The sequence below is a fragment of the Aedes albopictus genome, chromosome 3, assembly GCF_035046485.1.
Source record: "Aedes albopictus strain Foshan chromosome 3, AalbF5, whole genome shotgun sequence".
Taxonomy (NCBI): domain Eukaryota; kingdom Metazoa; phylum Arthropoda; class Insecta; order Diptera; family Culicidae; genus Aedes; species Aedes albopictus.
The window spans coordinates 115722000-115782947 of record NC_085138.1 but is presented as its reverse complement, the minus strand read 5'-3'; the positions used below and the strand labels follow the sequence as shown (position 1 = coordinate 115782947).

The 60948-nt window shown below is 39.0% G+C and overlaps 2 protein-coding genes across 2 annotated transcripts; one reads left to right on the top strand and one right to left on the bottom strand.

Annotated features, from left to right (window-relative positions):
• The first annotated feature begins 7831 nt into the window (after positions 1-7831).
• Positions 7832-24432, top strand: LOC109405741 (uncharacterized). Its single transcript, XM_062857450.1, has 12 exons — positions 7832-8482; positions 9147-9399; positions 9458-9584; positions 13368-13553; positions 13635-14055; positions 14120-14269; positions 18928-19344; positions 19407-19659; positions 19718-19844; positions 23243-23431; positions 23489-23909; positions 23966-24432. The coding sequence occupies exons 1-12, from the start codon at positions 8131-8133 to the stop codon at positions 24121-24123; spliced, it is 3054 nt and encodes a 1017-aa protein (XP_062713434.1). The 5' UTR covers positions 7832-8130; the 3' UTR covers positions 24124-24432.
• A 7062-nt stretch (positions 24433-31494) lies between these two features.
• On the bottom strand, positions 31495-55172 carry LOC109405725 (cytochrome P450 4c21). The gene is made up of 5 exons (XM_029876848.2): positions 54685-55172; positions 32892-33144; positions 32711-32837; positions 32489-32647; positions 31495-32426 (listed from the first exon to the last, which is right to left on the bottom strand). Exons 1-5 carry the CDS (start codon positions 55052-55054, stop codon positions 31845-31847), a joined length of 1491 nt encoding a protein of 496 aa, XP_029732708.2. The 5' UTR covers positions 55055-55172; the 3' UTR covers positions 31495-31844.
• Between the last annotated feature and the right edge of the window lie 5776 nt (positions 55173-60948).

Here is a 60948-nt window from a genome sequence, read left to right as displayed (position 1 = left end):
CACGCTTCTGGGAAAACTCCCTCGTCCAGGCATTTCTGCATAGCAGACCTGAACATCTCGGGAGCTTCTGCAATAGCTACTTTTAAGGCCAGGTTCGGAACTCCGTCCGGACCTGGGGCCTTACCTACGCTAAGGGACTTAGCTATCCCCGCAAGTTCCACATCGGTGACCCTTTCCTCATCGCCAGCCCCAGTCCCCGGCTGTCCTACGAAAGGAGGCCAAGGACTAGGATCATGACGCGGAAAAAGTCCTCCAATGATCCCCTCCAACATCTCTGGAGATTGCTCTGTAGGAGCCATCACACCTCTCGTCTTGGCCATAACGATCCTGTAGGCATCACCCCACGGGTTCGTATTGGCACTCTGACAGAGACCCTCAAAGCAGGCCTTTTTGCTTGCTCTTATCTCGGTCTTGAGCGCGGCTTTTGCAGCGGCGAACACCACCCGCCGTTCGTTTCGCTCTTCCTCTGATCGTGCTCGCTGCATCCGCCGCCTAGCCCGTAGGCAGGCGCGGCGCAGGTCCGCAATCGCGTCGGTCCACCAGTAAGCCGGTGGCCTCCCATTTCTAGGGTGGACTCTCCTAGGCATGGTCGCATCACACGCACGTGAGAGCACCGCCACCAGCTCGTCGCCGTCTAAACCGAGTAAGTTTCGCTCACGGCGGAGCGCTTCCCTAAGTACCTCTTCGTCGAAGTATGATGTCTTCCACCTACGAGGGCTTGGCCTTGGCCTAGCCGCCTCTTCTTCTATCCGCTGTCTGCTGTTGTTGTAGTCGATACTGTAGCGAACCACCAGGTGGTCACTATGAGTGTAGCCATCATCTACTCTCCAGTTCGAACTACTTGTTAGGCCAGGACTACAAAAGGTCACGTCAATAATTGACTCCGCTCCGTTTCGACTATAGGTACTCTTGGTACCGACGTTAGCCAAGTCGACATCTAAGATGGCCAGTGTTTCTAGCAGGATCTGACCCCGCTGGTTCGTGAAACGGCTTCCCCATTCCACAGCCCAGGCATTAAAGTCACCCGCTATTACCACCGGCCTTCGCCCTGTTAGCACGGTCGTTAAGCGGTCCAGCATTTGCGTGAACCGCTCGATCGGCCACCGCGGAGGCGCATAACAGCTACAGAAGAAGACCCCGTTTACTTTGGCGACCACGAAGCCCTCATAGGTAGTAGACACCAACTCCTGCACGGGGTATTTACCCGTCGTCCATATCGCCGCCATTTTCCTGGTCCCATCCGAGGCCCAGTTGCCGTTGCCGGCGGGTACTCGGTATGGGTCCGAAATGATGGCGATATCCGTCTCCCACTCAGAAACCGCCTGACAAAACAGTTGCTGAGCCGCATGACAGTGGTTCAGGTTCAGCTGCGTTACCTTCACTGTGATTTGTTGCTCACTGCGGCTTTCTTAAAAGCCGGGCACCCTGGACCACCCATCGCATGTCTGTTTTTCGAGGTTTTCCCGGTACAGATCATGCAGATGGGCGGACTCGTGCAGCTTTGGGCCTTATGGCCTTCAGCGCCGCATCGCCTACACAGTTTGCGCCTGTCGGGGCCTTTGCAGTCCCACGACTTGTGTCCTGGTTCCAGACACCTGAAGCAAACCTCAGGTGGCTCGTGGAATGTCAGGTGACAAACACACCAGCCCACCTTAATACTCCCTACTTTAACGGACTTTTTAACATCCGCCACAGGTAGCTGAACCAGAGCTATCTGTGTCCCTGCTGGCCCCTTCCGCAGCCTGACGGCTGTGGCGGCCACCTGAACATCGCACTGTTGCCGCAGTGCCGTGACGAGCTCTTCTGCTTCGGTGATCTCATCTAGGTCTTTGACCTTCAGAGTCGCCTCATGCGTAAGAGCCCTCACCTCCACTCCATCTCCAAGGACCTCTTCTGCCAGCCTCTTGTAGGCGGCGCCCTTGTGATCCTTCTGGCGCTTAAGCTCCAGGATCATTTCGCCCGTACGAGTACGTCTGATACTGCGTACGTCGGCTCCAAGACCCTCGAGCTTGGCGTCGCACCTCATCGCCTTCAAGACGTCCGAGTATTTCGACTGTTCGGTCTTGATGACGATAGCGTCACCTTTTTCGCGCCTGGCACCTGCCTTCCTACGCCTTGGCTTGGCGACCTGCACTTCTACCTGCGGATTCCCCTTCTTCTTCCTCTTCCGCTCTACCTTTGTCCAAGGAGGGTCCTCTCCTTGGATCGCCCTGCTCTGCGGCTGCTGAGGGCCCACCATTGGTCGCAACCCCTTGTTCCCATCATTCCGGGACGGGCCGGCCTTTTCAGGCCCACCCTTCCCAGCTTTCCGGGAACCCTGGCTGGGGTCCGACTTTCCAGCGTTACCACCGGCTTTCGGGGTTATTATACGCCTGGCCTTGCGGGCGCCGCCAGACAGCTCCTCACCTGACGGCTGCCTCGCCCGCTTCTGCGAATGCTTGTCGCTTTTATCGCGAGCATTCGCTTCCACTCTCTTCGGACTACCCGCGAAGGAGAAGGCCTCCGTTTGTGTAAACTTAGACGCTTTCTCCTTTGCGGGTTCCGCCGCTGCTGCAGCCAGCAACGCAACCGCGTGCTCCTGCTTGGCATTATCGACAGACGCCCTAAGCCGAAGCAAGGCCGTTTTCAGGTCCTTGCTTATATTCGACTTAGTTGTCGCAAAGTCGATAATTTTGCCGAGCTGCTGCTCAGCTACCTCAAATGCGGGCCGTCCTTTTTCTGCAACTTGGCTGATGGCCCTCAGCAACCATGCTCCGTCCATGACCTCCGCCGGCTGGCTTGCCGTGGAGTGGACAGGAGCTCCCACGCTTGAGCTGCGTAAGCAGCTTCCAGCACCTGACTCCTCGCTTCTCCTTGTCGGAGACCTCATCAACCCGCTTCTTGCGAAGGGGTTGATCGCACCGCTACTTCCACCTAGGTTATTTGATTTTGAATTCTTGCTCATTGTTCCCACGAGTTGCACGAGAAATAATGTCCACCACGCCAGAGCTCTGCATTAACGCGGTAAGGGACAGCATACTGTGGGGGGTGCCCAGGTACCCCACAGGCTCCGTTAAAGATCGAGCATCTTTTTCACCCCCTCGATCACTCATTCCTCGGCACGGGTCGCTTGACACCTTGAATTGGGGTTAGTAGTCCTATTCTTAGCCGGCAACTACGCGGCTGACTCGCAAGCGGGGGGGTGCGTCAGGCCCCAGGACATCCGTCCCTGCTGCCCCATATGATGTCTGTGTGTAAGTGTTTGTGTGTGTGTATGTGTGTATGTATGTCTGTGTACAATAAAGTTCACTCACTTTCAAGGCACTTCCCATTGGCCAATTTTCCGGATTCGGATCGAATCGAACCGGAATTTTACCGCATTGTTTGCTATTAAAAATGGTCTGGATCGGTCAAGGCGTTCCGGAGCTATGGCCATTTCAGTGTTCTGGACCAGGACCCGGTAGAACTGGCCGTTTATAAAACCGAACCAAGCCCCATCATGCGACACATCAAACTGAGACCATTTTTGTAACCTTCAGTATGGTTGACGAATTTTGTGCGCAAATCAACACTGGAGACCAGAGATTCGACGATGTCGACTCAAAATTCAAGATAGCAGCCTTATTGTTCAAGTTGGCGGCACCAAATTCAAAATGGCGGTTATTAAATGCAGTTTAAGGAAGGAAAAGGAAGAAAGAAGGAGGAAGATGTACGTAGTCCAAAAATAGCGACCAGAAAATCCAAGAAGGTGGCTTTAAATTCCAGATGGCGGCTGTTAAATGAACTTTTAGACCCTGCGAAAAATCAGTCAAGTCAGTTTACTACTGATTTTGCACTACCGTCACTATCAATGTAGGCCAATCAATATCAAGACGATAGTGACCGGCAACAACTTGATACTGACTTGCACTCCAGAGCACAATAATTGCAACTAAACTGATATTTTGGCGATTTTAACCGAAACTTAAAATTATTTATGACTAACATGCAAAACTTGTTATTTTGTATCACATATTCTAATTCCATCACGGTAAGTGTTTATTTTGATTTTTAAACTAAATTTAAATATGGCCTATCAACGATATCTACTCGCCATCACAGTCAGTCCAGTTGTGATGGAAAAAGGAAAGTGACGGTGACTCAACAGAGCACACGCTGAGTTGGATCGCAGTCAGCTTATCAAAGTCGACGGTTTGCCTACCATTGATAGTGACAGATAGCAACTTTGCCTGAAACCATGCAATACGGGTTTATTTGGTATGGGGAAGATGTCAGGACTCCAAAAATGGCGAACAACAATATCCAATTTCAATATGGCGGCTGTTTAATGGAGTTTTAGGCACTAAAACCATGCAATATGAGAGTATATTCCGTATGGAGAAGAAGATCCAAAATGGCGGCCTGAAATCCAAAATGGCGGATCAATATTCAAGATATCGACGTTTTTTAGGTGTTCAAGGCTGAAACATTGAAAGTCAGACAAACGATATGATTTCTGGTACCATGAAATGGATTTCTGTTAAACGTATGAAAGTACGATATTCAATAACATGTTACTTGAGTTTTGTTGAAATGGATTTTCGAAGGCACGAGAAAGGCGCCATCACCACTAGGTGGATTATTTAGGGGTTTTGAATAGGTTTTGGGACCAATCTTAAATGACGCAGTCTCATAATAGAAGCATAAACATCTTAAACATTTATTTTGCTAAAATTTCAGTTGAAAAAATCCTCAGCTGCCTTTACCGTAACAGGCCCTGTCCATAAACTACGTAGACTCGGAGAGCGAGCGGAGGTGGTCTGTTCAAAGTCTACGGTCCATACAAATTTCGGAAACTTTGTATGGACGAAGGTCTACGAGAGTCGAGGGGCGTCTTCGATAGCCAAAATTGAGTCCATGTAGTTTATGGACATCGCCTTACGGCTTACCGAAACAAAGGGAACGATTAATTTATCGCCCAGATTCTTTGTAAATAAATAATTTATGATATATGATAAGACATTTTAAATTTTTGACCAAGGTTTTCATCCAATTTCACTCCCGGACCCCTCTCCCATCGACAGTATACTGTGAGTATAAAATGCCAATATAAGAACCTACTCCATAAAAATTGTAATTAGTTTTGTCTACTGACAGATGGCCGAAGCATTGACTGAATGATAAATAGCGGACAGACATTTGGCCAAATGCATATTCAGGAGATTTTTTTTTTCGTTTTTTAACATGAACAGATTTTTATAAGAAGTTCGGACGTAATTGCAATGATCAGTTTCTCTTCTAAGATTTTCTCTTCAGAAAAGCATTTTTGATTTTTTTTTATTGCTCATCCCAACCCGAGCAGGAACGAATAACAGAAACATAACTGGAGCATACCAAAGTCTGGTATCTTACCAAGACAAGGTATTGATCGGTTACCCAGGTATTGAAATAATTATTTATGTGACGAGTTGCAAAAAGTTGATTTTTTCAGCACGAGTCGTACATTTATATAACGAGGCTTGCTGACTGGACGAATTTTTGCCCGGGCAGGTATTTTGGCCCACCTTGGGAATTTTATTACATTCATCAAATACTCTCCACAAAATCTTGGCAAATTGTTATTGAAATTTACAATAAAAATTTGCCAAGATTTTGTAGAGATTATACGATAAATGAAATAACATTCCCAAGGTGGGCCAAAATACTTGCCCTAGGACAACATACGTCAGCTACCCTTGTTTGTGTTATATACGGACTCCGAAATTGTTCATGGAAGAAATGTACAGTTTGGTCTCTTTTAACGTGCTGCCACATACATACAGGGGTTACTCAAAATAACTGGGACAGGTAAATTTTTCACTTTTCAAAAAATATTCAACTCGCTGTAACTTTTCAAAAAGTGCATCAAATATTCTCAATTTGTTACTATAAGTTCATCAACTAGTTGTGTATCAGTAGTCCAATTTTGGAGAAGATCGGACCATTGTCCACAGAGTTATAAAGATTCTAGAAAAAGATAAAATTATCCGATAGCCAACTTTGAGCTGTTATATCTCCGGATTCAATGAACCGAATGCAATGAAATTTTGACTATTCATGACTTGTATAATGAACTATGAAAAACTTTTGACTTAACCTCAAATTCTTAACACGGAAGAAAATTATAACGGTTAGATTATTTTTCTAATAAAACACCAAATTATCCAAAACTTCAACATCGTTTCAAAATTCAAGATGCAAATTATAGTTCAATTAATTTCCCTCTAAATGCCTTATATATAAATGTGTTTTGAAGGAAAGTTACAACATAGCCGCTAATGAATTGAGAGAGTAATGGGATGCATTTTTGAAATTGATGAAATTACTAAAAAATCGTGAAATGAATGAAATCGTTATAACTTTTTCTCTTGTTAAAAATTTAAAGTTAAGTTGAACGTTTTTAGGAGTTCATCATATAAGTCATGAATGGTCAAAACTTCATTGCAATCAGTTCATTGAATCCAGAGATATAAAAGCTCAAAGTTGGCTATCGAATTATTATACCCTTTTCAAGAATCTTTATATCTTCGTGAAGAATAGCCCGATCTTTTCCAAATTTGAACCACTGATACACAACTAGTTGATGAACTTACAGGGGATAGACAAAATGATCGGGACAGGCAAAATTTTCACTTTTCAAAAAGTGTTCAACTAGCTGTAATTTTTCGAAAAGTGCATCAAATATTCTCAAATTTTTACTGTAAGTTCATCAACTAGATGTGCATCAGTGGTCCAAAATTAAAAAAGATCGGGCCATTCTCCATGATGTTATAAGGATTCTTGAAAAAGATGAAATTATCCGATAGCCAACTTTGAGCTGTTATATCTCCGGATTCAATAAACCGATTGAAATGAAATTTTGACCATTTATGACTTATATAATGAGCTATGAAAAACCATTGACTAAACTTAATATTTTTAACACGGAAGAAAACTATAACGATTAGATTATTTTTCTAATAAAACATCAAATTTTCCAAAATATCAACATAGTTTCAAAATTTAAGATGCAAATTATAGTTCATTTAACTTCCCTCTATTTGACTTATATATAAATGTGTTTTGAAGGATAGTAACAACATAGCCACGAATAAATTGAAAAAGTTATAGAATGCATATTAAAAATGGACCAATTTACTAAAAAATCATAAAAAAATTAAAATCGCTATAATTTTATCTCTTGTTATGAATTTCAAGTTACGTCAAATGTTTTCCAGAGTTCATTATATAAGTCATAAATGGTCAAAATTTCATTTCAATCGGTTCATTGAATCCGGAGATATAACAGCTCAAAGTTGGCAATCGGAAAATTTTACCTTTTTCAAGAATCCTTATAACTTCGTGGAGAATAGCCCGATCTTTTTCGAATTTGTACCACTGATGCACAACTAGTTGATGCACTCACAGTAAAAATTTGAGAATATTTGATGCACTTTTTGAAAAGTTACAGCTAATTGAACATTTTTTGAAAAGTGAAAATTTTGCCTGTCCCGATCATTTTGTCTATCCCCTGTACAGTAAAAATTTGAGAATATTTGATGCCCTTTTCAAAAAGTTACAGCGAGTTGAACATTTTTTGAAAAGTGAAAATTTTACCTGTCCCAGTTATTTTGAGTATCCCCTGTACATACAGCAATGTCATCATGCTTATTTAGGTACCAAGAAGAAATCTTGCTAGAGGCTGAGCAATGCATCAGCCAAAAGTGGGTGGTAGGGTGTTACAGGAGACTTAACTCTATATATCATCAGTTGAATTTTTGTCAACGAAGCTTATCAAAAGGTGGCAGAAATCTAACATCGGATGTTGATTGACAGCAAGGCCGAATCAGTTCAGTGTCCGAAATGCCAAATACGAAAAACAGCCGTACCCATACCAGTCGCACAATCGGTGCATTAATTGGAAGGCCTTATTACATTAGTATGCTTGCGACGCGACGGACTGGTCTGATGCTTGGCGTGCGCAGATTTTCACATCCGCTCTCATCAGCGACCAATGTCGCTCACTCTGTATCTTTTACGCTGGAAAACCTAAAACGCCACCAACCATGAAACCAACCACTTTTTTGGAACTCTACATTAGATATCGATCAGATGCGACCCCACAGTTAGTACGTCTTGTGCGTGCAAACCAAAATGTTCCTATTCCTGCTGTTGCTCAGTGCCGTTCTGGCGTATTTCGCGATTCGGGATCATCTCCGCAGGACTCAAGCGTTTGCCAAAGATCTACCGGTGGTGGTTCCGGAAAAGTCGTTTCTTGGTGTGAATTACACGCTGCTCGGTCTGAACGATGTCGAGCGGTTCGAACTGGTGAACCGAATTTTTCAGCAACATGATCGACTGTTTAAAATGACAATCGGTCCAATGCTGATCCTCGGTGTGAGCCATCCAGATCTGGTCCAGAAGGTTCTGTCGCATCCTGACTGTTTGGAGAAGCCTTATTTTTACGATTTCGTCAAGTACGATCAGGGCATTTTCTCGGCAAAGTGTGAGTTGTTCGTGAGATTGCGGTGCGAGTGAACTACAGTATGCGGCAGGAAAAAATGCGAAAGTGTTTTTCAACTTCAAACCTCATTTTCGTCCATTTGACATTAACCAATCTATGTTTCAACGTTCCATGATCTATAATAGGCTAGTTTTCTGAAAAGTTAATTAAAAAATTTCCCATTTTGGTCACTAACCTTTACAGGGCGGCGCCTGAAGATGAAGACAACCAGAATTTTCAAACCGCAGAAAATCGCACAGGTCGCTAAATTTCGCATCTGATAAAACAAAATTTTTGATTTTCTCTACAATATCATCAAATATATGTACTTATTTCATCTGGTATGTAAAACTACATGGCTCTGGATCAGTGTGGTCTGGTTGTTCATCGAATTTGAGCTAATTTTGTTACTGTTATAGTCATTTTGTTCAATGACCATTGGGCGCGCAGTTTATTGATATCCGCTTATTAGGCCTACATTATCACATGTTAAACATGAAATGTGTTCATTTTAATTTTTCAGTGCTAGAATATAGACATTGACTGATACACTGTCATGAAAAAATAGTCATATATATCCCATATTTAGCGTGTAATAGTGCCTTGAACTTTTCGCATTTTTTCCTGCCGCACCCTGTACAATTCAAATGTGTGATATTCGTTTCAGTCAAACTGTGGAAGAGTCAACGGAAAGCGCTGAACCCGACCTTCAATCTCCGGATCTTGCATAGTTTTGTGCCTATTTTCGAGAAATGTAGCGAGAAGCTGGTCAGCGAGCTGGAAAAGTGCAAGGACGGCGAAACGGTGAACATGTTCAAATACACATCACGATGTGCACTGGAGATGGTTTGTGGAACAACGCTCGGAAGTGACGTCCTGCAGAGGGACGGGAAGGAAGTGTTCCTGTCTGCACTGGAAGAGTGAGTGAAATAAACTGTGGCTGTGGTGTCCGAGTCTCATAAGTTCATTTGATTACAGAATGTTCCTGTGCGTGTCAAGACGGATGCTTAGTATGCACTTGTACTCGGATCTCATTTACATGATGACTCCGCATTACTGGAAAGAACGAAAGGCCAGGCAAGAGTGCATGGCTTTTACCAAGAAGGTCAGTGCTGGAATTGGGTGTTCTCTTGATCTCCTTGAAATACTACAATATTCTCATAGTTTTTAATTTTTTCGAAGTCTCTTATTTTTAAATACATTTTCCAACAAGTTTATTCTTTCGTCATTTTTTTTTCTGCTCGTTTTCGAACATTGCTTTCTCTTTCTCTTTTTATTTTTTTTATTTACCTTTTTCAATCTTATTTTTAATTTTATTTTCATTGATCTTATTTTGCTTATTTTAATACATTTCAATCTAATTAATTATATTTGTTTTATTTTGTTACATTTATTTGATTTGGCTTTATTTTTTATTTAATTTCAATTTTCCAAATTTCATATTATTCACTTTCATTTTATTTTATTTGATTCTACATATTCTCCAATATTTTATTCTATTTAAATTTGTTATTTTATTTTATTTGGGTTAATTTAATTTTGTTTTTTTTTTTATTTTTATTTTTTATTTTTTTTTCTGCAATCTTGATTAAACATTTCAATTCTGTTGTTACTATTTTTCTCTCATCATCATTTCGCTTTTTCGTTTATTTTTTACCATTTCTTTCGCAATTTAATTTTTTGATGTTTAATTCTTCATTTTTCTCTCCACTTACGTTTCTTGTCGTGTTCTTTTTTGTCATCAAATAGATATGTTCTTTTTTCTGTTGTTTATTCAATTTCTTTTAATTTTCTATCTTGCAGCCTTTTCATCTCTCTGTTTTTGGTTTTATCCACTTTGCCGGCATCCGTCATTCTGGCATATCATTATTTAATCCTATCATCTCTTCCGAGTACTTCTATTATCTTCGCGTCTTTCGTCGTTGCGTCCTTTAGTCCTTCTCGTTTATTTGACATGCTATATTTCGTTTTTTCTCTTACTGTTAAACAATTGCTATTCTTCTTTCTATATGTTCGTATGTTCAATTTTATTTTTCCAATCTTCGTTTCTTTTTCTCTCGCACTCTTAACCTGTTTTACTTTTAATCCGCTTGTTTTCCCCGACATTTGTTTGTTTACATCTTTCTGTTTTATTTGGTCACATTTTCTCAGTTATCTTGACCATCTTTTTAGTTTCACATATATTCATTTTTGCAACCGTTTCGTCTGTTCGTCTTTACTTGTTTCATATTTCTTCATTTCCTTTAGTCTTTCATTTTCATTTCACCATGTTTTGTCTTCTTCGTATTTCCCACTTGTCCCACTTCTCGTCGTTTAACATTTTTACCGTCTCTCTGTGTGTTTATTTGACATCACCTATCTTCGTTGTGTCGTCTTGTTGTCTTCTTATTGTCTTCTTATGCTTTTTTCGCCTTTTTGTTATTCGGTCTAATGATCTTATTCTTCCTATCCTGAAGGCTTCTTGATGTCTTTCATCCCCGTTCTGCTTTTTTTTCAGTTCTATTGTTATCTTTCGTGGTATTCCTGATATATTCATGACATTTTCTGGATATCTTCTTGTTGCTTTTTCGTCGTCTTTCTTCGTTCTTTCTCTCTGTCAGTTTGCTTTTCATCTTTCTGTTTCCTTTTTACATCTTTCTGTTACAGTATTGCTATCTCTTGCAGTCTATCCATGCTGTCAACCTCATTTTAATCTTCATGTCGTCTTCTTGTTGGGTTGTCGTTGTCTTTGTGTATGTGTCTTTTCTTTTGTCAACCAGTCTTCTCGCCATCGTCTGTTCGGTTTTTTTTGTTTTCATGTCGACTCTTTGTCGTCTTTTTGTGTGTCAGTTTTCATGTTAAATTTGTTTTCTTTTCATTTATCTGCCGTCTTCTGATTGCCTTTTTATCTTTTTCAAAGCTGCTTCTAGTTTTCTTATTTGTTTCGTATCGTCATCCAATTTTCATCTGTCAGTATTTTAGTCAGCGTAATATCTTCTCATTTTCTTATTTTCTTTTCGTCTAATGATCGTTTGCTTGAATTTGTGTTTGCGCTCTAATGTCGTCTTTTTGTTTAAAAGTTCTTACATTATTTTCCCTTCCCGTTTTCCTCTTTCTACTATCTTACTGTTACGTACGTTACGTACGTTTAACCATCTAATTATCGTCTGAACTTTTCCTATCTGGCAGTATTCTTCTCGTCCTCTTATTTTAGTTTTCTTGTCCAATGGTCTCCTCTGTTTTCTCTGTCTTCTCTGTCTTCTCTGTCTTCTCTGTTTTCTCTGTTTTCTCTGTCTTCTCTGTCTTCTCTGTCTTCTCTGTCTTCTCTGTCTTCTCTGTCTTCTCTGTCTTCTCTGTCTTCTCTGTTTTCTCTGTTTTCTCTGTCTTCTCTGTCTTCTCTGTCTTCTCTGTCTTCTCTGTCTTCTCTGTCTTCTCTGTCTTCTCTGTCTTCTCTGTCTTCTCTGTCTTCTCTGTCTTCTCTGTCTTCTCTGTCTTCTCTGTCTTCTCTGTCTTCTCTGTCTTCTCTGTCTTCTCTGTCTTCTCTGTCTTCTCTGTCTTCTCTGTCTTCTCTGTCTTCTCTGTCTTCTCTGTCTTCTCTGTCTTCTCTGTCTTCTCTGTCTTCTCTGTCTTCTCTGTCTTCTCTGTCTTCTCTGTCTTCTCTGTCTTCTCTGTCTTCTCTGTCTTCTCTGTCTTCTCTGTCTTCTCTGTCTTCTCTGTCTTCTCTGTCTTCTCTGTCTTCTCTGTCTTCTCTGTCTTCTCTGTCTTCTCTGTCTTCTCTGTCTTCTCTGTCTTCTCTGTCTTCTCTGTCTTCTCTGTCTTCTCTGTCTTCTCTGTCTTCTCTGTCTTCTCTGTCTTCTCTGTCTTCTCTGTCTTCTCTGTCTTCTCTGTCTTCTCTGTCTTCTCTGTCTTCTCTGTCTTCTCTGTCTTCTCTGTCTTCTCTGTCTTCTCTGTCTTCTCTGTCTTCTCTGTCTTCTCTGTCTTCTCTGTCTTCTCTGTCTTCTCTGTCTTCTCTGTCTTCTCTGTCTTCTCTGTCTTCTCTGTCTTCTCTGTCTTCTCTGTCTTCTCTGTCTTCTCTGTCTTCTCTGTCTTCTCTGTCTTCTCTGTCTTCTCTGTCTTCTCTGTCTTCTCTGTCTTCTCTGTCTTCTCTGTCTTCTCTGTCTTCTCTGTCTTCTCTGTCTTCTCTGTCTTCTCTGTCTTCTCTGTCTTCTCTGTCTTCTCTGTCTTCTCTGTCTTCTCTGTCTTCTCTGTCTTCTCTGTCTTCTCTGTCTTCTCTGTCTTCTCTGTCTTCTCTGTCTTCTCTGTCTTCTCTGTCTTCTCTGTCTTCTCTGTCTTCTCTGTCTTCTCTGTCTTCTCTGTCTTCTCTGTCTTCTCTGTCTTCTCTGTCTTCTCTGTCTTCTCTGTCTTCTCTGTCTTCTCTGTCTTCTCTGTCTTCTCTGTCTTCTCTGTCTTCTCTGTCTTCTCTGTCTTCTCTGTCTTCTCTGTCTTCTCTGTCTTCTCTGTCTTCTCTGTCTTCTCTGTCTTCTCTGTCTTCTCTGTCTTCTCTGTCTTCTCTGTCTTCTCTGTCTTCTCTGTCTTCTCTGTCTTCTCTGTCTTCTCTGTCTTCTCTGTCTTCTCTGTCTTCTCTGTCTTCTCTGTCTTCTCTGTCTTCTCTGTCTTCTCTGTCTTCTCTGTCTTCTCTGTCTTCTCTGTCTTCTCTGTCTTATCAGTCTTCTCAGTCTTCTCAGTCTTCTCAGTCTTCTCTGTCTTCTCTGTCTTCTCTGTCTTCTCTGTCTTCTCTGTCTTCTCTGTCTTCTGTGTCTTCTCTGTCTTCTCTGTCTTCTCTGTTCTCTTGTTGATTTGTCTTGTCATTTGGTCACATCGTTTTCGACTTTTTTACGTCTTCTTATGCTTTTAATATCAATCTCCGTAGATTCTTCAAGAGAAAAAGGAAGCTTATCAAGGAATTACCGCCGCGCCATCGACGGACTCTGACCCCGAAGCGGACGATTTCAAGAAGCCTCAAATTTTCATCGATCAGCTTCTCTCAACATCCGAGATAAATCGATCGTTCACCGATGAGGAAATTTTCCACAACGTTTTCGTCATCATGGTTGCGGTATGTATAAAAACACCTAGCCTTGCCACAAATACCTCATTATCAAATCCAACGTTTTCTCAATCGAATCCACCACCGAAGGGCAACGACACATCCGGACTGGCAACTGCCTATGCGTGCCTTTTCCTCGGTATGTACCCACACCTGCAGGAGAAAGTCTACGCCGAAGTGATTGAGCACTTCCCCACCGGCGGGGAGGAAATGACCGGCGAGTCGCTGAAGCAGCTCGAGTACACGGAGATGTTCCTGAAGGAAGTGCTGCGTCACTGTCCGGTGGCGGCCAACATTGCCCGCGAGTGCATCAAGGATATCGACATCGACGGGATTCGCGTTCCGGCGGGAAATTTGTTCATTTTCACTTTTTGGAACATGCACCGGCGGAAGGACATCTGGGGACCGGATGCGGACAAGTTTGATCCGGACAATTTTCTGCCGGAGCGGGTTCGGGCGAGAAACCCCAATGCATATATGCCTTTCAGCTCGGGGGCGAGAAATTGCATTGGTAAGGTTATCTGATTTGGGTGAATTTTATCAAATTTCTAACAGTTTTAGTTTGTTTGTTTTAGGTGGTCGATACGCAATGATCAGCATAAAGGTGATGCTTGTATACATCCTAAGACGATTCAGGTTACACACTGATTTGAAACATGAAGACATGCGATACAAATTTGGAATCACATTGAGGCTATCAACGAGTCATTTGGTGAAATTGGAACGTCGAACCTGATTGGTCATATGATACTAGTAAAATATGGATATGTGCGTACATATTTCAATGAACATTTGTTTTTTTATTATTAGGTATTTTCATGTCATTTTATTAGTTTAGTTCAACATTTTAACATATACTCTACCCAACAAACATTTTTGCTGTATAAAAGTGGAACATATCACTCTTAAGCAAACTTGAGCTTAAGAAACTGTTGTTCAGATATTTATGTTTCTTGGGTAAGGTCTTTTTTTACACGGGGGATACGTTCCGTGTAAAAAAACCGTGTTGATTCGCGAAACCGTGTAAAAAATTACCGTGCTAATTCGGGAATGCGTGTAAAAAAACTGAGGGAAATCTGAAAATATTTGAAATGTCCTCACCTTCAGATATCCGAGGTTTGTTTTAGAGAGTTAATAAGGAAAAGGGGGGGGGGGGGTAGTAGTAAGGGTTGAATCTAGGGGTTAGTGGGGAGGGCAGAGTGCATACTGTTTCCAAGAAAGATCGCAGAGGATATGTTGGGGTGTTCAGGACTGTCTAGACGAACGAAACGAACGATCAAGGACACCCTACATGTCCACGGAGCAAAATGGTGTAGAGAAAGATGTTCCAGGACACCCAGAAACTTTCGCGAGTAAAGGCTTTAATATCTACGAGCGTAATCGATTGATTGCTGTTACATCACTGATACTGTTCAACATCCTACAGGTCTACAGAGCATTGTTCTGTAAATAAATAATTTTCAACCTCTAATGTCGATCTCCAAGAACTTCCGCGAGTAAAGGCCAGAAGATCTACAAACATAGCCAATCAATGGTTTCTTGCCACATTACCGATGCGTTGTAACATCCCAGAGATCCATTGAGCATTATACTGAAGAGTATTCATTTCTAAAGATATGCTAGGTCTTCCAGGAACCTTCGCGAGTTAAGGCCTTAAGATCTACAAGCGTACTCAATGAATTTTTGTTACATTTATAATACGTTGTAACATGCTACATGTCCATGAACAATTTTTATGTAAGGAACTAATTTTCATAGATGTTCTAGGTCCTCCAAGAACTTCCATGAGTAAAAGCCTTAAGATCTACAAGCGTAATCAATGGGTTGTTGTTACATTTCCAATACGTTGTAGAATGCTACAGGTCCATGAACTATTTATCTGTTCTGGTCAAAGTCTACGCTCCATACAAATTTCGAAAATTTTTTATGAACAAAAGTCTACGAGAAGGGGGGAAGGGGTCTGAGATGGCCGAAAAAAAGTCTACGTAGTTAATGGACAGCGCCTTATGAATTGAGGCAGGTTTTTTGGAGGAATTTTTGCTTGAACCATTTAAAAATCACGAAAGAATCTCTGGAGATGTTTAATCGGTGCTTTCCAACAGATACCTTGGAGGAGGGAGGTCTAGAAGGAGTTCCTGATTCCTGAAGGAATCCCTTGAAGAATTTCTGAAAAAAAAAACTGCTAAAGCAATTTCCAAAAAAAAGCATTGAAAAATTTCTAAAAAAAAAACAGAAGAAATTTCTGGAGAAGTTTCTGAAGGAATTCTTGAAGGTTTTTCGGAACAAATCTCTTGAAAAATTTTTGAATGAATCTATTTCAGGCGCACTTGGTGAATCGATGAAAAAATATGTAAAACAGAAATTATATAATGGAAGAATATCTGATGAAACCGCCGCCGGGGCATGTATAAAATATAAAAAAAAACCTGTGAAGGTGAGGCGCGATTGATAATTCCCATTTTTTCGCATGCTATCTAACGCAATTTCTTAAAAAATCTTTTAAAAATATCTGAAAAATCACGAAGAAATCCCTGGAGAAATTCGTGGAAAAATCCAGAAAGATTTCTTTAAGGAATAATTGAAAAAATCTGTAAAGACGGAGTTTTTTTTAGAAAAAATCTTGGGAAAAATGAGAAAGTAATGAAGAAATTACCGGAGAAATTTCTGTCGGAATCCATGGACGATTTTCTAAAAGAGTCTCTAGAAGCATCTCCTCAGAAATTTTTAAATCAATTTTGGAATAAATTTATTTAAAATTTTCTGACCAAATTCTTTGAGACGTTTTTTTAAGGAAATTGTGATGTACTCCATGGTGATTTTCTGAAGGATTTTGGTGAAGTTTCTGAAGGAGTTCTGAATTTCCCGTTTTCTTTTAGGAAGGAACTTTTGATCAGTGAAGCATTTTCTGAAAGAATCAGTGGACTTCATAAGCAAACGGTGAAAAAAACTATTGGAAGAATTTCTAATATAACTCTTGGAGAAACTTATAGGGAGTTAACCAACCCATAGAAGATTTTCTGAAAGAATAAATTTCTGAGGCAATTCCTGGGAAAAGTCCCCAATTCTTTCATGAAAGGTTTTGTAATGGAATTCTCGGAGATAGTTTTAGAGAAATCTTCAGGCTAATTCTCTGTGAAACTTCCTTAAAGCCTTTCTTGAAGAATTTCTGAAAAAAATGTCAAAGATGTTTTTGAAGAAATACGTGAATGAATTTCTTAAGAAAACCCTGAATGATGTTCTAAGGGAACTTTCTGGAGAAATTTGTAGAATTTTTTTTGAAAAAAATATGGAAATGGAGGGATGGATTTGTGATGCAATTTTTGTCGGATTTTTTAAAGAACTTCGTGATGTACTTCTGAATCAAAGGCTGAAAAAAAAATCCGAATGAACACTATAAGTATTTTTTAAGAATCAGTTAAGAACTTCTATAGTATTTTTCGAAGGAATCCATGGAAAAGTTTCTGGAATCTGGCCAAAGTCTGCATTTAAAAAAAATCTGTATGGCCAAAAGTCTAACAGGGAGGGGGATGGAGACTCCAAAAACACAACCAATTTATGGGCAGCATCTAGGTGGTTTGTAATACATTTGGGGGTGAGAGAAATAGAAGTCACAAAGGAAATATATGTTATTCACTTCTTCTTCTTCTTTATGACTCGAAGTTCGCATTGGAACTTGGCCTGCCTCTCTTTAACTTAGTGTTCTTAGAGCACTTCCACAGTTATTCATTGAAGGGCTTTCTTTGCTTGCCATTGCATGAATTTGCCAACCATAGTTACAGCATCCCAAACTTGGCTATTTGTATGAAATACGACGTTTGTCCGATCTATTATGCACCACAGTGTATGTCATCAACTTTTTTTAACAATTCGCCAATAGATGTTTTTTTTTATTATCGTAAAAATTGGGCCGAAGAGTCTCAGATTTTCATGAAACTTTCTCCTCAGGCAGGGCTCATATATATATACACAAAAAAAAATCAAAATTTAGGGTCGCCTATTTTTTCGGAAAACTCAGGTGAAAATTTCTTGTGTTTCCCTGACACTACTTACTTCGAAAAATCATAACTCAAGAACAAAGCATCGTAGAAACAAAGTTTTTTTTTGAGAAATGAAAGCAAATTTTCTCAAACATCTAAAAAAAAATATGAACTGTACAAAGTTTCCACAAAATTTTCCACAGTTGAGAAAATTCGTAAAGAAAAGCCGGATAAGCTATGCCCGAACTCGCAGAAAATAAAAAAAAAATTGAGAACGTTATTTCAAAAGCTTGTTATTATTGATAGATTTATTTTTAGCTTTATTCGCTGAAATTTTTGGAATTCACTTATTTTTCGTGTTTCAGTTATGGTCAATTTTGTTAAAACTTGCCATATCATATAGGTTTACATGGTAATCAAACCTATCATATATAATCATATATGGGGTATTGAACCATTTGGGCAGGTGTACCTATTTTTGGCACTTGTCGCTATAACTAAGTCAATTTTAAACGATTGATTTGAATGTTTGTATAGAGTTAGATCCTGTACGTGCCTAACTCTATACAAAATTTCAAGTCAATCGGTTTGAGATCGACTTAGTTATAGCGGCAAGTGCCCAAAATAGGTACACCTGCCCAAATAGTACAAGACCCTAATATCACCTTCTCAAAAATGTTTTTTTGAAAATTTCCCACGAATTAGGACATAGTTTTTACGGCTTTTCTTTATGTTTGAACTGAATATTCTGAACGGTGGACAATTTTGTGGAAAACTTTTTCCACTTCATCTTTTTTTTTTTGGATTCCTGAGGACAAAATTTTCTTTGATTTTCAATAAAATACTTCGTTTCTACGATGCTTCGTTGTTGAGTTATGATTCTTCAAAAAAGGCTTATATGGCACATTTGGACATTTTTAAACAAAATTGGCCACAACTTAAAAACGAAAAAAAGTGCATTCCAAAAATAACAGCATTAAAGCTTATGAAATAACTTTCTCAAAAATGTTTTTTTTTTTAATTTTCCACGAGTTCGGGCATATTTTTACCGGCTTTTCTCTGCGAATTTTCCCACTGTGGAAAACACACAAACACACACACACATATACGCACAGACATCATCTCAATTCGTCGAACTGAGTTGATAAGTATATGTGACTTGGCCCTCCGAGCCTTCTATTGAAAATTCGCTTTTTGAGTAAACATATAGCCTTTCAGTTCACAAGAAGTGAACAAGAAAGGGAAATACCTGCATAAAAAGAGGGTTTGGGTAATTCACCCAACGCAACCCAAGAAGTAGGCCGTTTTACCCATCGACGCATATCAAACAAATGCAAGATCATCCATGCGTACCACGAGGCACAGCCTCTCGGTCTGCACGGCAATATCGACATAATCAGTCGTAGGTCAGCAACCATCTAAGTCGCTTATCACCAACGTCAGCGACCAGCTCAAAACAGAAAACGTAAAAATGTTGCTCTATCTAATCCTCATCACCGTTTTCCTAGCCTTTATCTGGCTTTGCGAAACCCTACGCCGGAAAAACGCCTTCGCCAAAAACCTTCCGATGGCACAACCGCTAAAATCGTTTCTGGGCGTTGATTACTCCATTATGGACATGAGCGACGAGGAACGGTTTGAGATCATGAACGATTGCTTTGCGCGGTTCGACCGTTTTTTTGTATTTTACACCGGACCACTGCTGGTGCTGGGCGTTAGCCACCCGAATCTGGTGCAGAAGCTGTTGTCCCATCCGGACTGTTTAGAAAAGCCGTATTTTTACGACTTCGTGAAGTTTGACCAAGGAATTTTCTCGGCAAAATGTGAGTGGAATGGTGATTTAGTGCGCTGTGAAGTTTTCTAAGTAGTTATTTGTGAGTTCCAGATAAGCTGTGGAAAGGTCAACGGAAGGCACTGAATCCAACGTTCAATCTTCGAATATTGCACAGTTTCATGCCGATTTTTGACGAATGTAGTAAGAAACTAGTGCAGAAGCTGAAAACGTTGCCGAATGGTGCTACGGTAAACATGTTCCGGTATACGTCGCACTGTGCACTGGAGATGGTTTGCGGCACAACTCTGGGCAGCGATGTTCTGGAACGAGAGGGAAAGGATGAGTTTTTGCACTCGTTGGAAGAGTATGAATTGGGGATGTTGAATGTTGTTAGATAACTGAAGAAAGATTCATGATTGCAGGGTATTTGCAATAATATCGAGACGGATGCTAAGTGTACATTTGTATTCGGATCTAATCTACATGATGACTCCTGCATATTGGAGAGAAATACAGGCACGGAAAAGTTTGAGAGACTTTGCTATGAAGGTAAGAAAACATATCTAAGTTTCTTATTTCTGCGAGACTGCGCTGGACTGAGACAATCTCTGTCATCTTATAACGGTGGAAAGTTGGTTCCCCACTTGCTAATTACGCTAAATAGAGGAAGTGAGGAACTGCTCTGCCAATTCAACCAATGATAGTTTGATTATCTGTCTTTCGACCGAATTTAATTTGATCAAAATTTAGCTAAATGACTTTCAGTATGAGCCTTCGGCCGTTCGTCACAAGGCATGATTGAGTAGTGTGTGCAAGAATAGGTGAGATCACTTTGAGCTCACCAGGTGCTTGTGGTTTGACGCGATAGCATAGACAATGTCAATGCCAGACATGTTAACCGTGTTGCGTGCAGTGATCTTGTTATTACTCAAGGTACTTATGTGATATTCCAAATGATATCGCCAATTATGTCTCGCAATGAAATTATGTTTTAGATTCAAATTTTGTTTCAAAAAGCCTGTTTTGTGCATGGATTTGTCAAGAACGGAGCAACGTAGAAACAAAATTTTGTTCAGTGAGTTGCCGTGTGCACTGTGCAACATCGTTGTTCCATGTTGCAGAAAGGTAAACTGAGATAAAACGCGATTTAAGTATTAACACTGCTTTCTTCTCTATGAACAAGTGAATTCATTAGGATAACGTGAGATTCGGCATTTATCATTGAAGTATAGATAACAAGCAACATTTTAAGTCGGAGAGGTCCTTAAAACCATCATGAAATCGAAATAGGTTTTATGCTGATTTTCAAAATTTCAACATAACATCAAAATGTTATTTGAGTTATTATGAAATCTCTAAATGAATTATTGAAGGAATTTACGACGACATTTAAAGTCGAATCCCTGAACAGATCTGTAAAGAAATTCTTGAAAGAACCCCTGGAGAAATATCTGAAAGAATCTAAGGAGAATCTATGAAAACAAAAAATAGAAGAATATTCTGAAGAAATTTCTTGTGGAATGCTCAAAGAAACTCATTGGAAAGTCCATGAAGCAATTCCAAACGACAAAAGCTTATCGCGACCACAGCAAATTTGAACTGAAACGGATTTTGAAACGAAACCCGAAGGTCTCGAAAACTTTTAGAAAAATTTATGGAGAAGGAATTCCTGGAGTACTTATCAGAAAAATCTATAAAAGAATTTTTGAAGAATTACCGGCAAAAATTCATAGGGACATTCTTGGAGTACTGACAGAGTCACTGGAGAAGTTTCAGAAGAAATCAATGGAGAAATCTCTGAACGAATTCACGATGACATCTATAATCAGCTTCCTGAAGAAATATCTAAAGAAATTCATGAGATAATCCCGGGAGGAATATCTAAGGTAATCCAAGGGAAATTTATGAAATTCATGAATTAGAAATTTCCGAAGAAAAGATTGAAGAGCTTCATTAGGACCCCCCCCCCCCCTGATGCAATTCCTTATGACAAAAGCTTTCTGTTCTGGTAAGCTTTCAGAACAAAATCTGGAGAAGGAATTCCAGGTAAAATACTCCTGGAATCCATGAAAGAAGTTCCAGAAAAATCCATTGGAAAATTTTTTAAAATATCCAGAAGAATTCCGAGGAGTACTGAAAGAATCTATGGAGAAATTTCAGAAGGAATCTCTAAACAAATTCCTGAAGGAATTTACGACGATATTTGGGATCAAATTCCTGAAGAAATCTCAAGGGAAATTCTTCAAAGAATCCCTGGAGCAATATCTGAAGGCATCCAAGGCAAATTCTAGACAACAATCAAAGATGGATTTTTGGAAGAAATTTATGGATAAATGCCTGAAACTAATTGGGAAACCCCTGATGCAATTCCTAACGGCAAAAGATTACAGTGAATACTAAAATGGATTCCTGGAATGAATAAAATAAAAATCCTTAGAGATAAGATAAGAAATTTCTGAGGAAATCTGCTAATGAATTTCTGGAAGAATTCTTAGAGGAATTCTCGCTTGGATCTGTGGAGGGATGTCCGCGAAAATTCCTGATGGCATTCCTTTGAAAATTACCGATGGAATGCCAGGCATAGTCCCACGAGCAATGGGATCCCTTGTCGAATTTCTGAAGAAACCACTAAAGGAATTTCCAAAAAGAATGCATGCAATAATAAAAAATACTTGAAAAGAGAAATCTCTGAAGGAATCCCGGAAGGATATTCTAAAAAATCCATAGATGATTCCATGAAAGACTTCCTGGAGAAATTTCGAATGGAATAAGTTAGGCAGTTTTGGAAGGAACTCATGGAAGGTTTTTTACGGAATTCCTGGAGAAATTTCTAGAGGAATTTAAGAAGCAATACTTGGAGATTTGTCAAAGAAATACCAGGAAGAATTTATGAAGGAAGATTTGGAGAAGAAAATTGGAATATCAGATGTTCTGATGGAATTTCTGGAGAAAGAATCGAACTCCGTGTGCGAAGAATCAGTAATTAAGGTAAAATTTACGATTTAAAAAAAATCGAAAATCAAATTCCAAGAGAGTTTTTGGAGAAATTTTTGAAATAACTCATGAATAAATTTTAAAGCAACTCCAAGTAAAGATTTCTAGAGGGATATTTAGAAAAAAAATTGATAAGAATATTCAGAGCATTTTAAAAAGGTAACGCTGCAGAAATTTCTGAAAAAGTTCACGGTGAAGTTTTTGAAAAAGCATAATTTGCGCAAAGAGCGCCTGTAGAAATTGTACGAGGAAAGGTGTCCATGAAGTAATTTGAAAAAAAAAATCAATGGAAAATTTTGGCAAAAAATTAAGAAGAGATCTCAAGAGGAATTTTTAAAGGAGTCTGTGAAGAAATTTATACGGATATGAATCGAAGAAGGATTTTTCAAAAGAATCCTTGAAGGATTCCTCTTTGGAGAATGTTATAATGGAATCTCTGGGGTATTTATGAAAGTATTTACGAATGAAAATTGTTCTATACCATACCATGGAAAAAGATGATGGTCCATACAATTTCAGTTGTAAAGGCGTGAGTATCCAGTATCCCACGGCATAAATATCACAAGGCAGGCTAGTAACCTATGTAAACATCTATTTTGGATGTAAACATGTGACGTCGTTCTTATCGTTTTTACATTGATCAAATTGGTGTGGAGTACTAGATCACATATGAACGATTTGAATTACGTCGTCAAAAAGCTGTCAGATTTCGGGAATATATTACCTTCTTCTGTACACCGTGCAGTATCCCAAGTCATATAGGAGTTACGGCAGCGCGGATTTCTGTAGAAATGCTCATAGAACACTATGCTGAGAAGCAGGCTTTATCCTAGAGGGAACGGTACGCCAAGATGAAGAATCATGGAGAAAAGTCTGAATATCTAGAGAAAATTCTGAAGGCTGCCTTGGACGTACTTTTGAGAAAATGTACACGTGTATGTGACTGATTTCAGATCCTACAAGAAAAGAAGGAAGCTGCTCGTAGTCGAAAAATGGATGGCACCGATTTGGACTCTGATCCCGAAACGGAAGAGTTCAAGAAACCGCAGATCTTCATCGATCAACTGCTGACCATTTCGGAGAACAGCCGCTCATTCACGGACGAGGAAATATTCTGCAATGTCCTAGTCATCATGGTTGCGGTAAGGCTTCAAATGTTTACTGTTAAAGCTTCCATGAAAACGTTCATTTTTTTTTAGGGAAATGACACCTCAGGCCTAGCGGTCGCATACGCATGCCTCTTCCTGGCCATGTTTCCGCACATTCAGGAGCGAGTCTACGCGGAAATCGTCGAACACTTCCCCAACGAGGAGATGGAAATCAACGCCGACTCCTTACGGCTCCTCGAATACACCGAGCGGGTTCTGAAGGAAACACTGCGTCATTGTCCGGTGGCGGCGAACATTGCTCGCGAAAACATCCGGGACATCGAGCTGGATGGCGTAACGATTCCGGCTGGGACCAAGTTTACGGTTAGCTTTTGGGCGTTGCATCGACGGGCGGACATGTGGGGTCCGGAGGTGCATGCCTTCGATCCGGACCATTTCCTGCCGGAACGGTGCCGAGATCGGAACCCGAATGCGTATATGCCGTTTAGTGCGGGGGCGAGGAGTTGCATTGGTAATTGGAAGGATTTTAGGGTGGACGAGGTATAATCATTTTCATTTTGATTCCAGGGGGACGTTATGCAATGCTAAGTACGAAAGTGATGCTGATCCACATAGTGAAGAACTTTAAAATTACTACAAAACTGCGATTCGAGGACATGCGATATAAGTTTGGTATAACGTTGAAAATGTCCACAGATCAATTGGTTCAGTTGGAAAGGAGATGAAAGGGTTGTCTTTGTAAGTATTGTACATAATAAATAAAATAAATCAAAATATTTTTTTTTTTTCAATTTTAAAATATCATTGCAAGGGCATAAACGTCTAAGAAATAAGAGCATATAAAGTCACCTAATAAACCACCATGCTATAGCGTTAATAAATACATGTGTTCTGAAGAGGCCTATGTTTATATGGCCTAAGTTATATTCAAACTTGAATGATTATAAAAATGATAAATCAATCCTTTTGTGTCAATGTGGTGAGTCTCAATCTGTATTTATTTATATAGATTAACGAGCTACACACTGACTACCAATGGCATCGATCTGTTGTTATAAATCATAAGAATTATCTAATAACTAGCTCATACTCACCGAAAGACTAGAAAGTAAATCAACGCTTGTCACGCTTGACATGATAATGTGCCACTTTGTGTGGGTCAACTCTAGGTGGCTAAGCCTTGTTCGTAACTTAAGGCCTAGGTTCCGTTGCGTGATGGTGGCATTGAAATGGTTGCATGTATATTCATAAATGAGATTGTGTATCAGCTCTCTGATTTTGGAAACCATCGATGCATTGAAACTTGTTAGTAACGTTGACTCAATGTTGAAAACTGGGTCTGGGAAAACATTTTGCTTATTTTTTTTATTAATCTTTATCCTGTCAACAAACACATCTTTCTCACATCAGAAAAAGTACACACACGTTTGGGAAATTTACACAAATTTAAGCTATTCATTAACAACACAAAATTGAGAGCATCGTCTTTTGTACTAAGCTAGGTACTAAGTCTCAGTGCAGCTGTCAAAAGTAGTTGGTCTTGTAGTGCTTTAGAAAGCATTAGAGCTGAAAATTGGGTTTAGTTGGATATACACGGAAACAAATTTCGTTCGTTTGAAACAAAAATATTCATGTTTATTCGGTAAACTGATAAAATATTTAAAACTAACATATTAATTTTTAAAACTAACTCAATTACTTATTGATTTCGACAATATCCATTGAAGAGCCCCCCGTTCCGCCGTCGAGAACATAAACAAAACTCTCAAGTTCCAGCTGCAGCACCAAACAAGATTTCCTCTTGCAAAAAAGTCAAGTTTCACCAAAAGTTTCCACGAAATCCCATTGATTTCGGGAGCGTATATTATCTACATAATGTTCTGCCGTGTGCAGCATAGTTGTCCCATGTTACATTTTGTCGATTTTGACTTTTTTCGCCAAACGGTCTATTTTTACGTATTCTTTTAAAAACTGCCCTCGGTTAGTACACTTTGTTCGGAAAATCTATAAAAACAACATCAAGTCAATTTGTCCCATGTTCATTTTTGTCATCATAAGCTGTCCCATGTTCAATTTTCCAGCATAAGCTGTCCCATGTTCAATTTTGCAGTAGTCCCATGTTCTATTTTGCAGCATAAGCTGTCCCATGTTTTCCAATTTTCAGCATAAGCTGTCCCATGTTCAATTTTCCAGCATAAGCTGTCCCATGTTCAATTTTGCAGTAGTCCCATGTTCTATTTTGCAGCATAAGCTGTCCCATGTTTTTTTTCTCAGCTTTTAAAGCTAAATTGGAGTAAGCTATGAGTAACCAGTGGAGGGTGTAATCAGTAACCAGTCCAAAGATGGCGACCAGAATATCCAAGATGGCGGTCTACAATCCAAGATGGCGGCTCAAAATTCAAGATGGCAACTGTTTAATGGAGTTTTAGGCTCTAAACCATGCAATCTATATATATAAAAGTCAATGTATGTATGTTTGTATGTTAAATTGTATGTTAATGTGTATGTAAATTTGTATGTTTGTTTATTTGTTTGTTAAAGAGGTGGTTATAAGGGTATTGGAATTCAAGATGGCGGCTTAGGTTCTAAGATGGCGGTCAAAACGTCAGAGTGCTTGCTATTTAACGGTGAATCTGTTACGGATACTATGCAATATGGGTATCTATCGATCGGGTTTGATGAGTAGAAGTCAAAAATCAATATCCGACCCCATTTTGAAATCCAAGATGGCGGACCATAATCTAAGATAGCGGTCACGGAATGGTGTTTTGAGCAATGTTTCCATGAAATATGGGTATCTATCGATCGGACTTGATAAGTAGAACTCAAAAATGGATATTTGACACCATTTTGAAATCCAAGATGGCGGACCATAATCCAAGATGGCGGCCACGGATTGGTGTTTTGAGCTATGATACCATGCAATATGGGTATCTATCGACCGGACTTGATGAGTAGATGTTAAAAATCGATATTTGACGCCATTTTGAAATCCAAGATGGCAGACCATAATCCAATATGGCGGCCATGTAATGGTGGTATGAGCTATGATACCATGCAATATGGGTATCTATCGATCGGACTTGATGAGTAGATAATAATCGATATTTAACGCCATTTTGAAATCCAAGATGGCGGACCATAATCCAAGATGGCGGCCATGTAATGGTGGTATGAGCTATGATACCATGCAATATGGGTATCTATCGATCGGACTTGATGAGTAGAATTCAAAAATCGATTTTTGACGCCATTTTGAAATCCAAGATGGCGGACCATCATCCAAAATGGCGGCCACGGTATGGTGTTTTGAGCTATGATACCATGAAAAATGGATATCTATCGATCGGATTTGATGAGTAGAAGTCAAAAATCGATATTTGCGCCATTTTGAAATCCAATATGCCGGACCATAATCCATGATGGCGGCCATGGAATGGTGTTTTGAGCTATGATACCATGCAATATGAGGATCTATCGATTGGACTTGATGAGTATATGTTAAAAATCGATATTTGACGCCATTTTGAAACCCAAGATGGCGCACCATAATCCAATATGGCGGCCACGGTATGGTGTTTTGAGCTATGATACCATGCAATATGGGTATCTATCGATCGGACTTGATGAGTAGAACTCAAAAATCCATATTGCGTAGGTTTCCATTTATTTCCAGAAACTGGAAGCCGCCATCTTGGATTTAAAAATGGCGTCGGACATCGATTTTCAACATCTGCTTGTCGTGCCCGTTCCGGAAATATCCATATTGCGTGGGTTTCCATTTTTTTCCAGAAACCGGAAGCCGCCATCTTGGATTTCAAAATGGCGTCGGACATAGATTTTCAACATCTGCTCGGTGAGGCCGTTCTGGAAATATCCATATTGCGTGGGATTCCATGGATTTGCAGGAACCGGAAGCCGCCATCTTGGATTTCAAAATGGCGTCGGACATCGATTTTCAACATCTGCTTGTCGAACCCGTTCCGGAAATATCCATATAGCGTGGGATTCCATGGATTTGCAGAAACCGGAAGCCGCCATCTTGGATTTCAAAATGGCGTCGGACATCGATTTTCAAAATGGCGTCGGACATCGATTTTCAACATCTGCTTGTCGAACCCGTTCCGGAAATATCCATATTGCGTGGGTTTCCATGGATTTCCAGAATCCGGAAGCCGCCATCTTGGATTTCAAAATGGCGTCGGACATCGATTCTCAACATCTGTTCGGCGAGCCCGTTCTGGAAATATCCATATTGCGTGGGATTCCATGGATTTGCAGAAACTGGAAGCCGCCATCTTGGATTTCAAAATGGCGTCGGACATCGATTTTCAACATCTGCTTGTCGAACCCGTTCCGGAAATATCCATATTGCGTGGGATTCCATGGATTTCCAGAAACCGGAAGCCGTCATCTTGGATTTCAATATGGCGTCGGACATCGATTTTCAAAATGGCGTCGGACATCGATTTTCAACATCTGCTTGTCGAGCCCGTTCCGGAAATATCCATATTGCGTGGGATTCCATGAATTTGCAGAAACCGGAAGCCGCCATCTTGGATTTCAAAATTGCGTCGGACATCGATTTACAACATCAACTCGTCGAGCCCGGTTCGATAATACTCACATGGATTTTTAAAAATTATTTTGGCAATTTCATGAAATGGTACGTTTCACCCCTCCCTCCCCAAAGTCCTCCAGAAATCCTAACAATACTACTTGAATTCCAAAAATTCGCCGGGAATGCCGAGAATGTCTGTGTGAATCCTGGACATTCTCCGGGAATCCTGATAACATCCAACATGGGACAGCTTATGCTGAAAACTGAAACATGGGACAGCTTATGCTGAAAATCTCGCATGACATGGGACAGCTTATGCCGATAAAATCCCGAAATTTGCTAGATTTATCGGCATTACAGTCCCACCAGAGTTTTTATTTAAAAAGTTATAGTAAATTTAATACCTATGACATTTTTGGTTCATACTTCAATGATAAATACCAATTCTAACGCTCTCCTGATGAATTCACTTTGATTTTTTATTACACTTGTTCGTAGAGAGGGAAACAAGGCTGGAACTTAAAACGCGTTTTTTTCTCGGTTTGCTGTTTTGTAACATGGGACAACTATGCTGCGCACGGCAGTGTTGGCATTGAAAGTGCCACGTGGGAAGTGGGTTTTCCTAGAGAAGGAAATGACTTTGTAAGTTTAATTGGAAAACAAATATTTCCGTAGGGCCGACCTGCCACAAAAAAACAAAAATTTTTACATTTGTTTCTAACATAACCTGTCAGAAGATGCATGTTTGTTTCAAAAATGGATTGAATTTGCTTCAAATGTGACGTTCGATTTGCTCCAAACAGTTTTATTTTTGTTGCCAGAACAAATTGACAATTTATTTGAGTTTACCTGAAATATTTTTGATTTTACTATGCTTTTTTCTGCGTGATGTTGGCCGCACCAACTGGAGGCATCGTCTACCGAAACATTGAACCAACGTGTGCTTTTGACTGTTTTTTTTTTGGCTGGACCACAAATGAGGGGAAATGGTGTGATCGTGTGATCGAGGTTCATCTAAGTTAATCACTGATATTTGGAGGCAGCTTTCGACTGAGGTATCTGGACACCTGGGAGGATTTTCGGCGTGGCAGTTGCAATTGCAATCAAACGATCAGATATTCTCCTTCATCCGACGTTTCGATGTGTATTACATCTTCTTCAGGGAATTAGGAGTGTTAATCGCTTTCGTTTTGAAAGGCTTTGTGGAAGCATAATCTGTCCGAAAAACTATTTAAAAAACGTTGGAATCGACTTCTTGAACACTAGTTATGTTTTTGCCGAATTCGGTTCGCACTTCTAACAACACTACTAACGGCCAATTTGTTGACAAATTTCCTACAGGAAAATTTTGTGAAATTCCTCCTAAAATTCTTTGAAGAATTTACCGGAGGTACTTTCAGGTATTCCTCCAGGGATTCATTCACAAGTGCTCCCTAAGATTTCTGAAAACATTTAACTGAAGATCTCTTCAGAGGTTCTTCCAGAAACTCCAGCCAGGATTCCTTAATGATGATGAACCTGAGCGTGTTATTGGAATAATGTGAAAAATTTCTTCTGTACATAATTCCAGTACACATTCCTGCAAGCGTTTTTTATATATATTTTAGAAATTGCCCCTGTCTTTCCATCAGAAATATCTCTTAAAATCTCTGACGTTGGAGATTCATGCAGATTTTTATTTTAAAGATATTTATGCACTTATACAGGGATTTTCAAGAATCTCTTCCATAAATTGCATGAACATAACTGAAGAATTCTTAAAGTATCCCTGAAGGAGGAAATTCCTAGGGAATTGTCTCAACTCCTAGAAGACATTTTTCGAATTTTTCTGGTGAAAACGGATAAAGAGGGTTCGACTGTTACGATCCATAGAGCTACTAATGTCGGCACTGCAGTCTTGAGGAATTAAAACGAAAGCTTAGATTAAAACTTTCTTTTTCATTATCCAAGACTGCAGTGTCGAAATTAAAAGTTATTTCTGGAGAAAAGTTGGACGAACATTCCCGATGCACCTTGTGCCGACTTTTCGAACCCTGTAAGCTGAATACTCTCTTCGAATGAATGCAATCAGTTATTGTACCAGTTAATTCCGTCCTCTTTTGCTTATCCTTTGAAGGATGCGTATTTCGACTACCACTATTAGTCTTCCTCAGTGTCAGTTATCCACTTCCCCAAGTTATACTATTCCCGAAGCAATTTTAGAAGTTATCTTTGGAGAACTTTATGAATGTCTAGGGTAAAACCTAGCAGAGCACCTGATAATATACTTTAAGATACTCTCTTAATACTCAGAAAAAAATCGCGAAAGACTTCTTTAACAACCCTGCAAGCAATTCCAAGGAAAAAATACTTACTCTGGGAGATTTTCTGATAATAATCTGATAATAATATATCTGATAATAATCTGATAATACTCTAGGAGATATTTCTGATTCCTGGAAAATCCGTCGAAGGATTTCAGAAAGAACCTCTTAAAAATGTCTCAAACTCAGAAATCTCAGACAAAAGTACTGGTGGATTCTTGAAAAAATCCACTAATACAAGGGTTACGGGTTGAGGGTTCCCGGGAAGATTTTCTGCATGAATCTTTAGAAGAACTCCTGGAGATATTTCTGAAGGGATTCTCAGACATATTACTTATTTAATTTCTGACGGGATTCGAATGCAAGTATCTCTAAACTACTACCAGAAGCATTTTTCATACTGAAGAAACGAGAAAAAAAAAACAATCGTGGAGGATTTTTTTTTGAGAACCACTGCAGAAGTCTTGAGAATTTTCTGAAGGAATTAAAAAAAACTGCTCGAAGAAATCCTTGAATAAATAAATTAATACCGGAAGAACCTATGTAAAACAATCAAACAATAACAAAAGGTTAAAACAAAATCTGTATTTCAAAAGGTAAAACCTAGAGGAATTTCTAAAAACATCACTAAATCTTTGAGAAAAAAAAATCCTCGTAGAATTGCACTTTTTTAAGAAATGTTTCGAAAAATTCATCGAGAAACCCCAAGGATAGTCAAGTGACTCCGTCGCTTTATGGATTAGAATCGCCCGGCTAGCAGATTGGGAATCGCGAGTTCGATTCCCACCGGAGTACGTGGATTTTTTTCCATAATTCAAACTTCTATTTGTTTATAGAGCACATGTTTCTTTTGTGCACGTGAATGTCAAAGCTTTTCAACTAGGGTGTTTCAATGAACTTTCTACAAAAGGTAAGACGGGCTTACGTTGACTGGGACGAACAAATTCCCGACAACCTGTTTAAGAAGTGGCATGACTGGCTGCAATTGCTACCAGAGAGTGAGAGAGAGGAAGTTAAAAATTCCTAGATGTTGGCTTGGATGCATTTTCAAACGAAACACACGTAGGGGGCTGTCCATAAACCACGTGGTCATTAGGGGGGGGGGGGGGGGGGCAATGACAATTTTGTATGGACAAATAAAATTTTTTGTATGGACTAATGACCACGCGGGGGGGGGGGGGTTGAAAAGTCCCAAAAAAATGACCACGTGGTTTATGGACAGCCCCTAGGTATCCGTTGATGCAAGTGAAAGGGCAATGGTAGAGGCAGTATTCTTGCGACTCGTAGAAGAAGATCAAGTGTAATGTTCACAAATTGCTGGAAAGACTCGCATAGCACCATTGAAGTACACCTCCATTCTACGATTAGAACTGCAGGCCACAGTCTTCGAGTGCAGATTAGCGAAGAACGTACTTACATATAAAATGAAGGTACTTACATATAAAAGGTGAGGTACCTACATATAAAATGAAAAATCAAGTTGCTTTTTGATTCTTTGATTTAATGAGAACTTAATGGTTGACATATAGTTACAGAAACATGATACTAAAATACTGAACAAAAATGAACATTGGTATTCTAATCATCGTTTCTCAATTTGCACCCAATGTTCAAATGGCATACACAGCATCATGCCGAAATTAAACTTCAAATCCGAAATATTCAAATCCGTCCGAAATCGGTACTCTCGCAGTAGGTAGATCATCATCATCTTCATGCTCATCATGGCGTAACGCGAACCAATACAGTTGCGTGGTCCTCCACTGAATGGCAGAAACGCGTATGGATGTCTCCCCTCTGATCTCTCCGGTGTAAACCGCTCTGGATCAAACTGATCTACATCCGGTCCCCAAATGTCCTTTCGCCGATGCAAGTTAAAGAACGAAATGATCAGGAAATGGCCAGCTGGAATTTTGACTCCCTCCAACTCGATCGTGGTCATGTTCTTCCGGGCAATCGTTGGTCCGATGGGACATAGGCGTAGACATTCATGCAGGAACATCTCCGTGTAGGACAAAGACTTTAGTTGTTCTGCTGTAATGGGCTCGTTCTGTGTCGGAGGAATGCGCTCTACGATTTCAGAGTAGACTTTTTCCTGGACGTCGGGATACATTCCGAGGAATACGCAAGCATACGCCAATAACTGACCGGATGTGTCGTTGCCCTACGAATGAGACATATTATTTGATTGCTCAGATAATCTAAGTGACTCCATTGACTACTTACCGCTGCTATCATCGTACAAACATTGTGCATTATCTCCTTCTCACTCAACGAATCGGATAATTTCAGCAGTTGATCCATGTAGATTCGAGGTTTGTTGTATTCAATTTCATCTTCCTTGAGAGGTTTACCCTTCATTTCCTGTTGTTTGATCTTCATTATCTAAGATGGGAAGAGAAACGGTATACTTCTATCACCGATTTTTGTGTTAATGTACTATCTTACTTTTCTGGTTGCTCCAAGATATATTTTAAATGATTCCGATTCCAAGGCATAATTCTTGGATAAGCGATATACTGGCTCTAGATAGTGAAATATGTTCAGCACTCGGTTTGTCGAAATAAACAAGAACCTGGAAAAATCGAGCTTTGCATAAAACATCACCATATACATCTCTGAATCTTACCGCTTGATATGCTCGACCAAACTGGCACTCTCTTCGTCCGAGAAGCTTTCCGTGTCCAAGCTGGATTTCAAAATCATATCCAACGCGCACCGGGTCGTATAATAGAGCGCATCGAAGCGCTCCCCGTTGACGAGTGGCTTCAAATCATCAACCAGCTGTTGGCAGCACGCCTCAAAAATGGGCAAGAAGCTTGTCAGTATGCGTATGTTAAACGTGGGGTTCAGTTGCTTTCGTTGACGCCGCCAAATGTGTGCTGAAATGAGAAGTTGAACGGGTTGGAAAATTCAAATGATGTTATAGGTTCGTGATTTCTTAAGAGATGTTCTGGCAACACTGGAATTATCAATTGCCCAGTACGGAAACAGCTATTATTGAGTTGCCTCAATGGCATATCTGCTACGAGATTCCAAAAATGGATGCAAGGCTCCCCCTTTGGGCCTTTGGGGCATCAACAAACACTCAATTTTCTGATCGCTGCAATGCCGAGAAGAGATGTTGGTTTTTAAGCATTTGGTAAATTCAATTGAAAATATATCGTGATTCTATTCGGCTTCCAAAATGACATCGGAAGAACCGTAATTGAAAACACCCCGATACAGGCTTGGAAAGCGTCAGCGTCAACACGAGTCGTCACTCGAATTTTACAGAAGTGCCTCTATCAATGTCATCGAATCGGGAGGAAATGACCAAGAGAGGCTAACAATATTCGCTCATTTTTCGGTCATGACGGAGCGTGACATGGTTGTAAACAAGGCAATTACTACAACATTCATGGATTTTGTCATTGTTTAAATCCTTCAAAGCATGAATGAATATTAGAGTGGGTCAACGTTGTATGGGAAAATTAAAATTTGATCACATCCACCCGGAACAAAGTTTTTTCGATGCCTTTTATCGCCCCAAATAGCTGTACAAAATTTGGGCGCGATCGGTTGCGTCCCCACATTCCGCATTGCGTTCAAAATTTGTATGGAGTTTTTGTAGCATCCTAGTAAACCTTGTAGATTCAGATCTAGATAGCCTTGAACTACAATTATATAAATGACAGCTAATAAATATTCATTCTCATTCAAACCACCAAACGATCAAGTCTAGTTTCTACATTTGGCGACGACGGAAAACTCGGAAAATTGAAACAAATAGCTTGGAGAGTTGTAAGTATAAAGCAAAAAAAAGTGCAACGAACCACAAGGCTGTTCCCGATGGGAAGGAAACCTGGTATTCCCGGGATGGTTTCTAGTTAGAATTTTACTGCGATGGAAATTTAGAAATTGGGCTCTTAGGGATGAAGTATGCAAATATTGCAGAACCCGGAGTAATGATTCAGTTTTATATCCATGCAGTGGAATATTTCAGAACACTAGAACCCGGAATACAGGCGCGAGACCACTTCATTGAATGTCTCGAAGTAAAACTAAACCATGTCCAAAGAAGAGTGGTTGTGATTATTGTAATTGAAGAGGTCAAACCCCTTGATACTCTTATTTCAATAAGCCCTTTCTGGACCGATGGTATGAATACTCCTGGCAAGATACCAAGAATTATGGAAACTGGCAATGTTGCAGGGTGATTTCCATAATGAGGTTGAGTAGAAAATAGGAGAGCTCCTGGCAAGACACCGAGAGTTATGGAATCTGGCCATATGGCAGGGTGAATTCCATAATGGAAGGTTGAGCAGAGAGCAGAAAGTCAGCAAGATACCTAGGGAATCTAAGTAAAATACCCGAAAGGTTGAGCAGAGAAACAGCAAACTCTAAGCAAGATACCATGGGAATGTGGCTCAAATGCAGCTTGGTTTTCCAAAAGGTTGAGCAGAGTGCAGTTAACAAAGCCTGTGTTGGTGGTTCCGTATATTAAGTGAGTTCCTACAAAATGATTCCTGAAAATAAGGAAAATACTGTCCATAGTTTAACGAGAGCTTCAATCATTTTGAGAAGAGATAAATGTTATAATTTTCTTTCAAGCCTATTCGGTACGGGGGAAAAATGGAAGACTAGAAGGAACTGTTGCTGTTCAATAAGTCGAATAACACGAATGCCCTGAATCGAATTGGAGAAATCACACGAAAATATTTATCAAGTGGCGGTACAGTTTTTGGAGAAAAACTGAGCTGGTGACAGATGATTGTGATTTAAGAGAAAGCTCAACAAGTTTTACTGAAACTAAAGACAGGTGAGTTACTATGATTTCAAAAATCAATCACATGCATGTGGACCTGGATACTGGCCAATAACTAAAATCTTGAAATACAACACTGATGACCAGGCTGAAAATTGAACATATAATCGAAATGTTGAATACTTCCATATTATTTGTAAGTATGTATTTAGTTAGCTTATGGTTTGTGATGGTAATTACTCCTAAGGCAAGTGCTGCGATTTGTACTTTCGTCTCGTTTCGATTTTGTAAACTTAAGTTACCAATCTTTAATCAACCATCAAGGAAAATTGTACTATGTTGAAACGAAAGACAAGCACTAGTTAACAAACAAGATGTTTTGTGTTTTATCAACTATGCATTCTTTAAATAGTTGACAATATTTTAAAATAACTCATAACCTGAAAGTGCAGATAAACTTTATAAGAAAATTTATTTTTTCAATGTTCATTTAAATATTGGCACTCAATATTAAAGCTACCCATGTGAATGATCAAAATAAAAGGTTCTCGCTAAAACACACATGAAGTAAACACAGATCTATTTTTCAAATTTTACGGCAAAGTGAAGGACAAATTTCATTTTGGAATTCAATGCAAACAGCCAATCACATGGTCATGGGATGCGATGAGTGTTGCGGCGACCGCACTTAAAATTTTTACTGTAGTGTAAATTTCAATGTTTATGTGGTAAATGCGCTATTTCACAATTCTGAAAACTGAAACAAAATGTGTTTTACAGATGATAATGATTTTATAACAGTATTTGAAAATATTTGGTACTTGCGTGTACACCTAGAAAGTTTGTATTTTATCTATAATTATTAGTTTGATATTATCATTTTCGCAGTTAAATTTTACTACAAATAAAACGGTGAAAAAAATCGTATACATTATGATTTGATGAAGGATTTAATTTATTTGGGAATGTATCAATTAGATGTCTAAATCAATAACTGAAAAAGTAACGAAAATTTTTCCATAATTTGCGAGGAAACTTAAAAAAAGCTCTTGTAGATTAATTGCATAATTCATAAATTGAACAACATATTTTCATCGAATATCCACAACATTTAGCTGTTATAAAATAACATCATTGTGAAATGATACTGTTATATATGTATTAAATTTAATCAATAGGAATGGATTTTTTACCCGCTCCATTTAACGACAATAGGGATATTCACTAAACAGATTAGATAACTGCGTAAGCCGTTATTATCTGATTATTGAAATGTTCCATAAAATTACGAAAGAAATAATCAAAGATTGCCTTGGTGATTGCGACGTTGAATCAGTTAAATCAGTTTACGTTTGTTTTGCCTTTGTTTATTCTTATATATATTAAACATGTATCTTGAAATTACCTTTCAAATATTTTAAGTCACATTAATTGATCATTTCTTTTATACATTGATATATGTTGTATGTGTAAACTTTCTTTGTCCTGAACCTAATGAGTATTGTTTTCTACGAATTATTTTTGATTTCCCGCCAAACCACATTGCGGCAGGATCTACCTAGTCCACGATTTCAGAAACGGTTTTGCAAGAAATTCAATTCATATTACAGAAACTAACAATAGGCAAATGAACAAAATAAGACAATTCGAACGAAATTTTACATCTTTGTTAATGTTTAAGAAAAAAAATGTATTACTTTGTTAAATAAAAAAAAACAACAAAAGAAACAAGGATGTTTAACCATAGTATAATATTTTTGTCAATATGGCCCAGACAAGCTCGCTGAACATGCACCTAGCTGTCGTGGTGTGCCTAGCTTAACAACTTGTGAGGGTTAAACTGACATCCTTTTATCAAAAAAAAAATAAAGAAATAGATAGAAAACAAAGGTTAATATAAAAATAACAACATCGTGGAAAAAAAACGAATAGAATACAGAAAAACGCATATGTATAAAGAACTTTAATAATAGTAATCCAGATCTAAATAAAACTGAATAATTGGCAAGTTAAAAAAAATCTGGACTTTTAAGGTGACTTGGTGCATCACAGAATTTTCATAGGAATCATTGACTTTTTAATTTTCAATGATTGTTTGCCTCGCGTTTTTGAAGTGATAAAAAACGGTCAATTCTGCAGTCACGCAGTAGAAAAAGTATCATCACACTCACCACGAGTGAGCATATGGGATGATACATTTTCATCCAAATTTGCGCTTTGGTAACTGAGTTTTATCACTTTGAAATTTCGAGCGAGATTTCAATGATGCTGATGACGCACTACGCGTCGTTAAGTAATTTAAATATAATATCTCATACTTCTGATCGTTTCAGGTACACCAAATGGATTATTCAAATCAAGCAAGTTACAAGAAAATACTCACGATGAACGGCAACATTAGATTCCAGTGTTAATCTTATGAAATCAAACTAATCTAATCAAATGAAACATATGTATCCTCGATGATTACTAACTTTTCGAATTTTAGTTAAATACAGTTTTTATTATTGAAAAAGGGGAGAGAACGTAGCATCCTAGTCAACCTTGTAGATTCAGATCTAGATAGCCTTGAACTACAATTATATAAATGACAGCTAATAAATATTCATTCTCATTCAAACCACCAAACGATCAAGTCTAGTTTCTACAGTTTTATATGGGAATACCTACATTTTTGCATTTTCCTAATGTTATGCTTAAATTTGTCTTGAACTATGTAACAAATGATGTTAAAGTATAGCCTAGGGGATGCTGATCAACTTTGCCGAAGAGAGTAAGGTGCTAGAGCGACTCTGAAAAAAGTTATTAAATTCCAAAGTTAGATATCTCCGCGCAACTACTGAAAACCTTTTTTGCTGCCAACACTGCTGGTGTTTCAAATGATCACTTTATCCTTGCATTCCATTTTGACATTTCTGAACTTGAATTGTTCGGAAAAGTTGTTTAAAAACAACAACTCATGGTCTCAGTCGTTTTTCTACGTATTGTTTCCCTTATTTGTTCTTATTATTCTCATTCTAATTATTTTAGGAACAATGGTCGTCTAGGTCGTCTTCTAGGGAATGATCGTGGTTCCGGATTTGCTTCAGGGGAGTAACGGACGAGCCTTCCAGCCACTACTGGTGACCATTTCACGAAGTTATCTGAATGTGGTTTGGGACGAATGAAACTCCATGGCATTACAAAGTATAATGTGAGAATTTTTGACTACATTAGTGCAGTTCTGACTATTCCTCGAAACCCGAAAAACAAGTATAACTGGAAAACATGTGTGGCCTTTTTTAATCGAATGACCACCAATGTATATGGCGGATCCGATTTTCACTAAATTAGATTGCCGGATTATTCGACTTTCGGGAATTCTTAGCTGCTCTTTAAAATCTAGTAGGCACGTTTATCGGAACAGTTACTTCAAGACAGGTTGGCGTGCATGAAGGAACGTTCTAGTGGTGACGTGAGTTTTGAAAATGCCGAAGCGAAGAAGATCTTGCCCGTTACGTTCGGATTTTGATATACCGTTCGTTGGAAAAATGGTACCGAGTTTGCCCACCAACGTGATTCCATCGATGAAGGATGTTCTTAAGGTAGTTTTTCACTTACAACTGGAGACGAGGCTTCCAAGGATGAAGTGCATTTCAAAAGTAACCAAAAGCTTGATGAACATGACACTACCAGGATATAAGTTTAAAGCCAAATCACACATCGCCCGTGAAATAAAGAAAACGTTGAATGAATGGCAAAGTAATGTAAAATATTAATATATAATTACAGTATTTCTAATTTTATACCTGTAAAGAATTGCAGCGCAATAAGAATCGAAATACCGTGAGTTCTATAGAAAAACGAAATGCATTCATGAAGACACTTGAAAATGATATAGATTGCGTACGACTACTCAGCGAAGACGAAATGGTATGCATTCAATTGAAATTATGCATAATATTATCTAATTTATGCAAACCACATCTTTTAATTGTTTCTTGTTTATTGCGTCTTGTTATACAAATGAAATATAATATGAAACATATTAAATTGAAATTCAACATTCAATTGATTCATCTGAAGAACAACCGGAGAAGACAACCAATTACTGCGATGGTATCTGACCCTGATGTTCAAGATATTGATGAAAATCATGAACCGGAAGCAAAACAAGTTCGTAAACAAAACCTTATCTCACCGAACGTGGCTGCCGCTTTGGAAAGGACTGGAACCTCGAACAGGAACGCGTCGATCATCCTGAAAGCGCTTATCCGGGATAAACATTTGAAAAATGAACATGAGGCCAGCTATGCGATTAACTACAGAACGATACGTCTAACTCGTCAGAGGCTAGTTAAAGAAATGGCAGAGGAGGTAATAATTCAATGGTTTAATTTTACATTTCATAAAGATCTATAGGTAGTTTTGGCCTGAGAGTTTTGGCTCTGAAAAACTAAACAAGTTGTTCTTTTGGATACTTTTAGATGTTTTTTCCTTCGTTATTTTAGGGATTGATCTCCTTACTTTTAATCAGAAACAATGATTTGAACTTCAAACGTTATAACGGCTATCACTGTTATCAAAATATTTTAATTTGTACTTTCACCTACTTTCACTACCAGATTAAACAAGATTTCAAGCCAAATGTCCCCCTAACGGTGCATTGGGACGGAAAAATGCTACCAAACAACATCACAGGGAAAAGAGAAGATAGGCTACCTATTGTAGTTACCGGAGAAGGCACCTCGAAGCTTCTAGCTGTTCCTGCTTTACCAAACGGCACGGCCACTACCGAGGCAGAAGCTATCAGGCAAGCGATCGTCGACTGGGACTTGGCCGACAAAATTGTAGCGATGAGCTTTGACACCACAAACACCAATTCAGGCTGCAGAAATGGTGTGATCACCCGTTTACCAGAGATGCTAGGAAAAAAGTTGTTGCCACTTGCGTGCCGCCACCATGTTGCTGAGCTTGTTTTGAAGCACTGCTTCGAAATGAAAGGCGATAAATCCCAATCTGACAAGCTGGACAAATTTAAACGTTTCCAAGAGGAGTTCAATGCGAAGTTGAACTCGGGTGAAACTTTGAAACACCGAAACGTACTTTCCGTCCCTCGCTTAAACAAGATTACAGCATCGTGGCGCCAAAGTGTTATCGAGTTTTGCTCAAATCAGCTTATAGAAAAACAGCCGAGAGGGGATTACATCGAACTACTGGAACTTGTCGTGCTGTTCTTGGGTGGCAATTTGCCTAAAAATGTGAAATTCAGAAAAGCAGGCAGTATCAGCCGAGCTCGTTGGATGGCTAGAGCGATATACGTTCTGAAAATTTGGATGAACCATGGTAATTTCAAAATTTGCGACGAAGAGTTAATGGACCATTACGAAACACTATGTATTTTTATCTCGAAGTGCTACGTCCGTTATTGGTTCAGCCTTAACAACCCAGTATGTATATTAGTTTTTGTGCTGAATATGCATGAAATAATATATTAATTTCAGGTCACCGCCCCTCGGATCGATTTGGAATTTTGGATGGCGATCAGTTCCTTTGAATTTGACGACTATGCCAAAACTGCCGCGAAAGCTTTCGAGAATCACCTGTGGTACTTATCACCAAGGAATATCGCACTGGCTTTTTTCGACGAAGCAGTAAGTGAAGAAGAAAAAGAAAATATGAAAAAAGCGTTTTTCTCCAAAACCACGGCACGTCACATGAAACTGACCAGAAAACGAAATAAAATTCAGCCCACACCAACAAGAGCAAGCACCATTAAACTATCCGATACACTGTCGACGTTCGTGACTGCGGAAACGAAGGATTTCTTCGAAATTATGGAAATTTCCACCAATTTTCTCAAAACCCCAGCCAGCCAGTGGAGCTCAAATGAAACGTTTCGTAAAGCAAAGAAACGAGTTGCCTCTTTAACCCGTTTCGGTCCTAGTTGGGAATTTAATTTCAAAAAATCACAGTGACTTCATTTTTCAACCGATTTTTACGAAACTTTGTACGAAGATCGCGCTACATCTCTAGTTGTATGGAAAAATATTAAAATGGTATTTTGGTCCTTGGGGTCTGAGTTATTGAAGGGGTTATATGGGTCAAATCAGGTCAAAAAAGGACCAACTTCCTTCTAACCACTGATTACTTGTAAAAAACACAGGCAATATGATTGAAAACATGTTCAGTTATCTTTTTATTATTACAGACGCATAGTTTGAGTAAATTGGGATTGTCTGGTTTTGGTTCCGGATGTTCCGGGTCGCGTTCGGGGTGCGTTCGGAGGACACTTCACAAACGTTCCCTACACATGACATTTTTTCTCGCATAATTCTAAAAACAGGCTTGTCATGATTCATTCTTCATAACTTTGTATACTAAGTATATTGAAGGAATATGCAAAGGGTTTTTTGACATATTGGCCGCCATCCCGGATGTTCCGGGAACCTGGGACCATCCGGGGAAGTGGCCATTTTCCAAACAGTTATGAAACATGGCTTGCGACATATCAATCTTCATGATTTTGCAAACGAAGTATGTTAGAAGAGAATTTAGAGGTTTTTGGACATATTGACCACAATTCCGTATGTTCCGGGAACCTGGAACCACCCGAGGAAGTGGTCATTTCTCAAATAGTTATGAAACAAGGCTTGCGACATATCAATCTTCATGATTTTGCAAAACAAGTATGGCAGAGGAGAATTTAGAGGTTTTTGGACAAATTGGCCACCATTCCGGATGTTACGGGAACCTGGAACCACCTGGGGAAGTGGCCATTTTCCAAACAATTATGAAACATGGCATGCGACATATCAATCTTTATGATTTTGCAAAACAAGTATGTTAGAGGAGAATTTAGAGGTTTTTGGACACATTGGCCACAATTCCGTATGTTCCGGGAACCTGGAACCTCCCGGGGAGGTGGCCATTTTCCAAATTGTTATGAAACAAGGCTTGCGACATATCAATCTTCATGATTTTGCAAAACAAGTATGGCAGAGGAGAATTTAGAGGTTTTTGGACATATTGGCCACCATTCCGGATGTTCCGGGAATCTGGAACCTCCCGGGAAAGTGGCCATTTTCCAAATTGTTATGAAACATGGCTTGCGACATATCAATCTTCATGATTTTGCAAATGAAGTATGTTAGAGGAGAATTTAGAGATTTTTGGACATATTGGTCACAATTCCGTATGTTCCGGGAACCTGGAATCACCTGTGCATATTGGGGCATGGTCACTTCGCCGGGTGGTCCCCGGTTACCAGAATATTCAAGATGGTAGCCAATATGTCCAAAACCCGCTGAATTCTACTCTAACATACTTCATTTGCAAAATCATGAAGATTGACATGTCGCAAGCCATGTTTCATAACAATTTGGAAAATGGCCACTTCCCCGGGTGGTTCCAGGTTCCCGGAACATCCAGGATGGCGACCAATATGTTCAACAATCTCTGAAATCTACTCTAACTTACTTGTTTTGCAAAATCATGAAGATTGATATGTCGCAAGCCTTGTTTCATAAATGTTTGTGAAATAGCCACTTCCCCGGTGGTTCCAGGTTCCCGGAACATCCGGGATCGTAGCCAATACATCCAAAAACCTCTAAATTCTCCTCTTACATACTTCTTTTGCAAAATCATGAAGATTGATATGTCGCAAGCCATGTTTCGTAATTGTTTGGAAAATGACCACTTCCCCAGGTGGTTCCAAGTTCCCGGAACATCCGTAATTGTGGCCAATATGTCCAAAAACCTATGAAGTCTCCTCTAACATACTTGTTTTGCAAAATCATGAAGATTGATATGTCGCAAGCCATGTTTCATAACAATTTGAAAAATGGCCACTTCCCCGGGAGGTTCCAGGTTCCCGGAACATCCGGAGTTGTGGCCAATATGCCCAAAAACGTCTAAATTCTCCTCTAACATACTTGTTTTGCAAAATTATGAAGATTGAAATGTCGCAAGCCATGTTTCATAACTGTTTGGAAAATGGCCACTTCCCCGGACGGTCCCAGATTCTCGGAACATCCGGGATGGCGGCCAATATGTCAAAACAAACTTTGAATATTCCTTCAATATACTTAGTATACAAAATTATGAAGAATGAATCATGACATGCCTGTTTTTAGAATTATGCGAGAAAAAATGTCATGTGTAGGGAACGTTTGAGAAGTGTCCTCCGAACGCACCCCAAACGCGACCCGGAACATCCGGAACCAAAACTAGACAATCCCAATTTACTCAAACTATGCGTCTGTAATAATAAAAAGATACCTGAACATGTTTTCAATCATATTGCATGTGTTTTTTACAAGTAATCAGTGGTTAAAAGGAAGTTGGTCCATTTTTGACCTGATTTGACCCATATAACCCCTTCAATAACTCAGACCCCAAGGACCAAAATACCATTTTAATATTTTTCCATACAACTATAGATGTAGCGCGATCTTCGTACAAAATTTTGTAAAAATCGGTTGGAAAATGAAGTCACAGTGATTTTTTGAAATTAAATTCCCAACTAGGACCGAAACGGGTTAATGGTTGTCAACGATGTCGCCGAACGAGCAGTAAAGATGATCACAGATTTTAACACCAAATCGACTAGAAATCCTGAGCAGCAACATTATTTGCTGCAAGTTGTGGAGAAACACAGGATCGAACAGCCTATGGCATCGTAATGTCTAATTGTATTTAACAATCGTAAGCCATGTCTAAAACTATGTAAATACAACTATTTAAATTTAAAAAAATGGTGGAACTTATTACGTCCTAGGAATTATAACGATGACAATGGAAAGCGTATGAATTGATCTATTCTATTAGAGTTATGACACTGAAAATATACAAAGATTTCAGAGTGAAAAGTTCAGAGTTTAATAGTGTGATTCTAATTTTCTTATAGGAATCAAAACAATAATGACTTGACAGACTCCTCAACTATTAGGGTTCATTCATAATTTTTTTAACACAAAAAATTTTTGGCAAAAATACTTCGCCTTCCCTTTGTATTTAGAACAAATTTGAAAGGACTTTTTGACAGTTTCAAGGAAAAGAAGCATCAACTCATAAGAACCCTTTTACAAATTACGCTTTAAGCGCTGTTTGCAGATCAGAAGGAATTTCTCAGCCTATCTTGATACATGGGAAATTCCTTGCCTGAATCGCTCAAGAAACCAGTTTTTCTTCGATCGCAGTACGCAGTAGCGAAGAAATGACAGTTCAAATGGCAGTCACCGAAGAAAGTTTCTGTCAGGAATCACTCAAGAAGTTTCTTGAGCGATTCCTTTCGAACTCGAAACTGCGCTTTATGTTTGGTTGTCCCAGCCTTATAAAATTTGTAAAAGGGTTCTTATGAGTTGATGCTTCTTTTCCTTGAAACTGTCAAAAAGTCCTTTCAAATTTGTTCTAAATGTAGATCAATGGTTTTCCTTTATCCTTTCCCATCCCATGATCATCAGAAGTCAGCCAGCTATTTTTATTTACAATATCTTGCAATTATCTCATTCTTGTTTTCAACCTTTCGAACTTAAATTGTCCGCATTTCCGTTTACGGTAGCAAAATCAAGTGGATTACGGATTCGATCGAACCAAACTTTCGAAAATTGATGCGTCCGTAAACAAGAATGAAGGTGAAAATACCGGAATTCCTTGAACAATAAAGCAATAAATGAAATCAGAGGTTGGTAATGGCACTTCCACAACTAAAAATTTGTCAATATTCAAGTTCCTGATAATAAAATAATTCAGCTCATACAGCTGAAGCACAAGCAAAGTCATAAAACTCGATATATCGCAATCCGGTCTTCAAAGAACTCTACTCTTCCCTATATTAGCTGAGGGAAAATAATTGTGTTTTTTATTTTGCCATATTGCTAGTCAGTGTCCATTTAACGTGTCATTTAATTTACACGTTTGTGTGTCTGTGAACCAATTTTTTACAACCATGAAAACGATCGCAAAAAGTTAAATCGTTTAAAACTCTTGGAACCACTACATCATAGGTATAATAATTGTGTATTACAGCTGCAGCGGCAGGATTATCTCAATATTCGGGGAGACTCTATACAATTACACATAATTGAAAATAATATAAAATAAACAATCAATAATAAAATTCCTGCAAGAAAAATGCTTGCATATTTTATACTTTCGAAAATGAAATATTACATCTATCTGCGATCGTAGCCAAATTTCGCATATGAAAACTCTCACAAATTACCGACTTCGAGGATAAGGGAAATCAGGTTTTAGATTTACTTCTGTGGTCGAAAGTATCAAAGCACTTTTTATTGCTCTTGGTTTGCAAAGTAAGAAAAATGTTATCACAAGCCGGGAAACGAAATACTTGAAAACTGCTGCCTTCCTTGAGAAATTCTGGAACAACCTCAGAAGTAATCCGAGTGGTAATAATTTCCTAAATTTCCTAAACCGAGTCAGAAAGATGAATATTGATTGCTCCCCATACTCCTCTAAAACATTTCCGGTCCGGAACTATTCCTCAAAAGCTGACCTAGAATTATAAGAATATTATAAAAAATAATAAAGGTAAACGTAGAAAATCGACTGGAAAACATTTTTGAACCAAATCCAAATTGTTGTTTGTTGATGAAATGGGGGATTGGTTTCCATGAAATGTCAGAATGGAATGCAAGGATAGAGTGATCATTTGAAGCACCAGCAGTGTTGGCAGCAAAAATGATTTTTAGTAGTTGCGCGGAGATATCTAACTTTGGAAGTTAATAACTTTTTTCAGAGTCGCTCTAGCACCTTACTCTCTTCGGCAAAGTTGATCAGCATCCCCTAAGCTATACTTTAACATCATTTGTTACATAGTTCAAGACAAATTTAAGCATAACAATAGGAAAATGCAAAAATGTAGGTATTCCCATATAAAACTCCATACAAATTTTGAACGCAATGCGGAATGTGGGGACGCAACCGATCGCGCCCAAATTTTGCACAGCTGTTTGGGACGTTGAAAGGCATCGAAAAAACTTTGTTCCGGAAAAACGACCATGTTGACCCGGTCTAATGAATATCCTCTCTATCTATTAAATACAACGGCTAGCCTAAATTTACTTGGACCAGGTGAAAATTTAAATTTCAAAACAATACGAAAGTTTCCGTCATGACGCTTGATCATTGCAAAATGACATGACGAAGAGCGTGAATGCTCGTTTTGTCTTGTGACGATGAAAGGGCCTACTTTTTCATCGTCATGGGAAGCTCACGACCAATAACAGCGCTGCCCCGATATTCTATTCCAGTGCTTGCACAGCCAGTATTGAAAAGCCTCCTGGAAATATCAAAATTTCTTCTGATATGTTCTTATCAGTATTAATATTTGCATAATTAAAAGCACCCCGATATCTAAGAAAACACTTAACCAAGTTTGCTTTTGAGTGAATCTTTTTTTATTTATTTTTTGTTAACATGTTTTTTTTAACTTACGAGCAAATTCTACACTTAGGCTTCAGGAGGTCTTAGGGGTGCTTCAGGATTTCAGGGGGTCTCAAAGGGGATTCGAAAGAGCCTCAAGAACATTTCAAAGGATCTCAAAGGATTCAAGGGGACTTCAGAGGCCTCAAGGGGTGATTCAGGTGGGTACCAGAAAATCTTAGGGGCGTTTCAGGGGGTACCAGGAGATCACGTTTCCAGAGGATCCCAGAGTGTTCAAGGGGTTACGAAAAGGTCCTAGAGGCGTTTAAAGGAGTCTCAGGTTCTTCTCAGGTAGTCTCAAAAGTGCTTCTGGGGTTCTCAAGGGCATTTCAGGAGACCTCAGGGGAGCTACAGGGAGCGTCAGGAACGCTTCAAAGGGTCTCAGGGCGTTCCAGGACATTTCCAGAGAGTTTCAGAGGCGTTTCATGGGGCTTTAGGGAGGGGGGGGGGGTTACCAAGAGATCTTAGGGGCATTTCAAGTGGTACCATGAGGTCTCAGTGGCGTTCAAGGGAGTCTCAGGGGCGTTTCAGGAGTTCTCAACGACGTTTCAGGGGTGTTTCAAGAGGGACCGATGGGGTTTTAGGAGGATACCAGGAAATCTCAGGGGTGTTTAAAGAGGGTTCCAGGAGATTTAAAGGGATTGTAGAGTTTGCAAGGAGTGCTTAAGGGGGTCTCAGGGTCGTCTCGGGAGTGTTTCATGAGGTCTTAGGGCCGTTCATGTAGTTTCAGGGGTACCAGGAGATCTCAGGGGCGTTTCGAAAGCAGGCATGAGGGAAGATCTCAGAGGCGTTTCAAGAGGATCCTCTGGAATCCCTTAAGGCCCCTGGACATCTCCTGGTACCCCTTGAATTCTGCTGGGACCCCTTGACCAGAGATGCCAGATATACAGATTTTTCACCTTCTACTCTGATAAAAATTTCCAATAAAATCCCCATAAACTACCATTGAATAATGCCTAATTTGACTGTTCAACAACAAATTATATTATGTACCGTAAAATGGGGTGTTAAGGGACGGAAAAAAATTTCGTCCCCATTAATTCATGGGTTATACTTCTTAAAACTTTCAGGAAAAGCAGTCCGATCATTGCCTTGCTGCCTGCTACGCATATCTATATATATAAAAATAAGTTTGAAGTTCCTTTGAGGCAACAAAACTCAAGAACGGATGCACCGATCATTATGACTCTTGAACGGTTCGGTTCGTATTCGTGGTGGCTGTGTTTATATGTATAAAAAGCTAGGAAAGTAAACTAGAAAAAAACGAATATTGATAATATACTGATTTTGCATGAGCTGGGAAGGAAATCAACACGATCGAAACGAAACCAATCTAGAGTGCGGTGCAATTTTGAGCTCAACAGTTGTCAAATCACCACAAGACTGGCAAGACAAAGTTTGCCGTGACAGCTAGTAGATTATAAAATATGACGATTTTTTGGAGCAATTGAAGATATTTAACAAAATGTGCGAATTTTTGGAAAATACGAAAATGGGGTGTTAAGAAACTTAAGGGAATAAATGTAAAAGTTCTTATAATTCAAAGCAAGATAGAAATTAATTAATTGTAAACAGTGACTGTAATATATCTTGAACATCACCGAAAAAGATTATCATATTCCTGAAGGTGCAGGAACAGTTTCACTGTCATCTACCTTTGTATATGAGTTTTTTTTTGTTGAAGTCTCGAAATCTGAAAAAAAAACCGTAAATTGTACCTGAGTGGCTTCAATTTATAACAAACATTTTATTCACAGTTACTATTTAATTGAACAGTTCAGACTACAACAAGTTGTAAGCTAAGGATGTGTATTAACAGTTTTTTTACTTAAAAACTCTTTTCTATTGAAATATTTTATATGCAAGCGCCATTAGATGGCCCAGTATGTAAACTATGAATTCAATGCTTATATTTCTAATCTGGAGCATCGCTGATAGGTCATATTTCAGATGTTGAGATATTTAAGCAGTCATGCGTCATCTTCATAAATACTTGCTCTTGCAAGAGAGTGACAGTCTGGTTTACATAATATATGGAACAAGTGAGCATATTCCACAATATCAAAAAGCTGTCACGTTTTCACGTTAATAATTGATAATATTTAAATAAGAAAACAGATGGAAAATCTATTTTGAAGAATACGTTTTCGTTAAATCGTAACATAACACCAAAAGAACACAAACTTCTGTAAAGAGAGGACTGCTGCGGCATTGAGTATAAGCATTTGATCAATGTTCTAGTTATACATATGTCAATCAAACACTTGTTTTAAAGATCTATATTGAATTAGTTGGATTTATCATCCATGGCAACTGTTGGGATGCTTATGACCCAAAATGAAATCCGTAATACGTCATTCAGAAAAGTTGCTGTTATACAATGAATCAACTGCCTCAAAACTTTGTAATACAAATAAAAAAGGTATATGAGAAATTTCATCCCTTAACACCCCACCAGTTTATGGAACTAGACTTTTTTCTCAAAAATTGTCGGTGTTCGAAAACCACCTTAGTAACATCAAATATTTGACCTTAGTTTCATTTGAAATGAGTTGTAGAACACCTTACGATTACTCATACATTTTTCCTAATAATATTTCTGATCTTACAAATGAATGTTTCAATGGTAGCAAAATTTAGAAAAAGCAATGCCGTTCTATTTTGTATGTCTAGTGTCCAGTTAAAACCGTGTTTTCATGAGTGGTAATCCTTATAGTATGCCTTTATTTCCAACACACATTTGAAGCGAATTTGGAATTAGTAAATCAATTTGTATACGGTCTGGCGATTTTTCAAAGTAGTGTGTAAAGTTGAATCCCTTAACACCCCATGAGTTCTTAACACCCCATTTTACGGTACGTATTTTCCTGCTGAAAATGCTCTATTCGAACTACCCCAGTCAACCAGTCATCGTATAAGATGTTAAAGTGGAGGCGATATGCGTACATTTTACATGCGCCTAAATGGAGGCATGCACGCATATGACCTCTACTTTATCATCTTATGCAACATCTTATACGATGACCGGTTGTCTGGGACAATACGTGCACAATAAAATCAATAGCACTAGAGATTTCAATAATAAAACACCATAAGTGGAATGGTAGTTGCCTTGAATTTGCTTCAGAAAATTTGGATTTTTTATGGCAAAGATACATAACAACCCCCATTTTCTATTGTAAAAGTGACATGTACCATACATGCTATGGTGGAATGGAAAACCATAGTGTCTGTTGTTACTCTATCGTTTTAAACAATTGATTCAATGGTAATTACCATTCATTTCAGCGTTGTGACAATACATTCTGTTGTATCTCTATGATCTTTTTTTTACCAGGATACACAAACGAGATACAGAATACAGAAAAATACAGATTTTCAAAATGTAATACAGAATTGTACAGAAAGCATAAACATTTTGGAAAATTCAAGTTATTTTCAATAAAAATTACTGAAAACTTCATGAATTGCTGCTTTATCATAGAACCATTAATGAAAATTTGCGCAATTTTATACACGTCTTTTAGAGAAATAAATACCAGTCAAAATTATAAACCGTCAAAAAGTGGTACAATTTTATTAGCTTCTATCGAATTCTAGGACTCTTGGTATCTTCTGTACTCTCAAATACGACGATACAGAAAAAATATGTATTGATTCAGATTTTTCATAAAATAATCTGGCATCTCTGCCCTTGACACTCCTCTGAGATTCATTGGGACTTACGCCCTGAAACCTCTTGATATGCATCTGAGATCCTCCGGAACTTCTCGGAGACCCAAAGGTTCTCTGGAACCACAAAGAGGCCTCTTGAAACACTCCCGAGGACATCTGCAAATACCCTGGAACTCTCTGAGACAACCCTAAGACCCTAAAGCTTCTGAGACCAGCTGGTATCTCCTGAAACCCCATGGGATCCTCTTTAACCCTCTGGGACACCCATGAGACGCCTGTAAAATAACCTTTTTAATAGGCCTCAGAGATCTACTGGTACCCCCTGAAATCCCCTAAGACTACCAGAAACGCTCCCGACATCCTTAGATCTCTGGCGCTGGAACGCTCTTGAGATACCTTGCATCGCCCCTGAAATAACCTACATCGCCCCTGAGAGCTCATGATACCCCTTGAAACCCCCTGCGACCCCCTGGAAAACCCCTGAAACTCCCAAAAACCCCATGAGACGACCATGAGACCACATGGTACCCTCTGAAACCTTTGCTGAAATCCCTCGGGGCCCTTGGAACGCCTTGACATCTCCTGGTACCTCCTTGAAGCATTCCTTTACCCTCTGGAACTTACCTGAGACGCCCTGAAAAGCGTCCTGAGACCTGTTCAAACACCTCTGAGGCCCCTTGGAACCCCCTGAGACCTCCTGTAACGTCCCTGGAACTCTTTCGAGAAAAGGCCCAGGCACAGTGGTTGAAATCGCGAAAAACGTGATCGTGGGCATTCTGAGTATGAAAATGTGAAAATAATATAAAGTGATGTTCTGCAAAGTTGTTACATATTTGTAGGAGCAACTTTTGATAAGTTTTGTTTTTTGATAAGTTTACTCAAAAGTTAGATAAAAAACCTATTTTCTACATAAGCCACGATTACTAAATAGTGTCTTCGGCAAAGTTGTAGATAATATCACACAAAAATGTTTCCGAAGACACTTTTGCATTATCTTTTGAAATAGGCGATGTATAATAAATTGAGTATAAACAACCCCTTCAAACCTTGTACGATATCTCATTAAAAATGGTCATTTTGTCATATGAAAACTAAAAAGCACGTAGAAACAATGAAATTATGGCAACACTATCTTCAGAAAAAAAATGCATAATAAGGTACTGAAAAAGTGTTAAGAATATCAGAAGCCATGAAAACCTCATCCAAGAAAGATATAAAGGATTTAGTGGTTTTTCAAGGTTTGAAGGGGTTGTTGATACTAAATTTATATTATATCGCTTATTTCCATGGATAGAGCAAAAGTGTCTTCGGCAACATTTTTTCTGCACAATATTATCTACAACTTTGTCGAAGATACCATTTAGTTGTCGTGGTTTATGCACAAAATAGATTTTTTATCTAACTTTTGAGTAAACTTATCAAAAAACAAAACTTATCAAAAGTGGCTCCTAAAAAATATGTAACAACTTTGCAGAACATCACATCATATTATTTGCACATTTTCAAATTCAAAATGCCCACGATCGTGTTTTTCGCGATTTCAACCACCGTGCAGAGGCCACATTGAAGCGACTCCCTGGAGCCACCCTTACATGCCCCTGAGACGAGACACTCTGGAACTCCCCCTGACGTCCCTTGAAGCGCCTCTAAGGCCACATAGAACCCCACTGAGACGTCCTGAACGTTCTGAAACGCCCGGAAACATGCCTGCAATTCCATCGGACTCCATTGAAGGCCTCTGGAAACCCCCTGAAACGCCCCTGAGAGCTCCAGCTTCCCCTCTGATACCCGTTGGGACCACGATTCAGCCTGAGATCTCCTTGTATCTCGTGAAGATCTTGGGACCCCCTTGACACGCCTATGAGTTCATCTGGTACCCAGTAAAACCCGTTGGGACCCTCTGAAACACCCCTGAAGGGTCCCTTCGTTCTTTTCTATGAATGTCCCCTGGATGCTGATGCCATAGTTACCGACATTACCCTCAAACGAAACGCGCTTAAAAGGATCCTGAAATCTCCTGAAAAAAACCCTGAAGCATCTCTGAAGCCCCTTGGAACCCCCTTTTTGGGCTTCCACAAACACCCTTGTCCACACTTCAAATACGAAGGAGCAAGACCTGTTCTCGCGAACTAAATATCGTCACTGTGAGTACACAGACAAAGGCAGACCTGGTGGTGTTAGTGTTGAGTGAATGATGAGGATGTGTTTGAAGTTGTTGAAGATTTTGTTTATCTTGGGACAGTTGGGACATGTGTCAATGAAGTTTCCTGTGTAGTGAAAAAGCGTATTGCAGCTGCAGTTAGGTGTCTTTGAGTGCTGCGATCAATTCTCGATGGGAAACAAGAAAATGGTGAGTAGAGCAGATACATGAATCACTAGTTTCACAAAGTGTACGAGGAAGTGAATGTTGTGAAACGAAATAAAATGCGGCAGACTTCAGTGTGCTGGACACGAACTGCTTATGTTGGAAAAAGAATAGTGAAAACACTGTTCATAAGGCAACCAGGTAAAGGTCGGCGACCAGCGGCTCTAAGAAAGATCGTGCTTACGATGGCTGTTTACAATTGAGGATGATCTTAGAAAACGTAAGGCCCAGGAGAACTGGAAGCGTTGGACCACAGACAAAAAGACGTAACTCTTAATTAAAATAGACGAACACATTATCCGTTGTCTGTCAATTAACTCTGGAATCGCGCAACACTGTCGGCCATGATGGGTTTTGATATGATATCTGCCTATAACACTCCCCGAGCAGGAGAAAATAGCTGAAGAATACCAAACTCAGGTATGGAAAACCGAATACCTACAACCTGAATGAGGTATTAATTAGCTCTGCATAAGAGGTAAAATACCTAATAAAATAACTGGTGTGTGTTCTATGCATACCATGTGAATAATGACATCAGGTATTGTAATACCTAAATAACAATCTGTCATTTTTCTATACAAATAGTGATTTTTCCATAACTCAATAATACTTCAAGCAGTCCTTAACACCAAACCAATAACTCGTTCAGGTATTTTATAAATACCTACACAATACCAAAATTAGTTATTTTCAATACCAGGCTAACCGACCAATACCTCATCTTGGTTTGATACCTGACTTTGGTATGCTGAAATTATGTGTCAGTTATCCGTTCCTGCTTGGGTCATTACTACACAAATCGCCTATATTTCTCGTTTGCATCATCCAACAAAGTGTACACTAGATAATTTCAAACTAATCGAAAACTTGCGCCCCTCTGGGAACAACGTTCACATCGGTGAATGTAATTAGAATCTTATTGTTGAATGCATGTGGCATGCCTTTTTAATACGTAGGGAATCGCGCCACTTGGGCGGTGGCTTCTATATTCGTCTGTTTTCCACTATAACTCAGTCAAATTTGAACCAATTGACACAACTTTTGGAATGTGGTGAGATAGGCATAGTATCTACCCGTGTACAACATTTCAAGTCAATTGGTTCAATATTGCCTAAGTTATAGTGAAAAACAGACGAATATAGAAGCCACCGCCCAAGTAGCGCCATACCCTACACGGTGTCAAAATTTCGATTATTATCGAACATTCATGTACCTCGGATTCCTCTTCGAAAATGATTAGTTTTTGGGCTATATAGTCATAATCGGACAACTAGAAAATATTTCATCGGCGAAAATTTTTCCATACATTTTGTATGGGACGTTTTTTGGACTAAAATAGTAGTTATTGATTTTTAGTATGGAAAATAGCCAAAAACTCACCTAACTCAAATTTTCCCCGATAGAATATTTTAAAATTTTGCATTTATACATTATAGCCGAAATTCTAACATTCTATGAAGAAAAATCCGAGGCACATGAAAGTTCGATAATAATCAAAATTTTGACACCGTGCCCTATTTTGTCTGTTTATCTGCGGGTCTACCCAAGATTGAGTCCATTGAAAATTCGCACACATTTTTTCAACAATTTGTTTAAAAAATCAATCATTTTTAACCCTATAAGAGATACCTTCTTGGCCTCAGTTTCGTCACCTCGCTGAGTGTGTTCCATCAAAGACGAGCTCTGAAAGGTGCCTGGGGTCCAATGGACCCCAGGTATCCCTTTTAGGCTTAATGGACACTTCTCTGTTTCCAGAAACTTCTATTGCGATTCCAAGATTGTTTTTCTAAGACATAATTGATTGCTGTATTTTCGCTGTACAGTGGTTTTTCGGTTTTATCACGCTCAAAAAAAATTTCACCGTGATATAAACGAAACCGTGAATTTGGCGAAACGAGAAATAATTGTAAATTTTTTTATCCTAAATTGTTCAGCTGGAAAATATATAAGCCGTAGCTTATATTTATTAACTGTTTTGGTGGACTGGACAATGCTGTATTGATTTTATATTGATTTCGGAATGTTTAAAAAAAAGTGTGATAAAAACGAAATGAAAATCGTGATAAAATCGAACAGAAAACCGTGAATTTGGGCGAGTAGTGATTAAAACGACTAGTGATAAAACCGAAACGCCACTGTATTAGTGCGAATCAATATTATAGTCTAATCAAAACACATGACAACCCGTTCCATGCACTTTTGACCTACCTCCAGCCGCCAGTAACCCATGGTCCAATCGAGCAAATTGGTAGAAAAACGGCTTATCCACACACTCCGGATGGGTTAGAATGGCTTGAATGACATCCGGATGGCACGTTCCAAAGACCATCAACGGGCCTAACCACGCTTTGAATAATCGAGGCTGCCTGGAGAAAAATTCCCGATTAAGAAATTCAAATTTCTCCTCCGCTGAAGAACGTAACAGTTCCCAATCATTGGCGAACAACGGATATGGGGACACTCCAGCAAATGGCACACTGTCGGCGAAGCGGTTTTTATACTGTAGGGCACGCACGTACGCGAACACAAGGGCTACGAAGGCGAAAGGCACAACCAGTAGCGCTGTGTATAAATCCATCCTGTTGGAGGCACGATTGACTTCGAACTGACCCTCGCAGTTCGATTGTTGCAAATGCAGTATTCTGGATTATGGAGAACAATTTTCGCACCCAATAATCAACATCGATTTTCCATATTCCAGAATCACGAAGCACGCTTACCGACTGGATCAGTCTTAGAGCAGTAGGTCGATTAGATTTTAATTGTTGCGTTACTGGATCGAAAGTGGTTATTAATATGATGTGCTCACCACTGGTGGCAACATTGGTTGTGAATGCTTGCCTGTTGCGGGAAGTGAACGACTGTGTCGAATTTAAACTAAAAATATTTAAAATTTTAGTCAAATGATGGTGATATCTTTTTTTATTTTTTCGGGTTGATTTCAATAATAAGAATATTCTGGGATGTCAAACGTATTTGTTGAGATTGATAGAACATTTTGTAGCTTGTTGAAGACAAAATTGCAAATATGTATCCCCCTTAATGATTTCATATAAGCGCACATTATTAAGAGGTTAACGACCTTTACCAGAGTTCAATTCAGAGTTAATAGAGAAATTATCAAAATATATGGTTGAAATTATAAAAAAAAAAAATCGTGGATTAAATCTGAAATGATTGAAATGGAAATGATTTTCTGGTTTTATTTTTGAAAAGACAATCGTGTGAAAATCGCTTCTCAACTGTTTTCGATACAGTCATCTACTTGGAATGGATATCCTATAGTGCGTTGCTCGGGTTTGAAATGTGGACGGGAATTCTTCTAAAGAATATGAGGACGTTACATCACAGTAGTGGCAGCTTGTCATTCAAAGCAGATTCAAAGCCCTCTAATAACAAATGAATAATGGATGTTTAAAAGTGTGTCATCTAAATAACTAGTGGATGAAGTTCGTCTGTTGGTGGTTCTTTTTTCGAAAGGCAAAAGTTCTCCGTACCCAATTAACAATATTTCTGTAGAAACCCTTTCATGAATTATTTTTTCACGATTGTTTTTCTGTTATTATCGCGAAAGGGGCATTCTTGAAGGAATTTCTTTTACGAGTTCGGCAATAATTACTTTAAAGATTTCTTCCAGAATTTATTTGATGGTTTTCCTTCCCATACGCTTCCCTCAAATTTTCTAATCAATTTCTTCCAGGGGCGCTGCCAGAAATTCCTTTAAGAAATCGTTCAGGATTCATCAAAACGAACTGAAGCATTTCTTCAAAAATGTTTCTCCAGTACCTTTATCTCCATTTCTGCAGGGATTATTGTAGATACTTTCAAGTGATTTCTCATGTAATTTTGCATTGGTTTTACTTCCAGAGTTTCTATAAAAGTTTCTCGTGATTTTTTTTTCTCTGAATTTTGAAGCTATTTTAAGGAGTTTCTTCAAGTATTCTCCTCATCCAAGAATCCCTCCAGAGATACTTCAGAAAGTTTTGTCATGGAATCTCTCGAAAAAGTTTTCAAGAATTTCCTCTAAGAATTTGAGAGTGTTTTAGGGTTTGAGAGTTGTTTAGAGTTTATTTTAGGTTTTCTTCTTGACAAATGTCCTGTTATTTCCTAACATAAACATACCTTCAGGGACTTTTTTAATTATTTTTAGGTGACTTCTGAAAAAAAAACAGTAGAAATATCTGAATCCTTGACGAAATTTTCAAAGAATTCTTGAAGAAACCCTTGAAAAAAAAATTCCAAGTAATTCTCTGTAGGATTTTTTAATGAAATTTCATTTAAGAACTTTTGAAATAATTCCTTGCTAAAATTCCTGAAGAAATCATTAAACTTGTTCTTGAGGTATTTTTTAAGGTATCCCTAAAGGAAATTCAGGGAGATTTTTTGGAAAAATCACTAAAGAAATTCCAGAGGAAACCTCCAGTAGACTACCTGTAGAAATCTCAGAAAATACTCTTCTATGAATCTCTAGATAATTATCTAAAAAATCTCAAGGCGATAAGTCAAGAAATTCCAGGAAAATTTCTGAAAAATAAACTTGGAGAAATATCTGCAGAAATTTTAAGGCAAACCGCTCGTTAAACCCCAAGAAAAATTCATTGAAGAATTTTTAGAAAACTTCCTAGAGAAATCTTCTAAAATTTGGAGCATTCTCTGAAAGTAATTCATGTGGACATATTTCTAAAAGTTTCTGTGAAGAACTCAATGAAACGCCTGGATAAACTACTATAAAAGCTGGCAGAAAGAAAAACTATTGAGATATTTCTAAAGGAGTTTTTGTAGAATTTTCTGATATTTATTTCTGAATAATGCTGAAACATTTCGTTGAGAAATTCCAAGAGTTGTCTTTGGAGGAAATGGCAGAGAAATATCATAAGAAATGCATGGAGGAATAATCTGAAGAAAATTCTCAAGAACTCTTTGTTTAAAGTCCTTCAAAAATCTCTAGAAAGATTCTCGCCTGAACCACTGCAAGTAATAATGCAAGAATCTCTAAAAGAAATCCTGCACGAGTTTCTAGAAGAATCACAGAAGTAATTCCTGGATATATTCCTGCAGGAATTTTCAAACGAATTCCTAGAGCAATTCTTGAACAAATCTTTTTAAGTGTCGAATTGTCTTAAGTTAACGAATAAAACACAAATTTTTGTTGGATTTCTAGAAGAAATACCTACATAAATTTCTATGGAAATTTTGCTGAAGAAAACGCAGAATTTATGGAAAAACCCCTTATTAATCCACCTAGCGGTAATGGTGCCTCTCTCGTGCCTTCGAAAACTCCTTTCAATACAACTCCAGCTACATGTTGATGTATATCGCACTTTCATACAATTAACAGATATCTATTTCATGATACCAGAAATCATATCGTTTATCTGGCTTTTAATGTTTGAGCCACAAACTCTTAAGAAAAGGCTCTATCTTGAATATGTAGCCGCCATTTTGGATTTATAAAAGCCATCTTGAATACTCTGGTCGCAAATTTTTGGAGTCCAGTCATTTTTCCTACGAAAAATATACCCATATTGAATGGTTTAGAGCCTAACACTTCATTAAACATCCACCGTTTTGAATTTGGAGCCACCATCTTCTCCATCAGGTATCAGTAGGACGGCTCCAGAGGCACGTTCTCCTCCATTTGGGAAGTTTGTGCCATACTATTCTTTCCATACTGCATACTACATCTTTCCCATACTAAATATACCCATATTGTATGGTTTTAAGGCTTCAAACTACATTAAACAGCTGCCATCATGAATTTGGAGCAGCCATCTTGGATTTTAGACCGCCATTTTGGATATTCTAGTTGCCATTTTCAGACTCCGGCCATCTTTCCCATACCAATTATATGCCTACCCGACTAGATGGACATTACAAAATTATAACAAGCTGTGTTATTTTGTTACAATAAATTTTTATAACAAGGGTTGTTATAAAACATGTACCGTTAGTAGTAAAAATAACAAAAAAATCTAACAAAGCTCCCACAAGAAAAGAACAAAAATATTATAACTTTTGTTATGATCACAACAAAAGTATTACAAAACTTGTTCCATGAAATGTGATAGAATTTAACCAAATTATAACAGCCGCCATCTTGAATTTAAAGCCGCCATATTGGATTTTAGACCGCCATTTTGGATACTCTGGTCATCATTTCTGGACTCAGGATATCTTCTCCATATCAAATATACCCGTATTGCATGCTTTAAGAGCCTAAAACTCTATAGAAAAGCCGCCATCTTGAATTTGGAGCTGCTATCTTGAAAATTTGGCTGCCATCTTGAATTTTGGGCCGGCATCGTGGAACTTCTAGTACATACATACATTTATTTGTTCAACATCACATATAAGACAAGACATAATTAACAATAGTACGCCACAATACTCGGTTTGTGGCTGCCGCTCTCCATCCTCGGTCGCGCCCAATGCTCGCCAGGTCACGCTCCACCTGGTCCGCCCATCGTGCTCTCTGCGCTCCATGCCTTCTTGTGCCAACCGAGTCACATGCAAACACCAGCTTTGCAGGGTTGTTGTCCGGCATTCTTGCATCATGCCCTGCCCACCGTATCCTTCCTGCTTTGGCCACCTTCTGGATGCTGGGTTCGCCGTAAAATGCAGCGAGCTCGTGGTTCATCCTTCTCCGCCACACACCGTTCTCCTGCACACGACCGAAGATCGTCCTTAGCACGCGTCGCTCGGAAACTCCTAGTGCTTGCAGATCCTCCTCGAGCATGGTCCATGTCTCGTGCCCGTAGAGGACCACCGGTCTTATTAGCGTTTTATACATGGTGCATTTGGTGCGTGGGTGAATCTTTTTCGACCGCATTTTCTTCTGGAGCCCATAGTTGGCTCGACTTCCGCTGATGATGCGCCTCCAGATTTCACGGCTCATCATCTCGAAAGTATCCCCGTCTATCGTAACATTACTACCCAGATGGATCCGGTCGTATTCGGTTCCGCCTACCAGCATGTAATTTGTTTTTGAGGCATTCACCACCAGTCCGACCTTTGCTGCTTCGCGTTTCAGGCGGGTGTTCAGCTCTGCCACCGTTCCAAATGTTCTAGCAATAATGTCCATGTCATCCGCATAGCACACAAATTGACCGAATTTTGTGAAAATCGTTCCCCGGCTGTTGAGCCCGGCTTGTCGCATAACTCGTGGCTCGCTCATGGCCATAACTCCGGTACGCCTTGACCGATCCGGACCATTTTCAATAACAAATAATTCGGTAAAATTCCAGGTTCGATTCAAGCGATAATCCGAAAAATCGGCCAATGGGAAGTGCCTTAAAAGTGAGTGAACTTATGTTACGCACAGACATACATACATACACACATACTTTTACATATACAGACATCATCTCAATTCGTCGAACTGATCCTTAATGAAATTTAAGAAGCATTTCTAAATAAATTCCAAGTAGAATTTCAAAGGTAATCCCTCATGGACTTTCACAAGGAACCGATAGAAATATGCCTCAAATAATTCTTGGATAAATTTCTGCGGAAATTCTTGAGAGGATATCTAAAGCCCTGGGAAAATGTCTTAAGAAATCCCTTCAAGAATTTCTGAAGAAAACTTGGATGGAGTCTGTGGATGATTTTTTAAAGAAATCCTTTTGTTTTTCTGAAAAAAAAAAAAATCTATAATAGCAATTCTGAAGATATTTGTGGGTGATTTCCTTTAACTTTCCAAATCCATCATGTTGGGAACAGTTCGCTGACGTGGTGTACGGTTTGGGTAGAGAATGACCATATTGCACAAGAAGAGTTAAGAATTCTCGTGTGCATTCTTGAAAGAATCTTTGGAGCAATTCCAGTGGAAAACCCATGGAAGCTTTTCTAGAGAAATTCTTAGAGATATTTCTGGAGCAATACATGAAAGATATTATAGAAGAATACAGGACAAAGTGTCAATCCTGTTTCTTAGTCAAATTATCACGGAATGGGATGAAACTTTCTATGCTCGAGACCATTACATAGGCAATCGTAAATGAAATGCATTGTTCTCAAAATCACCTTCAGTATTCAGGATGGCATCAGCTGAGTTAACACGCAGAAAATTGATTTTGCACAAGGGATTGCAAATCCGTATTCGTCATTTACAACTTCTCACAAAATACCGTTGAGTTACTACGGATGATAAAACATACTGCCTTCAAAAGTTCAAATATCTCACAGTACAGGATATTTACACAGCAACTAACCAAAAAGGAGATCCAGAACGTCTAGAACTAAAATTCAAACAAAATTCCTTGAAAAATACAAAGTATGGCAAGTAATATGTTCGTGTGAGCTAAAATCTCAGATTTTTGTTACAACAGGTACGCCGAAATTTTTCAGGAGGAATGCCACCGAATGCGTCTCTTATGTTTTCTAAAAAAAAATGTGACCTTGTTCTGGTCAAATTCAGCCAGCTGCCAATACGTTAACCTTCCCTTTGCATCACGTTGGCAGCAGTTCGCTGAC

Coding starts and splice junctions, on each gene's coding strand:
- LOC109405741 (XM_062857450.1), top strand. CDS start 8,131: ATGTTCCTATTCCTGCTGTTGCTCAGTGCCGTTCTGGCGTATTTCGCG. Junction 8,483..9,146: donor GGGCATTTTCTCGGCAAAGT/GTGAGTTGTTCG, acceptor TATTCGTTTCAG/TCAAACTGTGGAAGAGTCAA. Junction 14,270..18,927: donor TCATTTGGTGAAATTGGAAC/GTCGAACCTGAT, acceptor AATCAGTCGTAG/GTCAGCAACCATCTAAGTCG.
- LOC109405725 (XM_029876848.2), bottom strand. CDS start 55,054: ATGGATTTATACACAGCGCTACTGGTTGTGCCTTTCGCCTTCGTAGCC. Junction 33,145..54,684: donor TGGGTTACTGGCGGCTGGAG/GTAGGTCAAAAG, acceptor TTCTCATTTCAG/CACACATTTGGCGGCGTCAA. Junction 32,648..32,710: donor ATCTTGGAGCAACCAGAAAA/GTAAGATAGTAC, acceptor TTCCCATCTTAG/ATAATGAAGATCAAACAACA.